This window comes from Pipra filicauda, unplaced genomic scaffold (assembly GCF_003945595.2).
Source record: "Pipra filicauda isolate LSUMZ 115617 unplaced genomic scaffold, ASM394559v2 scaffold72_size3293161_pilon, whole genome shotgun sequence".
In the NCBI taxonomy this organism is placed as follows: Eukaryota; Metazoa; Chordata; class Aves; order Passeriformes; family Pipridae; genus Pipra; species Pipra filicauda.
Genome location: NW_024104898.1, coordinates 2,267,200 through 2,337,755, shown reverse-complemented (window position 1 = coordinate 2,337,755; position 70,556 = coordinate 2,267,200). Strand labels below are relative to the sequence as shown.

The window sequence follows — 70,556 nt, the reverse complement described above, 5'->3', positions numbered from 1 at the left end:
CTGGGAGTGAGCAGGCAACTGTGTGGTCTTTAGTTGACAAATAGGGTCAAACCACAACAAGTGGTAAGTTTATCAAACAAGCCAAGTTCTGTCTTGGGCAGCCCAGTCTGACAGCCCCATGGTCTCTGCTGTATTTGTCAGGACATCCACGACTTACTCCACTGGCAGGGAGCAAAGGACTGAGACAGCTACATGGAGGAGGGCAGAGGGGTGCATTTCTTCCATCCCCTGCTTGCTACAGGTGGCACTGCCAACTCCTTGGGCCTTGCAACTATTTGCACTCCCTTCAACATATTGATACTCCCCCTTGGGCAGTCAGGGTTGGCTGCTTTGACACATGGAGGTAACTAACCCCTCCATCCCAACCTTTGCCAGATAGTTCACTTAATACTAACACCTTTGTCTACTATAATTTTTGGACATGGTCATAGTTTTATAACAGCATCCCCACTGCACTTACCTCTGATTATTCTGAGCACCACCAGCCTCAGCTCAGGGCTTACAGCTCTATCCCCACTTCAGGACAGTGACAATCAGTGACTTGCCAGCTTCCCGAAAATATCATACCTTTCATTTCAGGACATAAATATTGAAAAGAAGCAACACCTACAAACAAACATGCCAAACATTCATGCCAAGCCTATAATATACTGTAGATCAGCCCCAGCAGATCCTGGTCAGGTTTGATGTGAATATCTCAGTTCTCTATTCCAGCTCTGCCTGGGTCAGGGTTGTCTCTTTAAACCCATCGCTATATTTCTTTCTTAAGAAATTCTTTCTTTCTGCTTTCTTAAACCAGAGTAAGTAATTTCCCCCATGAGAAATTTCTCCTGCGTTTGCAAATTAGAGACTTGCATTAATACGACAAGGTGGACTTATTCGAGAGGGGCATAGAAAAAGAGGGAGGCAGAGCTCTGCCACCTCCATTACCCCATGCATTGCTTGCTGCAGGTGGTAGGAGGGCAGAAGAGCTGTGCAGCAGCCTAACTCCCTCCCTAGCTGCAAGCCTGCTACCCTACTCCCTCTTCACTTCTCCCAACCCACTGTGTCCATCCCATGGGGCTAAGGAGCCCCATGATACATGGCATTGAGGGCACTGATGAAAGACTCTTTCCAGTCACTCTGTGTGTGCCTGGCACAGATCACATCTCAGGGTAATAATTTTTGAAGTTTCCTTGCTTCTAAGGTCTTGCATCTGTCACAAAGGAGCATTTCCCATCTGCTGGAATTTACTGCAGGTTCCTAGGACCTAGCTGATTCCTGCTAGCCACCCTCAATCAAGAGCAGTCACATCAATCTCTAACCTGGTTTCAGCTAATATCCCCAGGGCAGCAGGGAGTGCGTGGGCTTGCACACCGTGAGTTTCAACTGGCAGCTCTGCACATCACTTTGCAGAGACCACAGCAGTCTAAGGGCACAAAAGGGATCCCCTCTGCTCCCAGACCTTGTATTTTGGAGCTAGGGGGTTCCTATAACCCAAGAGGGTAGGTACATGAAGTGCAGAGGAAGGCCAGACTCAGACTTGTGAGATGCTCTGGCACACATTGGGGAGTATGACACCTGCAAACCCTTTGATTCCCTAGGATGGAAGGATGACATTAGGAACAGCTGTGTTTCCAGACCAGGCCCTACCCTCCAGTGTGGGGCCAGTGCTGAGGAACCCAGTGGTACAGGCAACGCAACACAGATCAGCAATGATTTGCAGTAAACCTTTAACTCCACAGTGACCTTTAGGCACGCACCCCAATCCATCCTAATTAGCTGGTTCCTCAAGACTTGCTGTCAGACAGCAGAGATCAGCCTCCACACCTGTATCTTCACTTTCTGGAGCCCAGGGAGGAAAGAGTTGCCTCTCTGAAAGTGCAGCTCCCTCCAGATGCTCTACACTTGTGGGCTTCCCTCTGTGGAAAGCTTTGTGGGAAGACCGCAGGCATGCAGCAACATCTACAGATATTCAGGGTGTATTGCAGGCTCTCAGAGAAGCAGAGCCAGCAGCAACAGGGAGCCAAACCGTCACTCTTTTAATATACATCAGCTTTCCACATCACCACCTTCCCATGGCAGCCAGAAATGTGAGAGACACATCTCAAGCACTGAGCAGTAATTAGAAAAGGCGAAGCTTGAGTTTGTTTCCATATTTTGCGTATCAAAGCTCCGAAGCGAGGGAGGCTTTGGTGCAATGAGTCTTGAAATATTCTCTACAGTCTCCTGAATCTTAAGAAGCAGCAGCTTAGCCTGCTTCCGTGAGAAAAGAGTTGCTGATGGGCTCAGTGTGACCAGTTCTTGGCACTGGTTGGTGCTGGACTCTTCCAAGGGAAACAGAAAGAAATCTGAAGGTATCACCTGTCCCTGGGGAAGTTTCTCCCACTCCAGTCAGCCTGTATTACCTGCTGTGAGAAAAGCAATAAGAGATTTGTGAGGGTCATGAGCCCTTTGGGCTCTGTGATTCATGTGTTTTTGCTCATGGTGCTGCTGGTAGTTCAGGCTTAAAACACCTACAATGTCTGTGGGAGGTACCAAACCTGGGACATCCCTCCTACCCAGGCTCGACCCAGTATGGGCTCAATTTATCCAGCATATAATAGCAGCCTGTTGCCTATGCTGGGGCAGTCTCCCAGCCCAGGCTGGACTTTATAAGACAGGTAGTGGGCAAGTCCACTGAGGAGAAATCTACAGATTACTGGGTGGATATACCAGATGACCTGTCACTGTCACTTGCTGGCATTAGGACAGCACTTTGAACAAGTCAGCCAGCAACACAGGCAGGAGTGAGCTCTGCAAACTGGAAACAGCGGGGGGAAACAAGAGGTGAATAAAGTATTCATGCTACTGGACTCATTATGTTCTTTTTACTGAGTGGGGGACTGGCACAACAAATGTGACCATCAGTCCTTGCTCAGGAAAAAGAAGTTAGCCCAGGAACAGAAGACCTCAAAAGCTCCACCTTTTTTCAGGCTCATGAATTGCACCCTCTTCACTCTTGTGGTGCACAGGAAAGGATGGCAGCTCTCAGTCTCCTCTGCTTCAACCTCCAGATTTGACAGGGTTCCCAGAGCAAGGCAAGGCTGGAGAAATCTCTGAGCACTGGTTACAAAGGGGACTCCCTGGTGCTGCATCTCTCACCCAATGTGAGCCTGGCCAGGTGGAACTTTGACCATAGTCAAAAATGTCATTAGTGTCAGGAGCAATGCAAGCCAGATCCTTTCTCATTTTTCAGTTTTTGTGTGTTCCTAGCAAACACAAAGCTAAACCAAAAGCCAGCATCTGAGCCTCTCTAAGCCTGCCTCACCAGCTGTACCACAGCTGGGAAAGCCAGAATGCACACAGCATATTCATAGAAAGGAGAATATCTCTGAGTTATAGTCCTGAGTGCAATGGCATCATTACTCTGAGCTGCAGCATCTGGGCTGCTGCTGTGGTGGTGTTTCTGTTCGGCTGGGGAGATGCACTGTGACATTACTGTTATCTACGATGCAGAGAGCAGAGTGGTGCAGATCCCCAGCATGTCACAGATTATGGTCTTTTAGCACAAACATCCTTCTGTTCTTTTACAGCTGAAGCTGTCAGTAAAAAAAACATCTCTGTACCAAAGGAAAAAAAGAAAAAGGAATTATCCTTCTCCACTGACAGATACATCAGTGTTTGGCTTGCAGTTAAGTCTGTGCCACAGTATCTCCATTAGCCCAAAATACAATGTATCACTGACCAGCACCCGATAAGGCTGGGTACTAGGGCACACTCATCACATCCTTGCCTGGATGAAGGTGCCTGAATTTCATCTTTTTCTTTCTGTGTTTATAAACTTCTAGCAATCTGCAGTGACTGGCCTAGGGTTCATTGCAGAGGTTGGGGTGGATATGTGCAAACCTTCCTGGAATAAGCTTCTCTCTTCAAAACCTTTTCTCCCTAATAGTCTGAGTACTGCAGCAGGCTGGCTGGTGCTCAGGAGGCTCTGCACTGCAAGGCAAACACCAACGTTCATGCCAGGCGTTTTCAGAAGCACAGCAAACAGAGGGAGGGACAACAGAGCCTGTATCTGGGAGTCAGCTCAAAAAGAGACCTGACTCTCCTCTCCCCCAGCTCTTGTCACCTCCAAGTGACACAGGACCTGCACATCTCCACCTCTCTCCCCACCAGCCTCCAGCCCCGGCAGACTAGTGACAACTCCAGGAGAGCAAAGGTGGATGCAGAGCAACCCACAAAGGGTGTGAGACACCATGACTGAGAAGGAAAATTCAAAGTGGAAATACTGCAATGTGCAGAATGAGGGGCTTGAGCTCACTGCTCATGTCCTCAAAGTGTCCCAGAAATGGGAAACTATTGAATGGAGTAATTTTCTCAGAGAGCACCATTAAATATATTTGGAATATTATTGTTAAAGTTAATCCTTCAATAACAGGAAATACTGCACAAATCTCCAGCAGGGAGCAGGGAGCATCAGGGAGGCAGCCCAGGCTAATTATAGTGACACATCTGATTTCCCAAAATCTAGACTTACAACAACCTAGAGAAGCACAGAAGATTGTATTTTAAGTCTGCTTGTACTTCTTCCTAATTTAGGAAGCCAACAAGAAGAGGTGAACTTTCAGCAAGGGCTTAAAAATTGTGATCTATAAAATGAAAGAATATATAAAACTGGCCTGCTGTTACCAAGGGACCCTCTCTGAAGCTTCAGATTTGGAGAAATACTCTAAATGGTGGATTCGTCCTTCTTGACAGTTTAAAAATACAGGCTTGCTACTGCAGTATCTGAGCCCAATCCTCTGTCCCCTCTGGCAAGCAAATGCCCATACTCCTCCTACATGTTGACAAAATCCTTCCTAGATCCCACTGGAGCTTTTCCTTCCCACTGCATCTGCTGAGAAACCATTGCAGAACTGCTTTCTGATGCTCACAAAGCATTTTTCCAGCCTATTTTTATTTGTAAGCAGCCTTTCTGATGGCAGCAGTAATTCCCACGCTTTGCAGGAAATACTTTGTTTCAGAGGACTGACATTTGCCTTTCTTCTGGCTGTATCATTTTCACACAGGCTCACAGAAAGGTTGAGGTTGGAAGGGTGTCCCTGAACTGTGTCCAGACAGCTTCTGAATATCTGCAAGAATGGAGACTCCACCACATCTCTGGCATCCTGTGCCACTTCTTGGTCACCCTCACAGTGAAAAATTGTTTCCAGACATTCAAGAACCTCCTGTGTTTCAGTTTGTGCCCATTTCCTCTTGTCCTGCCACTTAACACCACTGAAATGAGCCTGGCTCTGCTTTCTTTGCACCTACCCTTCAGGTACATGTACACACTGATGAAAAACCAACCATCATTTTTGCCAGCCAATGTGATGCAGCAGCACCCCCAGGATCTCTGTCTTCATGACTCTTTCAAAGACATAGACCCCCAGCTCACAGCTGAGGTTTTCACAAGCAATTTCTCAGACTTTCTGGCACTGCAATTAGTAGTAGCAGACCTTACACTGCTCTAGCCTTGAAAGTAACCCAATTTCTGCTGCATGATATTCTGATCCTCTTCTGTCCTGCTGATGTCTGCTATCTTTCTGTGAGTATAAAATTCTACCAGAGGACCTCTATTCTTCTGTTCATAAAAACATTAAATCAGTCCTAATATTCATCCCTAAGAAACAGTTCTAGACCCTTAAGCCTAGTCAGTACACTCTTAAGATACAGGTTCTGCTGTCATCTTCTCTTGAGTCAGTTTTTTGCTCTAATTGGCAGCTCTACTGATCCCCATGTACTTCAGTTCCACTGGTTTCTCAGTGGCATCCTGTAGAAATTGTATTTAAGCATAAATAAATCTCCCACACATCTTTTGTCTAGAAAAACAGTTGCCTTCTCAAAGAAAGATATCAGACTGCTCTGTCATGATCTGCCAAGGGCAAAACTCATGTTTCATTGTATGACCTTTTCCATTTACCTCTGCTAATTTGTCCATCCCTCACAAGTTGTTCAAAAGCTTTAAACATTGCTGAGGTCAGACATGACCATGTACATGCCCAGAGCACATTTATCACCCTTATTAACTAGAGATACTACCTTTGCTAATCTTCAGTCAGGTGTTATTCACAGTTTAAAGGATGCATCAAAGCTCCATGCCAGATGCATGTCATTTGCATGCAAGTCTTACAGAATTTGGAAATGCAAATTACCCAACTGACCACATCCAGCATTTGAAGTCTGCTTCCACCCTGATGTGATCACTCTGTCTGGTACCTGATGCTCTCTCTCAGCTGGCATCTAAAAAGGGAGAACATGCTGATGCTACAATACAGCTGCCTCTAGCTGAAAACCAGACTGAGAAGGGCTAGAGTGGGAATGAGATGGCAGCAGCCCTCAGTGGCTTGTTCCCAGAGGATGCAAGATGCTCAGAGCCTCTTCCAGGTGGCACCAGAGCTGCTTTCCCTACAGGCATCATCCACAGGTTTGGTCTAGGGCTTTCAGGAGATGTTTTATTTTATTCCCTGCATTAAGAAAAGCTGTGCAGCTGGCAGATGGGTAACTGTTGTGGTGAAAGGTTGTGCTAGAAATAAAGTAGGTTAGGAGTAGTAGATCAAATTAAGAGAAAAACATGCTAGCAGCTTGGCTGAGGAACAAATGAGGACAGCATGTAGCATCAACTGTTAAAATTAAACACACTGTCCTCATTTGTCCCTTAGCTACCCAGGCAGGTTTCTTACATGTTGCTGCCAGATTATTTTCTATGCACACACAGAAAGAAAGTCCATAAAGTATCTGTGCAATAATCCATCTCTCCAGAAGCTGTGTGATCAGTACATGTCCTCAGGATACTGACTGTGTGCAGGCATTAGGTGGATGGGTATAAAAGAGGTATGTGGCACTTTGCTGAGGATATCAGCACATGACTTTATTTTATGGTTTTCATTCCCCCCATCTATACTAGAATCCTGTTGAGTAAAGAAGCAGATTCTGATGCTTGTTCAGTGCCTACAAAAATGGGCATTTCTATTCACATTCATAAGTATTCTCGGTTTTAAGTTTGAGAACTCTCTATTTTTTTGAATCTTTTCCTCTTCATATCCAAACCAATTTGACACAATGCAGCAGGGTGAAGATGTTCAGATACCATTGTCTGAGTTCATACCCTGAGATTCTATGAATGCCTTCTGTCATTATATCAATGCCTATGACCACTTACTATTTGACATTAATAATAATTTTGCCATCTCAAAATCAGCCTGAACCCAGTGTAAGAGTTCAAGGTAACATATTTCTCACATAGTTAAGCCATTCACTACTCTAGTACGATGATTCTGTGGACTCCCAGCCTCCCAGGGCTGCTCCTCATGGGGCTCTGGGTCCAGTGGGAACACCCTGGATGCCCCAAGGTGTCTCAAACAGCACAAGGCATCTGTATTTCAGCAACTGAATTCCACCTTTGTCAATACAGCCTGCAGAGATGCATAGTTCACTGTGTGGCATTTCCCTCCAGACTGTGCTGCCTGCCTTTACTCCATCTCTTCTAATTGAAATGGGAGCAGGGAACCCCTGCTCAGCACAGAAAATTTGGTGTCTTCTCCATCCCACCCCTAATCATTAGACAATTCAAGCTAGATCAGCAGGTTGCCTCCTGGGGAACACAGCAAATGATAATATTAAACCATATTTGCCCCATCTCCAGACAGTTTTGGACACAGAGGTTTGACACTGCTGATGATCATGGTGTGACAGGTGCTATAAGTCACCACAGCTTACACTGTGCCAGCAAGACTGAGTTTATGTTTAGATGTCATACTCAGACACACACTCACACTCAGGTCTCAGACACATACATTAAAGACCCTCGGTATGACAATATCAGGAAAAGCTAGGAGAAAATTCAGCCAGAGTTCATCTGAGTCACTGTTTATAAACCACCATCAGATCTGCGATTTCTGATATAGCAGCCTACAGGAATGGAGAAAGCTGTTGAAAGGCAGATGCATACACACAAAATCAGTATATTAAGAGGCAAAAGACCCATTTGACAGATAGCAAGTATGAGAAAATGAAAGGCAAATGGGATGCTAAAATGTTTTATGCTACATACTCATCATGGAGAAAGGGAGTTGTGTTTTTAATGAGCAAAGATGTATCATTTCACTTACTGAGCCTTCCAGCTGATGATAAAGAGACTTGCTTTAGAGCAGCAGCATTAAACAAGGTGCAGATATGGATTATAAATTGCTATGTACCAAATGTGAACAGATTGCCCTTAAATGTCATTCTTATGTAGATAAATCAATCTTAGTTGAAAAGAACGGTTCAGCATGGGAGAGGTGAAAGAAAAAGCAACGTACCTGCCTCCCTTTATGCCTCATAAAGGATCCAGTTTTACTAAGAAATCTGCTCCAGGCTTTATTCATCTGTAAAGTCATTTGTAATGTCCTCAGCATGTGTGTCATCTCTTTGTGGCACTGAGAGAAGCTGGACAACAACAGACTCTGCGAGATCCTGATGTGGCCCATGCAAAGCTTCTTCAGCCTCCTGCACCTGGGCTTAGAGGTACCATGGACCCCCTGGAGCCTCCGGGAGGAAAGGCTTCTGTCTTACCCCATGAGCATTCACAGCCCAGCCTTTCCTCTGGCTTAGACCCCCAGCAAGCCCTTCAGCCCCTCACAAGTCAGGCACCAAACATTGCAATCTTGAAATCCTGAAGGCCTTTTCTTCTCTGGGGCCCATCATCTCACCTCATGAGAACTCAGCACCACTGAAGGAAGCAGTAAACAAGACTGCAGCAGCCTGAAGACCCAGAAAATGATTTAAAGCAGTTATTCCTCTCTTTGCTTCCACTGTCTGAAATGCGGGTCCTGCCTTGGCACCAGCCTGCAGCAGTTCTGCTGCCCTGGGAGAGCTGACATAGGGAAATACTGGCCCCAAAAGTCTCACAGAGAACCACAAAAGTGATAGCAGAGACTCAGCCTTGAAAAAATGAGATTTGCAACAAGGTCATTCGCCCCCACAGCCTTTGTGCTCTCCTTGAGGATGTGAAGAGGAGCAAGGAGTACACGCTGGCCACCTGAGGCCATACATCTGGTGGGTACTGGTCTGTACCACAACTGGGGCACCACAACTGCCAGTCCATGGATCAAAATGGCTGGGAAATCTCTGTTCAAGGCACTGCCAGGAGCAGGAAGCATTGCCAAGAGTCAACTATGAGGAACTGAAAGGGACTGCTAGGGTGAGCAAAGACACTTCAGGGAAAGCAGGTGATCTCTCCTCAGCATCCCTCTCAGCACATATTTTGGAGACAGGGTAATAAAAGGATGAGGCTAGACCAAGATCACCCTTTTTGAGCAAAATGAGAAAGGGATTGCAAAGGACTGAGAGACTCAGAGAGTAGGTACCAGAACAACCTAATGCATCCAGAGATCAGGAAGGCACAGAGCCTCAATGCAGGTCTTCTAATGCTTATGATATTTCGTTAAAATAAGCTACTGTATTGAAGGAGGATTAGAGGGCAGTAAAAGCAAACCTATCTTTAAAATTGGCATTAGTGGTGATCCTGGGAATTACAGACCAATGAGCCTTACTCTGAACTAGGCAAATTAGCTGAATAGATAATTAAAGCTCAAAGTATAAAACATCTAGATGACAGTGGTGATATAACAGGAACAAACCAACACTGCTTCAGCAAAAGTATTCATGTCTCACATAGTTTCTAGGATGCACTGTGCATGTCAGCAAAACAGCAGATAAAGGAAAAGTGAGGTGGTTTATCTGGACTTTCAAAAAGCCTCCATCTATGTTCCTCATGCTGACTGGCACCATTTGAAAGCAAAGCAGTCAAAAGGAAGATGTAAGCAGCTATTGAAGATCAAAAACAGGTTCAAAGAACTTCTAAAACACAAAAGTGGTCAATCTGGTGAGTGATTTCACATGTAGCAGCACCTGTATGGGCAATAGAATTAACAAGTGATCACAGCTGCAAGGAGTCTTTAGCATTCTCCTCCTCCTTTATGCAGCTCTATTACAAGAGCACTTCTGCCACCTCTTCCGATTACACACAAGACTGTCTGTGTTCACCAGTCCTGGAGGAAACCTTCAAAAGCCAGTTGAGCCTGTGTTATCAGTCTTCAGCTTTCTTCCATAAATCTTCAACGGATAGGAAAAGGAGGAGTCCGAAATCCTCACTTCCTGGCGGCATGCAATTTCCTGAAAATCTCAGTTTTTCTTGTCCCTATAAGTTTTCAAACCACGTGATTGTGGTAAAGGAAGCTGAATGTTGCATTTGCTAAGCATTTTAAAAGCCCAGATAAAGGGAAACTCAATTAGAAAAAAAAAAAAGTCTTTACAGCAACATGACTTTGAAGCCAACTTAATTTTGGAGTTGCCTGTTGCCTTGCCATGTTTTGGGGGACCACAGTTGCCACAGCTGGACTCCAGTGACAGACACAAGTGGGGCACAGCAAACAATGCTGACAGATGCACCTTTTCTTCCAGATGTGGCACCCCAAAAGGTGTCCACAAGGCAAATGCTGTCTGGGCTATGTGTTGCCAGTGTCAACACAGCATTTGTGTGCATAAAGAATGAGATATAAAGAATGAAAATCTGATAATGGCCTGTCCCTGCTTTGTCACTGTGTCCCCCAAGTGCAGCCCTATTTGACTCTGGGGGATTGAAGCCTGGGACACAGAGAACTGAGTCCCATCTTCTGGCTTTGCCTATGGCAGTTCTGCAAAATGACACAGCAGAAATAGAGAGTGTAGCAAAAACAATTAAAAGCCAGTAGAGCCTTCTGAATGGGGAGAGATAGGGAGATTGAAGTAGGGTAATATAGAAGGAAGATGAATACAAGGGATGGGAAAAATAGGTACAAAATAACCTCTGGACAGGCAGAAGTAAATCATTCCCTCATAGAGACTGGCAATAATACCAGAACAGAGGACATGCAATTAGAGTGAAAGGTGATGAATTTTGAACTGATAAAAAGAAAGACTATTTTTAGACAATGAATACTTAACCTGTAAAGTTCACTGCCATGTGATTTTAGTGAGAACAGAGGCTTAGAAGCATTCAGAAGAGAAAAAGCCACTGATATGAATAATGAAAATATCCACCGTCACACTTGACAGAATAAAATCTCTCTGGAAGGGATTTTAACTCCTCCAGGTCCAGTGTAGGACCTCTGCTGCTTTACTAGGACGGAGAGAGGAGATGTCTCCTGGGCACATGCTCTGTTCTAGACTGTGGATGTCCACCATGGTGGCTGCCACCTTCTCTGCAACTCTCAGTGCTGGGAAGAAAAAGATTACGGATATCAGGCTGAGGGACAGCAGAGATGCTCTCGTATAATAATTCCAGTGGTCTGGTAGAAGGGATTTTAATTGCTTTTCATTTCCATCTCTGCATTGTTCAGCCATCTGTCAGTTCCCAAGGCCAAAGAAGAACCTTAATGCCTCTGGAGGAAAGGAGAATTCAGCATGCTTTCTGCCAGATGAGACTGTTATTTATCCCTTGCAAATCTGACCAAAATATCCCTCCTTGGCAGAAAAGTTGGCTGGTTTTCAGCTAGTCATCTTGACATTGCCCATAACTTCAGCATTTTCATAAAAAGGCCTAAGTTATAAAACAACTACATTTATCTGAAGTCAGAGAGTAAATACTTGGGTGCTAATGGTTCTTTAAGGGATTGACAGAGGAGACTGGCCTTGTTTCTGTGCCATTTTGCATTTAATATTTATCCTCACACAGAAAAGCTCAGTCTTGTTTACTGCTCCTCACTGAGATCAGCATTGATGGTTCCACATGAGACATGTTGCATTATCATTTCTTTCCAGAAAGAGCAAGTGTGGCAGAGGAATGTGGTTCACCATCTGTCCCAAAGAGAAAATTTGTAACAGATCTTCTGGGCCTTCCTGCTAAGGCCAGCTTTCCCTGCCCAGGAATGATCATATGTCAGGTCTTGCCTCGGTGTACTATATTCCATTCCAGGAATGCAAAAGATTTCATTAATATTACCTAGGCAGTGCAACATCTCCATTTAGACCTGAAAAAATTAACATGTGAATTAAGCAGCATGTGTGAACACAAAATGCAGATCCTTAAAACATCCCTGCAAGGCCTATAAGCCACAATTAATGCCCCGTGAGCAGCTAAGAGCACTGCAATACATCCAGCAGGCGACCCTCCACCTGCCTCCTTCCCTCTGCTGGGTCTGTTCAGAGTGCTCTCTCTCCATGAACGTATCCAATTTCCTCTTGAACATAAGTAAAGTTTAAGCACACACAACACCCTGTGGCAAGGACTTCTACCGCTTAGCTACATGATGTGTGAAGAATGGGTGGTTCCTCTTTTGAACCTCCTAGCTGTCAGCACAGCTTGATGAGCTCCTGAATCTTGCATTGGACAAGTAAGAAGCAGACAGCTGTTGTGAGGAGAGGCTGTGGTTTAGGCAGTGTTTCTTGCTTTCAAGGGAGGATTGCAGAGGCTGAAGTGGACGCATGAGTCCCAGAGGAAAGTTGGGTTAGCTGTGACCTTCTCTCTCCCTATCAGAAAACCAAGGTGCCTAATCCTGGGCTCTGTGGGTCCAGGTGCTCCTAGGTGAAATATCAGTCAATGTGTCCTTGCAGGTCCAGGTGAGTGGCAGATGCTTTCTCGCTCTCATGCACCAAGCACAACTGCACTCAGTAGCTCTTGCTCCCAGTACTGTCAAGGGATACACCAAGTCACATCACAGGACCACCCACAGGGAATAAATCAAACCCACGTGATACCAGAAGGAAAAAATAGGAAGGAACGGAGAGCAGAATGCATAGCAAATAAAACCCAACTGTTTGTGATGAAGTGCTATTAAAATATTGGAAGCGATGCTGAATTTAGCAGTACAGTATATACCAGCCATGGGGAATACTCCAGCATCCATGGGGGTGTGATAAGACCAGGAAATTATTAACCTGCCTAAAGAAAAAGGAAGAAAGAGATAAAAATGTTCTTCCCACAGAGGATAAAGGTTTAGGGTTTTTTATAACCCATACAGCAAGGTATCAGGACTGTTTTTGTGGATTACTTTAAGTGATTATATACACGGCTAAGTAGGATGAAGTCAGAATATGGTTGATCGTCTTCTGGGAAGACATGAATTAAAGGGATTTTAGAAAGATGAATAAGGAACTCCAGATAAGGCTCTAATGGATCAGAGGATACTGCAGCCATGCTGTTGCTACATTAGGGTAAGAGCTGCCTGAGGGAGGCTTTTCAGCAGCAATTAACCCTTAGTCAGTCAACCTTTCTAAAAATGGGTAGCGAAGGATGGTGTCGCTGCATTGACTACAGATTGAGCCTGCCAAACCTTGAAATGCCTGTTCTTGTCTTTCTCATGTAGCCCCAGACAAAAGTGTCCAGCTGAAACCTTCAGAAGGTCTGTGATTTGTCTCCAGAGAAGCTGAGAAAGAATCCTGTCTGCTTCTCTTCCTCTACCTTGTCTTACAATTGATCTGGCCCCCAAGTTCTTAAGGTCCCAGATCCCAAAGGCTGTTGGATTCTTCAGTGACCACAGCCAGGCAAGAGACAGCTCCTGGTTTCTGACACCTATACCTACAGTCTAGGATGTGAAATGAGCTTGCCAAACTCATTTCACACAAAAGCTGCCATGCATTCACCAGGCCTTAACAACATTAAATGAAAAATACTTTTCTAAATAGAAAATAGACTCTTCCAAGAGAATCTCTTCTCACCTGAATAGAGGACAGCTATCCTTTCACTTGCATGAAAGGTCTCCTTTACTGAGCTTAGATAAGACTGAAAAAAAAAGTAAAATAAATTACTTCTCATCTCTCTCCTTGTGTCCAAAATCCACTATCCTTCACAGCAGAGCTTATGCTAGGTCTTAGAGTGGCTACCCAAGCCGAACACCTGGAGAACAGGTCCTGCAGAAGCACTGCTCAGTAAAAAGGCTGGTGGGAAACACTGAGACTTTCACTGCAGAGGCAAGAAAGCCAAGACTAAAATGCTGGAAATATTTCTGCAAAAGAAACAAATCCTCCCAGCTGGCAGTGAGGAACAGAGCCCAGTGAGAGTGGAGAGGATCAGGGGGGTGGACTTCAATGGCTCATGTGTGTGACTGTTTCCACAGCTGGACACAATACAAGGGACCAGCATGAAGTCCTATTGCCTATTTTATGCAGGTGGGATGAGCTACTGGTTTGCTTGGCCTACAAATCACTGGCTGTGCCTGCACAGCTCAGAAAGACCAAACTGCAGTGTGGCCACAAAAGAGTCATTGTCTGCATGCCATCCATGAGTCACTCTCATAGCCAGGCTGAAGCAAAGACAGAGAGTCAAACTAACCTCAAGCACACCCAGCCTCACCTAAAGACCAGTGCCTGGTCACCTGGAAAGCAAAGCCCTGCTCCCAGAACTCTTCCAATTAAAAGCACTCCATTTGGTGTCTTTGCCGGGTAGGACAAAGGGGATTTGACTGTTGGTTGTCTGCTGTTGAGTGTGCTGGGTTTGTAGCCCAGCAAATAGAGGTATGTTGGTAAGTCATGAGCTTGCAATGAGAAGAGAAAAGCTTGCACAAAGTAATTCTAGAGAGGCACCAGCTACCCAGTGGCAGGGAGGTATCTTCTCTTCCTCATTCCTCTTTCCTACCTTGACCCTCAGCAGAGAAGCTTGCAAAGCATTCTGATAGGTACTCAGTTCAGCCTGTCTTTCAACAGACAAAACAGTTTTACTCATCTCTGCTTCCAGCTTTCTGACAGAGCAGGGCAGCCAGAGCTTCCACAGTTCAAGCTGAGAGAGGCAGACAGCAAGGGTTAGGATTTCCTACAGTCCTGCAAGCTGCTCCTACAAACTCTGGGACAGTTGTCTCAGGCACTGTCTGCACATCGCCCTGTGCTGTCTGTGTTCCCACACTGCCCTGCTCTGAGCAAACAGGGCTGGTTGTTTCACGGCACCCCCCCAGCCCAGTGCCTCCAACCTATTCACCTGATGATTTCTGCTCTCCTGGCATCATGTAGGAAATGCCTTGTCCTTCTTCCCTAGTTTCCCTAGGTATAGATTAAGTTTTTGTTGTGTTTTCCCAAGGAGTTGCAACCCATTACTAATTAGTGTCTGCAAAATGCTTTCAAGCTCCTCAAAGGGAAGGTGCAAAAGAAGGACTAAATATCATTAACAGCTTTATTTTACACACAGCAGAAACTTAATGAGGTGTTGCCTCCTTGTGAACTGCAACTACCATCCTGCTGAGTGAATTTTGCTTTCATAGGAGGTATTGACCACATCTGTGTTCCTGGAGCGCTACCATTTGGAATATTATCCTCTGAACCAAACTGCTACCAGCTCCTAGTGTCTGCTCTCTTGCCAAGGCCTGTGGATCTGCCTTGCACAGCTTTTGCTTTCATTACCCAGGAGGTTCCTCAGGATGCTAGTGACAGGAGATGAAGACTAGAGAGGAAGAGTCAGGAGACAATTCAAAGGGGTGAGGTGATTGCTTCCAGGTTCCTAATAATAAATGACAAGGGGAGGTAGAAATTAGATAATATCAGTCTCTGAATTGGATTGCTCTGAGGGCTTCTCCAAGCAAATCATCCAGAGTGTTTCTGTTGCCAGTCTCCCATCGTCAGGGCTTTCAAATGACAGCCTTGGGTCCCTGCTGCTTTCAGGGCTGGCAGCCACTCAGAGACTGAGAGTGAAGCCATAAAAAAGACCCATTCTTGCTAATTTTAAAGTCAGGTCTCCTGTTGAACATGTTTGAAGTTGGAAGGAGCGTTGCCTCAACGCCGTTCTTGGAGTGGGTCTTACCTCAGCTGTCATACCTGCTGCCTTCATATGCCAAACATATACCAGCTGGGGAAAAAGCATTTCCCTCAGCAGAGACAAGGACACAGTATGCCCAAGCCATGCCCCAGGCTCCTCCAGGGAAAGGCACCTGGGGCTGGCTGTTGAGGACTCCTGCAGCTAGGCTCTGCAGCACCCTCTTTTCCACAGGGACCCTCTGCCCCCGTGGTGGGGAAGGACAGAGCCAAGGACTTCACAGCCACTGCTCTCCCTGTCCCTCTTTTTCACCTTGACATCAGTTCACCCACATGCTCCACTACTCCCCATAGTCCCTCAGGGCTGCCAAAAAAAAAAGCAGGCAGGCTCAACACAGAGTTAGGGCTGCCAAAAGCTGGATTCTCCATCACACCATCTCTTTCTTGCCCACACACTGGGTTACCACTGGATGCAGAGGACTTGGACAAAACTGTCAGCTGCCAGGCTGCCCAAAGTCAGGACAGCCTGCACAGGAAAGTGCTGCCTTCAGTGCACTCCCATGGGAAGTATGGAAAATGCATGTGAGAAATCCCAGGAGAACTGGTATCCCTTCCTGGGCTCCTTGTCTCTAATCCACTAAAAGCTCTGCTGCTGGCAAAGACCTCCAGAGTCTAAAAAGTGAAGCATAGGAACAGCATGGTTTTTCAGGGAAGAAACCATCTGACCTCCATTTTCAAAATTCCCCGCATGGGAAGCAACCCATCTCACAGGATCAAAGTGGCAGGAGTGCTCTGGGACCTCACACTTTCAACATCTCCAGTCCCAGCTTGGGTCTTTCTTTAAAAGAATTTACAGCAGCCTTAATACATTAGAGACTGGTGCTCAGGGCAAAGGCCTCAACATGTTCTAGTAAGATACATGTCAGTTTATCCATAAAGCCTTCAAAAGAGCATCTGCCAGTGCGAGTGAGGGCATGGTGTTTGCTGGCTACATGTCAGCCAAGACAAAGCACTCTCCTCTGAGTTCAACTGCAGAGATGAACACGTGTGGAAAATACCGGAGTACTCTCCACCTGAGAGCAAAATATGGCTAAGCCATGTTTGTCAGTCTTAGCAGCAGCTGGTACACAAAATGGTTCTGTCTCTTTTCCCCTATAGATTTCTTCCCCTGTTTCATGGCACTTCTCCATCCTCTTCCAAACCCTGACAGCACTTCTAAAGCAACATGCTTGATGTCATTTCAAGGACTGGTCATTGGAGATTGGAGCTAGGTAATTTGGCTAATTTCTTTCTCTTTCCAGGTTGTGAAATCTGGAAACAGTGAAGTTCTTTTGTAAAGTTATCAAAAAGCATTCAAATCCCACTTGCATGTGCCACACACAGCTCGAATCCCAAATCAGAAAAGAAAATGCATGCCTTGTGCCTCAGCCTCTTTCCCTCACTTCTTCCTTCCACGCCCTGGTCTCCCTTCTGCCTGCCAACACCGCATTCACAGCCAAGGCAATGGCTGTGAGACACAACCTGGGCAGCACAGACAGCTGTATCATCAGAAGAGCATAGAGGCATAATATTTTTCCTGGGAGAGGAATGAGCCCAACCAGGACAGCTGCTTTATCCCTAATGTGTAAGGCAGGAGAATAATTTTTCCAACTACTCTAACTGGATAAGACAGATGAGCCTTTGGACACTTAAATCTTTCCTCAGGTCTGAGACACAAGCAAAAGCATCGGATGAAGGACTGAATAGAGAAAAGGGTGCTGATGTTTAACTTCTTTACATTCATCAGCCAGACACTCTGAGAGGAGAAGGTAATAAGGTTATTTGCCTGCTTGCACAGCCACAGCCCCTGCTGCACCCAGAAGGAAAATGTCACAGCAAAGGGAAGTCCCCTGTCACACCAGCATCCTGATGGTTGACGTGCTGCCCTTGAAACAAGGCAGGAGCACATCAAACTGCGCCTGAACTGCCCCTCCGCTGAGCTAAAAAGTCTCTTGGACTATATCCACATTGCTCTGCCAGAACAGCCTCCAGAACCAGCAACAAAAAGGATGCTCCTTCACTCCTCCAGCACAGCTTGTAAATAGGACCCTGTCCAATCTTCAGATTTTATTTAACCTGTATGCATAGGTTCACCTGGTCTCCTAGGGGTTCCCATATTTGAACATATTTTGACTGAGCTAAAAAAATATACTGTCAACCTTGAAGAAATGCTGAGAGGCTGGCTAGAATGGGCTCTCGGAAAGGGAGCTGTAAGTATCTCATTCAAGCATGGGTTCAATTCCTATTCCCACAGTCAGCACTGCTCAGGCCCAAGGAAGGCAATATTGCCCAGTGCAGCCCACAGCCTGAGCCCAGCTCCCTACGAGGGACAGGAAGACAATTGAAGCCTTGTGTTTCAGAAAAACAGTCTTTGGGATCCACCCAGAACTGGTTCACCTCAGCAGGAAACAGGGAAAAACTTCTCAGCACTGATTTCAGGAAGATGTCTATCCAGGGAGGCACAGCTGGCAGTCTTGCTTGTTGAAGGGAGAGGATTAGGGACACTCCTCCACGTGCTGCTCTGATGCTCCCACTTCAGGAGCCTGCAAAACCCTAAGGGGGTGCAAAGCATCTCTGAAATGGGGACAGTGTTACAGTGCCAGAGAAAGGAAGGGAGTGGGAGCCTGAGCTTCATGCAACCACAGCCCTCTCTTGCTAGCAATTTCACAAGAAGTGTCTTCACGCTATGTAGAAAGCACCTCAGAAGCAATTGACACGGAGGATTTCAATCAGAAATCCATCTCCTGTAAGAACTGCTTTTGGGGCCAAACAGAGAAAGCAACCTGCAATCTACTTTGTATTGCTGAGCAGTAATGAAGCCATGTCAGATGGAAAGGAGATGGAGAGAAAGTGAATAAGACCCCAGTCACTGGGGAGAGCGGAAACAATCAGAGCTCTGACTGCTGCAATACAGGCCAATGTTGCTTCAAACAGCGTTGCAATAATCAGAGCCCCAACTCTCTCTCCTCTCTCCATTTGCCTCATGACATTCAGCCAGTGAGCAAACATTTCCCTGACCACAGACTAGATTTAAAACCACTTTGTCTGTAGCTTATCTCAACAAATAAAAAACCAGGAGCTGGTCTGAGTGCATGACTCCAGTCAGCTCTGCCTTCAGGAAGCTTGTGCACAGCTGCTTTCACTCTCCCTGCAAGATTAGCACCCAGTGTACACACAACCTGATGGATAAAGTGCTGTCTTACCATTGCTCTGTGTAATGCCTAAACCAGAGCCACAGCAAGGTGGTCAGGCTATTGCTGCCAGCTGATGAGGGGGAAATGAAAGGAACATCTGCAGGGCATTTGGAAAGGAAAGCAACAAGTGAGTCACCATGCACATCCCACCTCTTCTCACCAGATGGAAACAGCAAGCCTACTTCTCCCAAACTCTCCCTCTCTGGGCTGGCCTTGGTTTTGCCACTCACTTCTGCCCTCCTGCCAGGGTTTGTCTGTCTCTGCCTTGTCACCTCCACCAGCTGTTTACATTGCAGAGAAGTCTGGAGCTGTCTCTCAGCACATCAGCCAGGGACAGCATCACCCAGCCAGCTCCACTCAGGCACGTTCCAAAAGCTGCCTTACAGCCAGACTCTTGCTCTGGAAGGAAGCCCAAAGGACACGGCAGTCAACACAGGGCAACAAAACCCAGCTACCACCTGTCTTTCTCAGGCTGCCAAAGTAGAGGACTGTGATCTTTTTGATGATCTCTGCACTAAATGGAAATCTTCTGGAACTGATTTGATTCCCAGATCCCTGCCTCAGTAGGTTCCAGGTTCAAAGAGACAACCTGGAAGGAACACAAACCATGGTTAGGTTGGAGAAAGGATGGTATATATGAACTGAAGTAATAAAGGAATGTCTTTCTGGTGTCCACAAGGATTTCTGGCCAAAACAGAAGGAATACAGACCAATTTAAGGCCTTGGAGTATCCCATGTGGAGGGGAGTGGCATCCTGCTCTCCTCATCATGTGCTTTTCACTCCCCTTTCCCAATAGGCACAATGCTTGCCATGGGGTCCTCCTGAAGCCAAGGCACTGACCAGACTGACCCCAGTACCTCTGTTCTTCCTGAAGAGTTTTAGGAGGCCATGGACACACCTCTCTGCAGGGACTGCAAAATCTCAGAAAGTTTTACATAACTGTGAAACCATTTCCCAGGAAGCTGTATTTGTGCCATCTTTTTATATTTCAAGCCTGTTCTTGTTCTCTTATCTTTTTTTTTTCTCCCAACACTAGCAGCAGCAGTGTACTTAGCCTGGTAAATAATGCATACTGTTCTCACTGCTATGCAGACAGACAAAGGCAGGTAGTGTATCAAAGAATAAAATTGTACAGCGAATTGCAGTGTAATAGCTGTAATTTAGTGCCCTGTGGGCAATCCGGAGATTCAGAAAGTATCAGAGACCCATGCTCTGCGCTGACTGGCAAGGTGACTGGAGATACAGTACAGTGTTTGACCTTTGGATTGTTTCCAACCTAAGCAGAGCCATAAAAAATGCAGGGGACCATGCTGTCTCCCAGCGAAATGGTTTGTGGGGTGGATAAATAGATGGATTTTGTGTGAACACACACACAGTATATTTATGTGGGCACACAGAGATAATCAAAGAAACACTGATCAAGACCCGGACTACTTATATAACAGAAATGGCTGGGGAAGATGGGTGTGTATCTGAGTTGGTTTTTATTGTCTGCTTGCAAGAACAAGGGGAAGTCTTCATTAGGGCACCAGCTGGATCCCAGCTCAGGAAATCTCAATTCATTTCACATGCAGGCTAGCGGCTAATGATGTGCGCATGTGTCTGTCTGTCTGATTTCAGCTCTTTGGTCATCTCAGACTTGGGGGCATTCAGATTCCTTGCCAGGTTCCCATTTTTGGAGCATTTGTCTCCACCAATCACCCAGTAAGTCATTTGAGAAAGCAGAAATGATAGCAGGAGAAATAATGCTATTTTCAGACTCCCTACTAGCCTCTTGATCAGAGGCAGTGAGCCGCACGTTCCCTTGGAGCTCAGCAGAGACCTGGAAGGATCTAATCACTCTCTTTCTACCTAAACAAGACAAGAGCATGCAGGGATGCACAGGGCTGTCAACTCCCATTTGCAGACATCTTTGTGTATGAGCAAACTCCTTTCTTCTCCTTCCTCAGGGAGCCCCAAATACCCTCTGTCTTCATTACCCTGGGGAAAATAAGAAGCAAAGGGTCAACCATATCATCCCAGGAGCACTGGGGCCTGCCCACAAGTACGAACACCTACATAAACAAGAGGGGCTTTGAAGCAGGAGGGTGACTGGGAAGAACAGTGCTTAGCATAAATACTAGGCACTTTCTTTTCAAGGAGCATCTAACCATACAAAAAACCACAGGACACATTAGAGGGCAAGTCCCTCACTGTCCCTGCAGATGGGGATGGACTCAGCCTGACTGCACAGCAAGGTGTATGAGCCAGGGAATACATTTACATGGCTGTCCTCTCTCATAACAAGTGACAGCTCTGTTTGGATAAGCCACGGCACTCAGCAGCCTGTCCGCCACATGACAGGCCTGCAGTAGAGACAATGTGGGAGGAGACACAGATTTGGCTTCTCCTGCCTTTGTCAGCAAGGCTACAGAATCCTTGAGCACTTCAACTAGTCTAACAGCACCTGGAACCTTGTAGGACAAGCTCCCCATGGGATCTGCATAGAGGAGAGTACACGGTCCTTTTGACAAACAGCAGATGTGGTTCAGCTTCCTCATGTCTTTACAGCACAGTCAACTGAAACTGGAGATCTTAATGCCCCTGCAACAAGGAGATGGGGGAAGGCCACACAGAAATTGAGTGGAAAAGCCAAAATGGAAACAGAAGAGAATTGGGCACCAGCCCATTATCTCCTAACAGCCAGGCAAGGAGGTAGAGCAAATGAAAACAGGGTGACCAGGGCAGGAATGGAGACTGTGGTCAACAGACGACTGAACTAGAAACCAGCTGTCCCAGTATAGGACCACAAACGCAGTGTGTGAGCTTTGTGTCAGCAGGCCAACCTCGCCACCCTAAATGTCTGCAGCATATTTGCTAAATAAGTACTTTCTGGCTTCCTGAAGCCTATTTAAGGGGATAAATCTCCAAGAAAGGGCTTAGGTTCTGAACATAGCTGAGGCACCCAAGTCAAAACATTGCTATAAAGCCAGTCATCCAATTTTGAACTGGCAGGGAAGTCCACAGGGGTCTCCTCAAGAGACTCTGCAAGACCCCACATGCAGGTCATAAGTGAACTTGTCTGGTGGAACTGCGATGGCCACGTTTTCCTTCCCCTGATATTTGCCAAATGTTAAAAGCAGGACATGCTGTTCCACTCAGCCATGCCCTGATTCAGAAATACACAGCTCCCTGTGACTTCCCAGGCAACCACTGGGACCCTGTACTGCATCACGCTTCCCATCTCTGTGATGGATGTACCTCTGCTGGTTGCAGAATAAACCCAGTCACGGGGTTGTGGCCCCAATAACACAGCACTTCATAAAGTTGCTTGGGTCTCTCTTTCTGTTCTCAGATATTTATAATGGACCCATCCCCACAATATATCTGACCACTTCACTCTTGAACAGATATTTTTTTCTTGTAACCGTGCTTTTATCCTTGCTCAATAGATAAAAATCATGCCCACAGAGTTTCACAGACCCTCAAGTTGACGCAGGTGGTTTTGGGAGGACAGCAATGCTTTCATAAAGCAAAGAACATAAATGACTGGGACGGGCCCAAAAAAATGCCTCCAAACTGGCACCTGGCATAAGAAAACTTGGGCTGACACGTGCTGGGGAAAGAGGCAGAGACTAAAGCAGAGGGGAATCTCCAATTTTCAGTAGTTCATTTGGGCAAATCTGTACCTCTGTTCCCAGGTTTGCAGACACACCCACTAGACCCATGGATTCCTCTTAGATTACATCTCTAAAAGCCATTGCTCCAGTTCTCCTGCTTCCTCCACACTAACACAGCATGATTTGGAGTTCAGCTTCATTCAGCATCAAAGCTAGATCAGTGATTACACGCTGTGCCTGGCTCTGTGAAAAGCAGGGCTCCATCTGTTCCCACTGCAATTACCGCACTGCGTGGACAGACGTGATCTTGCATGAGGCACACAACTCCTCAGAGCCCCTCGTCTTTGACTGAGGCGTGTATGACATGGGATTTCATCCAAACAGAATCTATTGATGAGAGCAGGCATTAGCCCTGAGTACAGAATCCCTTCTTGGCCCAACTCTGCATTTCACCGATGCCAGTTTTATCTCCGGGTAGGTTGTTTTGATTAATTTCATTTAATTAATTCTATCATCTCAAGCTGTTCCCAGAATCTGTGTGAAGCCCATCAAGGTAGGAACAGAGAACATGATGCACGCAAACTGAAGACACAGTCCACTGGCTTCTCAATCTTCCCAGAAATAAAAAAACACCCCATCCTACAGGAGCACCTTTCAGACAAATGAAATCTGACAGTGCTTTCTGCTGCTTTTCTGCTCCCTGGTGGCATTTAATTCTGCAGTTGTCCCCCCTAGGGGCAGACATGTCTGCACTGGAATTGTGTCCCCTGGTCATCATCTCAAGATGCTATTTCATCCCTGCTTATAGTGCTTGGGGAGAAAAGAGGGAATTTATATCCCTCCTGGTCCTCCAGGAGGAAAGTGGTGGGATAATAACGCTCCATACCACAGTTCTCGCTCAGGGCACCTCTCAGCTTGTTGCCTGCCTCCCCTGCACTCAGGGTTTTTTTTCCTCCAGGAGGTCAACACACAGCCTCTACAGTGGTAGCATTTTCTGCTTATTCCTTTGTGCTGGGAGTCGTCCTGTCCCAGGAAACGCTCATCTTTGGCTACCCTCAGCAGTAAGATGCTTCCCTCCATCTCTTCACAGGTGCAACTACACAGTCTCTCACCTCCACTTTCCCCTGCAGACATTGACATGATGCAGTGACTTCCTTCCTTCTGTGATCCCTATGACCAGCTGCATGTGGTACAGCAGAGCTGGGAGAAGAGAGGAGACATGGCATTGGGATACAGCTGGACATCCTCTATGCTGGGGAAAGCTGTTCTCAGAAGGTCCCTGGAAGGTCCCTCCTGGCTTATGGTCCATGACACATTGTCTGACAAGCTGGGGAAGGACATGCTTGGGAGATGAAGGGCTGCTTCCCATGGTATAGCCAAGGATAAGAGGTCAGGCCCCTGATTCAGTGCTAGCCCGGACAGGGTCAGATACTGCCTAACATCTATAAAGTGAGATGTCTGGCCTCAGCTTCCTCTCAGACTTGTCAGTGGACTGATTCATTTGTGCTTACAAAGCACAGTGAATCTTACAGATGGAGAAGGCAAAAAGAGGTAGGAAGGCAGTAAATCAGGAGTGCCCAGGAACATTCTCCTAGACACATCTTGTAAACTAGCACCAAACGGCTCATGCCACTATTACTAAACTTTCTTCACCTCTGAAACAGTGACCTTATGAAAAAGCCTATTGGGAATGGTCCTGTGCCTACAACTCCCAAATCATGCCTGGAAATTTTCTGGGACAGTTCTAGTGGGACCAAGTCAAACCATGCCAGGGGTGTACTGACACTTACTTCTGACGATTGAGTTTGTATTCTAGGAACGTTTCCTGATGTTTTTTAATTTACTAGTAAAGACTTAATTACTAGTGAAGACTTAATGTCTGTTCTATTAAATTACCCTCAAAGTCAGTACTGCCCTGATAAAAATCAGCAAGTGTCCCTAAACCTTCCTGAAAACTTTGATTCTTCAGTCCTCAGTGATTATCTTTCCATCTCCTCAGTGACTGTGGAACAAATTATTAAATAATCAATTTGTTATCACTTAAAGATAATCAGGCGATAAGAAAAAGCCAGCAGAAAGAAAGCGAAGAACAAATCATGTAAAACTGTTTAACTTTCTTTGCCACAGTAACTGGAATAGTGGAGAGAGTAAGCCCAGCAGTGAAGGCTATCCTGATGTGTAGTAAGGCTTTCTGAAACAATCCTGTATGATATTTGTCATGGATATGCGCTCTGCAACTACTTATCAGTAGTTTGCTATCAGACCAAGAGGACTTACAGAGATCAGTCCAAGGGCTGCCTGGCCAGATCTATCAACTAGCTTCCCCAATGACTTAGATGATGAAATAAAGTGCGTTTATAAAATGCATAGTTGGCCCCAAGTCTGGAAGAGCAGGCAAGACTGAAGGCACGACAGGAAAAAAAAATTGGAGAAATAGCTCACAATCAGCAATCTAAAATTTCATAGAACTAGTGAAAATACTGAACTGAGAAGGGGAAGAAATTAAATGCACCAGTAAAGAAAAAAAGTGCCTAGACCTCAGCACTGAGGAAATGCATTGAGGAGTTACAGGACCATGAACTGATTATGAATTGCCATTGAGAAGGTATTGCATTAAAAGGCAAATTTCCTTCTAGGCTGTATTACTAGGGCACACTGCCTATAAGACAAAGGGGGTGTCATGATCCAGATATTAAAATTATTAGAAATGCCTTTGCCCAAATTAAGGTGCAAACAAGACTATATGCCGAAGTCAATAGTATGGATTTTATTCAACAGTAAATGTGAGGCAGAGAGAGAGACAGAAAGAAATAGGAAAAAAGGGGTGGGGGGAGGGAAGAAAGAGAGTGATGGAGATTAAATAGAAAATGCATCACCACTCTGTGGAACCCAGTGGCATCTTGCCGGTCTGGTTCTTCTGGTCTTCTTGGTGGTGAGGGTCCCGCAAAACACAGAGTCCAGTGGATTAATATACGTTCAGGAGATGCCCAGGCACCTCCCCTGGGCAAGCTTTACAGTCTCTTGAGACAGACTCTGGATTAATTGCATCACTTGGATCACAGTGCAGTCCTTCGGTGGTAGAAGGCCTCAGGAATGAGTCTGGACGGCACTTTGAGGGTCTTTGATGGTTTATGACCCCTTCTCAGTTCCTCTCACGTGAATGTCCTGTGTGTATGTGGCCTTCCTGGAGGGGGGAGTTAGTCGTGTTTTGTGTGGAGAGATTTCGTTATCACACGCCCAAAACCCTTCTCCTCCTCCACTCACTCAGCCTTGTTTACTTCTTCTTAGACCTGAAATAATTAGACAATAATCTTATCTCAAGTTCCCATCACAGTCTAAATTACAGTCAGGAAGCATATGGGGGGGGGTGGTTTTGGGAGGGGAGGGCGTTTCGGTGGTCGCAGACAGGCAGTTTTTTCCTTGCAGTTTGACAAAAAGTCTTTCTATGATTTTGACAATGTTTAAGACAACAACATATCGGTCTTGCACAGGGGGTAATTTTTTCTTTCTCCATACCCCCAAGTTAAAGAGGATTAGTCTAGGTTTGGACTGCAGAAAGGTAACAAATGGTATATAATAGGTGCAAAACATATAGGGTTGAGAGGATTTAGTCTAGCAGGAAGAAAAGAGGGAATATGATGATGAACCTCAAATACATAAGGTTGTTAGAAGATGTGGATCAATTCCTCCCCATGTGTGCTGAGAATGGGTCAAGATGCAACAAGCTCAGTTTGGTTACAAAGAGGAGAGAAACCTTCCCAACCATCAGTCAATGAGCAGTGTAGCAGGTAGGAGGTGGCAGCATCCCTGGCACTCCTTAAGCACAGATAAGGCAAACATCTGCTTGGGTGGCATCAGGGCACCCCATCCTGCCTCTGGGCATGTAGGTGGAGTGTCTTCTGAATTTTCCTTTCAGACTGACACTTGTGTATTTTTAGTTTCTAACATCACTTCATCACTCATTTTGGCTGCAGGGATGTGACCCCCAGTGCAGGGACAGCCTAATCAGAGACCCTGAGCAATCTTACCAGGACTTTAATCCAATCTCAGTACTGGATATGTTATTTGGTGTTCACCTGTATGTCATCACATCCTACACCTTCCTCTTACAGGCTTTCTGTTAGACTATCCCATTCAAGAGATTACTAAAAACTATTCCACTCTTTTCCTCTTACCCCTCTGGCAGGAGATGTGTTCCATAATATGATTGCTCTCACAGCTAGAAACTTCTGATTTCCAGCTTAGATATGTGCATGGCCAGTCAGCAGCCATCAAGTCAGCTTGATATGGAGTACTTCAAATTCATACTCATGTCTGTGGTTATTCTAAAATACAGAAGCTGATGACATTGCATGCGAAAAACTTCCATCTCTTTTCCTCAGGTTTCAAGAAGGAAAATATTACAAGTTTGCTGAGGAAAAAGAACAGTTGTTCTTTCTTGCATTAGCATGCAGATGACCTGAATGACATTACAAAGGAAATTAAGATACAACACAGGGAAGAATGAAGACAAGGTGTCAGCTGAGGGCAGAACCAGGAGACCCAAGACCACATAACAGGCATAATGAAGTTACCAGCTTGATGGATTTAGGAGTGCCAGGAGGAGTAACATGAGAATTGAAAATTGCTGCTTGCAACAGTGGGAATGGTGGCTTCTTGGTGAGAGAGGAACCAGTTCCCCTTTTCAGTCTTCCCAAAAGATGTAACAACAAAGGTCACAGTCGTTTGCCTGGAAAATGGTGTATGTTTGTCTCTGAGGAGAAGTGTACATGTGAGAATTGACAGTCCTGCCCTGAATCAATATTCACATTTGTAAAGGAGAAAATGCTTTCTGCTGAACTGATGGCTATTTCAGCCCATTGCAAACCATAACAGATGGCTTTCTTCAAACCTGTATGCATTTTTAGATTGTATTTACACTCCCTAAGCAAGTCTTCTGTCTAAGAGGGGAAAAAATAACATTCTCACTCTTTTTCATTTTCTCCCTCCCCCTGACGCTGTGCTTTTCCGGAGCTGCTGGGTGGGTCCTCCTCAGCTTCTTTACAGCCTTCTGACTGAGCTGCTTCTGCTTGGAAAGCAGTTATCTGTGTCTCACCTTGGAGGTGGGAGTTCTGGCTCCTTTAGGTTCAGCAGTATAGGCTCTGTATCATGGAGTCAAGTACCAGACCGGGAAGCAGAAAACAGTACAGCTGTCCCTCATTTTCTCCAGACATAAAATGAGATTGATGCTGTTACCAACACATACTACCTCACGTAGTAAAAATGTAGGGGGCTGTTGTTTGAAAGAAAAATGAAACACACTAATTAGGTATCAGTAATATCACTCTTTCTATGACAGGCATCTGCACTCCTGCCATCCTAGCAAAATTTCAGTCAGCAGAGGCTATTTAGTCAAAATGAAAATTCAGTCTGTGTGTCTAATAAATGCTGCTGCTGCCCAGCCTTCTATTTTTTGGTCAGCAAATAGATCTGCTGTTCTTTGTCATGTAGCAATCATTTCCTACCCTGAAGACAAATGCATTTCAGTAGTTCTTGGCTGGCTGTTTTTTTCGGGTTGGTTGGTTGTTTCTTTTTTAAATACCAGATAGCAGTGTTTCATAAAAAGCTTTCTTGGGACAGAACAAGAGCTTCCATGCATATGTAACATTGTGATAAGCATCTTGCAATGAACTGGCTAGCATGCACAAAGTGCTGTCTGCTGGTAGATCACAAAGCCCACTTTTCCTCAGCTGCTTTAACATAAAGCTGATGTTTGAGTAGGAAGTCCCAAGGACAGCCTTAATCACAGAATCACAGAATTATTTCGGTTGGAAAAGACCTCTGAGATTATCGAGTCCAACCCGTGACTGATCACCACCATGTCAACTAGAACTTGGCACTAAATGCCACATTCAGTCTTTCCTTAAATACCTCCAGAGAGGGTGACTCCATCATTTCCCTGGGCAGCCCGTTCCAATGTTTAGCAACCCGTTCCATGAAAAAATTCCTCCTGATGTCCAGAAAAAAATTCTCAGTGATCCTAACATGCAGCAAAGCAGCTGTGCTGGGTCTGCCTGGTGTTTCCAAAATTGCCTTCTTTCTAGGTGAGCCCCGACCCCCAGCAATACAAGAGCTGGGCTGGAGTGTCCTGCCCAGTGCAGGCCAGGAGCTGGACTGCACTGACTCCCTTTGGGGGAAAACCAGATGATCAGTTCGGATCTGCCCTCTGGGACAGACAGGACAGATAGTACCCTACAGACCCCCCGCCCGAGGGAGCAGGGGTTTCTGAGGGGTGGAGAGGCAGGACGAGGCAGGACCAACAGGTCCCACCTCAGCTTTCCGGCCTGCTCAACCTCCTCCAACCATCCCTCATCCATCACCACTGGAACGGGCACAGCAGCCTCCGGGCAGCACCGACACAACGCAGGAGGCACCGCTCCGGTTGCCACTCGCTCCCAGTTGTGTCCAGACCACGCCAAGAGGGATCCCAGGGCCAGGCCCAGCGGCTCCGACGGAGGGCCTGGGCAGCAGCGCCCCCACCAAGATGGCGCTCGCTCCCCTCCCCGCCCAGCGCGGCCCATCACCGAGGCGTGCGCATGCGCGGCCGGGCCAGGCCGGACCATGGGCAGGCGGCGCGCGGGGCCGAGCGTGGCCCGGGAGGTGAGGGGGGGCGGGGGCCCGGCCGGGTCGGGAGCGGGAGCACCGAGCACGGAGCACCGTCCTCGTCCTCACCGCCGGGCCGTGAGCGATGGCGCTTGGTATCCCTGCTCCCGCCGAGCCCTGGAGCCAGTGCCGTGAGGGGCGGTGGGGCTGTGCCCGCCTCTGCGGCCCCAGCGCGGTGTGGGCCTTGCGGCGGTGGGAGTCAGCCGTGTGCGGGACACGGGCAGCTCCTTCTGCTTCTTGTGAGGAGCCCGGTGGTGAACCAGCACGTGAGGGGCCTGTAAATCACAGCGAGGAGGAGGGGGAAAGGCTGTTTTTTAATAACACGGCTCCCTTGTAAAAATGCCTTTTTATTGTTGCACTTGGGTGTTTTGTCTCCCTCACCGGAGATACTCAGGAACTGTCTGGATGCAGTCCTGTGCCATGTGCTCTAGGATGGCCTTACGTTGGACCAGATGATGCACGGTGGTCCCTTCCACTCTGACCCATTCTGTGATTCCATGATTCTGTAATCTGCTGAGCGGCAGGAGGGCTGCTGGTAAGCTTTGTTGAAGGTTTACATTTGTGTTAACAGTCTGAGTCGTGTTATTAAGGTCTCTCTGAAGCATACGTGGTTCTGGCTCCTGCGCTGAACAGTGACTCCGAGGAGGCAGTGGAGAGCCTGTAGTTCAAATCTGAGGGTTGTGGATACTTTGGGGACAGCAAAGGCATGAAAGCTCATCCCAAATGGCTGAGATGGGGCAGAATCGATGAACCAGTGAACTTCACTGGTCACCTTTCTGTCCTGAAGCCTTTCGGGTGAGATTATGCATAGCAGACCAAAATAACCGGAGTAGAAAGGCCAGGTAAAGGATTTGGGGCTTGTAGTGTTTGTGTCATCAGCCATTAACCTAAAGGCGAATGTCACAGAATCGGTAGGGTTGGAAGGGACCTCTGGAGATCATCCAGTCCAATCCCCCTGCCAAGGCAGGGTTACTTACAGCAGGTTATACAGGAACGTGTCCAGGTGGGTTTTGAATGTCTCCAGAGAGGGAGAACCAAACTTCCCTGGGCAGCCTGGTCCAGTGTTCTGCCACCCTCAATGTAAAGAAGTTCTTCATGATGTTGAGGGGGAACTTCTTGAGCTTCAGTTTATGGCCATTGCTCGTCCTCCTGTCGCTAGGCACCACTGAAAGGAGGCTGGCACCATCCTCTTGGCACCCACCTTTGAGAATGCTGTTGAGATTCCCTCTCATCCTACTATGTCATATGATTGGGAATTCAGTTTATAGTAGTTTTCTTGTCTGTTTCATTGGTTAGGCTTTCATTAGAGACACAGATGTTTCTAGACACTCTAGCCCAAATATAACCACCAAAGGGAGTCCAGAGGAGAGTGTGCTGACTGTCCAAGCTTCCCTTTGGTGAGCCTAGCAGGGAGTTGAAATGCTTTTTTGGTGGTTGTTGTTTGAGATATGGTAGACAAGGGGAGTTGAAGTAGTAGGGTCTACCTTACAAAAAGAGAGATGGTAAAAAGGTTGAGCCTGTCAGGGATCTCTTGGTCACAGAATGAAAAGAGACTGATTTTAGCTGCCAGAGAAAATTCTTGCAAAGTGTCTGGGGACTTGTAGTTGGTTTAGGTTTTGGGGGGTTTTTTTAGAAGTTGTCATGATGGAACACACTAGTTTTGAAAGGACTGTAGAACTACTCTTTTTTGGTGTGTTACAGGTGAAAACCTCTCAGTGCAAAGATACTGCTAAAAGATAAAATTCTTTCCACTTGCAGTGATGACAAAGGTACTGAATAGCAGTTAGGGAGGAAGAAAACAAAATCCCTTTAAGCCAGAGGAAGAGAGCTGTGTTTCAGGTATCAGAATGCATGACAACCAAGATATTGATTTCATAATTTAAACTTTTATTCTATTCCGTATTACCTTCTGAGCTGTTATGATTGTACAGAAAACTTTCCAAATGAGTCTTAATATGACATTATACATGATAGTTTTGAAAGGCCTCATCTAAGCAGAGTCATGCTTGTTTAACTGAAGTCATGATGCTAAATGAATGCAATTTTCCTATCACATTGGCTTGCACTTACAAATTGCAGGTGTAATTAATATGATCTGGTTTAAACCGATATAAATGCGTCTCCATAATGTTGTGGTGGTTTAAACTCACCTCACTTCTTTCCTATAGCTCTCTAGTCTTTCAACAGGCAGCCCTACTGACAATGCTGAGCTGCACAGAACTCTCTTGAGGAAACTCGTCAGGCAAATGAAACTGAGGAGACTGGTCCATTTTGTAGCAAAATAATGAAAATGGAAAGAACTTAAGAGAGTGACAAGGATGATCAAAGGTGTGGAAAACTTTTATGCAAGATTCTGCCAAGCATTCCAGGTCCTTTTAAGCTTGAAAACACAACTGCAAGGGGACCCAATATAGGTCTATATCCTCTGCATGCGATTTGTAACTTTAAACAAAGAATGAACCTTCACTGTCAATAAAAAATTAGGGCTGTCAAATGAAACAAGCAGCTGACTAGCTCAGAACAAACAGAAGGGGTTCTTCCCATAACCTGTGGCTGTGCTGTGAAACTACCTTTCAGAGGATGTTGTAACCCTTAAAAATATACTTGTGGGTCAGACAACAACTGAAAAAAAAAATAACGGAAGCAGTACAGTGCATTAAATGCAAAGACAGTGCACTCAGACAGTGCCAAAGCTGTAAAATGTCAGGTGTGTGTTTAGAGAAAGTATTGTTACTTTGTGTATTGCTCCTTCTGACAAGGCAGTTTCTAATGACTATCTATGGAAGAGCATAAAGAATAGGGAAAAGGCCAACATAGTTTTTACTCAGTAAAGCTGTTCTTACAGAATTTTTCAAAAAGCACTGGTCTGAGCTGAGGCAGGATATGCTTGTGGGATAGTCTCTCCAAGGCTGAAGGAAGAGATGCAGGTAGGATCCAGCCTTTTCTCCTTTAGCAATGCAGAGGGTTGTTCTGCAAAATTTATCTTAGAGTTTGCTGGAGGATCATCCTCTGCTGTGTAGTAGCTTGTCTGATAAATATTTCCAAGCACACTGTGGGTAGAACATGTGTGAAATTATTTGCCAGCATGCAAAATGATTCCAGGAGCGTGGAGAAAATGGAAGTGTGTACATGAACTGCAAGTTAGCACTTGAATTTAAACAAAACTTGTTTCTGCTGGACTGATAATAATCCAGCCAAATTTGTGGATGAAGGAACCGTTAAGTCTTCTGTGAAAAGAATGGCTCAAGTATGCTGGCAGGTGATAAGGCATGTAAAGACTGCTCAGACAAGGGTTTTTGCATTTGCCCCTACCTCTTCAGTTGGCTTTGATCTGTTTTATGAGGGTCACAAGATGAAAACCTCATTACCTAATGCTGTTGGATGTCAACGTATGTGTGATATGGCTCTTTGCCAGTATCTTAATTAGGGAATTCATAAAAGCAGAGGGTGGATGCCAGTTCTTGAAAAGCGCTTTTAGCCTTTCTGCTGGAAAGAAAGATTTTATTAATTCATTACAAAATGTATTAAATGGGATCCAGCTCAACTCTGTAAGCAAAGCTGCTTCTTTTTCTCTTCTCTCTTTGCCTTTATGTGAGCCATTTTGGGCTCCCTGCCCAAGATGGTCCCCGCAAATGATATTTGTAATCAGCATATAAGTCACTTTGGATTGAAATCCATTCCAGGTCCCTCTGGCTTAAAAAGGTTTCCAGATTGTGAGCGAGTATTGCCAGAATTCAACAAAAATAGCCCAATGCCTTGTCATACCTGTGGAGCAAAGGAGGCATCTGGTCTTAGATCTCTGTGTGCATCCAAAGCTGCTGGGACCTGACTTTGTGGAGTGTCTAATGATGAGCTTCAGAAGGGCAGCTCTGCACGCTCTGAGCTGCTGCCTGGATGTGAAGCACCCATTTCACTCACCTCTTTTAACTGGCACTACTTACAGATGTTGCTGTGAGTGAAGTCCTGTGTCCCTGCTACCGGCTGTGAACCGCGATGAGTTGTCATGTGAGCTTTCTGAGTGCTGCATTTCAGCTCTGTCCCAGAGGATTCCCTTCATGGAAAGGAGAGCTATAGGGAGGAAGGCTTCGTCGTTGCAACTTATGAGACACTGTGCTGAGCTTGCCACTAAAATGATAAGGCGGTGTGAAGTGCAGGGATGGGTCAGCTAAGCGAGCTTGGCTCTTTCTTTTCCTGTGGGCTTCCAGTATGCCTAGGTACGTACCCCAACTAACCTTCTCCTGTATTAGTTAGTAGGAGGGAAAGCTTTCCATCCACAGCTAGCTCAGGTGAGCCCCTGCTTTTAGGATTGCTCTCCTGGAGAGCTGCATAGGGAATTATGCCAAAGCTCAACAGATTTTCTTGTGCTACCGTTTTACAGACTATGCTCCCCTGGGAGTTTCCTGAGCAGCCCAGAGAGTAATCAGTAAATCCCAGGCATTAGTCTGATTTTTCCCTGTGCTTATTTTCTATTTCTGCCTTTCCTTTGTCCTGCAGTGAAGAATTATTTGGATGACTGAGCTGCCGAGAGACTTCTGGCTTGCAGGAACTGATCCCAAATCCCAAGTGAGGTAGCGGCATTGTCTGAGGCTTCTAGTGCAAATGAGCTACCTTCAGGAGGCAGATGGTATTGTCCCAGTTTATGAGTGGGGAAACTGAGGCATGGTGAATGGATAACATCTGTGAATCCTCACTCTGTCCTTTCTTACAACCCCTAATTCCCTAGACTAGCTGGAAGAGCAGAAATAGAGAGATTCTGAAGGAAAAGTATTTTGTTCATTCAGCAGTCTGTTTCTCCTTCCTTCTTTTTTTTTTCTGATTATTTTCTGTCCCTTGTGCCCTCAGCTCAGCAAAGCTGATGGTGCAGTTCTAGGGCATGTGGTTTATTAGCAAATTATTGCTCTCCAGCAGGGGACCCAAACTTTGGTTTTGATTTAAGAGCAGTAACACCAGTTGAAACTTTTAAAGTATTATGTGGAATCTGGAGATTTTTAGTCAGCAGAAAGTAAAAGCGTTGACAGAGTTGGGTGGAGTATCCTCTTGTTGAGTCTCATGAAATGAGGGAAGTATGAGCAGAGAATGTCCTAGTGAGAGCAACTGCAGACTGCCCAGGAGGAGCAGTTCTGGAGGAGAGGAGTGCAGTGGCATGGATTAATTTAGTGGTGGGATTGGCAGCTGACTAAAGCTCTCATTAAATTGTTATTATTTAACATTATTTTTAAATGTATTTCCCAGGAAGGCATGGTGCATTGTAATAAGTTTACTGGCTAAGGAGTAGCCAAATAACACATACTGGAGCATCCCTTGCTGTGTGTGCATGTGAGGGTTTCCGATATCTAAGGGAGCAGAGACAGTCATTTTTAAATGGTAGGAGCTGGTGAAGGTGATGGTAGTTCTTAAACTGGACTGGATGGACACCCCACCTCTACTCTGCTGCACTCTGCCATTAAATTAACTTGCTGATAACTGTGGTCAGAGTTGACCTGGGCAAAGCCCTTACTTGGCCCTGAAGCATCATGCTGACTGACCTGTAGTGGATGACATACTGATGAGCAGCTGGAATTAACATTCCTAACTGGCACAGCTGGAGATGGAGGAGAACAGTTATCTTTGCCCTGACCAAATGCATTTTCAGCTAACATGATTCAAAAATATCCATTTCCCCATCCAGGCAAACCCAAGCATTGCCAAACACAGAAGTGCCGTTCCATGTGCTCTGGATCAGGTGATGTGCTTTGGTGCTCCCCTTGGGCTCAGGGGAAGCTGTGCAGGTGCCTCTGGGGAGCTTGGCATCTCAGCAGCCCTAGCAGAGTTGCCTAATAACACAGGACTTTGAAATTGCTATCTGGTAAATAAAAGACTTACTTGAGCCTTGTTATATGTGTCCTGCTGCCCAGCTCTGCTGTGCTCCTTGCAGTGAGACTATTCAGCTGACTGGCTAAACTTCTTTTTATGGTCTGTTTTGTTCCCCGTTTTGCGTCAAGCCTCTTCTCACGTCCTGCTTATTTATGATGCTTGCCTGCCTTTCCTGAGCAGAAGGTGTGAATTGCTAATGAGCTCTGGACAGAGCTGATCCCCAAAGCAACAATAATTAGGGATCACTACCTTTGATTTTGTTTCCCTTATCACTGTTTATGGGAGTGTTTGTGCTCTGAGCCACCTTAGAGCCGCTTATGTCCAGGCAGCTTATTCCACCTCAGTACTTTTCCTGGGACTGTGCTGCCTCTCAGTCTCTAGTGTGTTAAGGCTCCCACCACAGAGAGGCTGTGCTGCCTTCCATCTAGCCAGCCCTGGCCTTCCCTGGAGAACCAGGCACAGCAGGAGTGTTGCGCTAAGTAGCTAAAAAGAGAGGTCATTGCCATCTCAGGGCACCAAGGCTGTTTGCTTTCAGGCTAGGCTGTTGTGTTCATATTATCTGATTAGTCCCACTGTTTCCCTGCTGGCAGCAAGCTTGAAAAAAAGTTTTCCTAAAGATGTCTATGCTCTGGTTGCCAGGCAGAAGAGAGGAATGATTCCCAGAACTGTTGCCCACGGTAGGATTCCCTCCTGGGCAATCCCTTTGCACACAAGTAGATCAACCCCTCCTATGCTTAGCCACAGTTACTCCCCTCCACAGGAAGACACAGGAGGAGGGTAGCTGTTAGGATGCTTGATGAGGAGACACAAGGAGATGACCAGTGTTCTTCTGCATGGGAACATGTTGCTGCCAAAATTTGGTGCAAGTGGAAGGTATGGAGGCAGGGTTGAATGCTCTCTTGAGCATACTCTGCAGACCACTGTTGCTGTTGTAGATTTAGTTGGGTAAAAGATGGTAGGCATCAGTGTTTCTTTCCCCTTTTTCCCCCTTTTCACCCTCAGACAGCTGAGGGTGCTTCGTAGGCACATCCCATGAACTTCTGCATCCATTCACAATGCTAAATCAAGACCTTGTCCCTCAGGCTTTGGCCTAGGCCAGTCTGGTTTTTTTCTTCTTAATTGCCTCAAGATGCCTTAGATCACATCTTTGCTTATGGACCCACATGCAAAGAAACTAGAACAGGCTGGAACAGGACCAGATCCTAGCGGAAAGGTGCTGGCCAGCCACAACTGGCAGCATCAGGGCTGGCTTGGCTGTGTCTGGCATTACGATGTCATAGTTGCCTGGGGTATAATACAGGCTGATCTGGGAGGTGAAGGGTTTTCTGTGCTGTGAGCTCTACACAGAGCTGGGGCTCCTCCCTTGATTAGGGCAGGAAGAAGGTGGAGTGGCTGAGCTGCCACCCTTCTCATCTGCGTGGGAATGGATCGGTGTTAGCTGAGGCAGGAAATGATGGTGACTGGTGTGATGTTTTTCAGATCGATGGACTGGAGGAGAAGCTGGCACGCTGCAGACAGAGCATGGAAGAGGTGGATCTTAAGCTGCGCAGGGAGAAGCTCAGCCCTGAAGGAAGGTAGTGATGACCACCTCCTTCTACAGGTGTGGCTGTGCACTTCAGCTACCTGTCACCCTGCTGTAGTACTGAGCAAGGGCTCTTGAAAGGATGGGAGTCTGTGGTTCCCCATGACAAGACTCTCTTCCCCCAGCTTGGAGCTTACTTGGGGAACTTGCTGTGTGAGAAGTTCAGTGATATATGGAGAGAGCTTTATCTTCTTAACAGCCTGACTCCAACCTGCACCACAACCAGACAAGCAGTGCCCAAAACTTGCCACTTAATTTGCAGATCTGACTCCTGGCCTGCTAGGAGACAGCTCTGTGAGTCTGGCAAAGGTTTGCTGCACGCTGTTGCTCAAGCCTTGCCAAAGCTGCATGAGTTCAGTCAGGGGAGATGTGCAGCAGCTACTACTGAGGGCCAAACCAGCTGGGATGCAACTGCAGAAGGGGCTGAGGGAGATTTCCTGTGCCTATGTTGCACGTGTGTCTGGATGTAGGGATGCATTGACACACTGGCTTTTCTTGGGAAAGCTAAGAGGGACAATCCCCCTGAAATCTGTCACTGCCATAGAGGTAGCAACTGTTGGCTTCTAGAGCTGGGATTCAAGCAAGGACTTTGGCCTGGATTTTGTAGCAGACAGAGGCACAACCTGCTTTCTCTTGAGTGTGAAGCAAGAGATTCTAAGTCTTCCAGCTGATTCTCAAATCTCTCAGTTTGAGGATATTCTTTCAGTCACCTGAGATTAGCTCAGTTGGTCAGAGCTTGGAGCTGTTAACACCAGGGGCATGGGTTTGATCCCCATAGGGGCCATTCCCTTAAGAGTTGGACTTGATGATCCTTGTCGGTTCCTTCTAATTCAGAATATTTTGTGACTCTGTGACCAGCATCCTACTGCTCTGCTCGTAGGAAAAAAGGCCAGGAAGCTCAGTTATAGACCCAGGGAGTGGTTCTGTTGATCCTGGTGTTTGCTCTACAATGCTGTCCAACAGAACCCATTAGAAATGATCCTAGCAATGGTGATGTCTCCATACCCTGATATTTATCAGCCTCAGTTTAACTTCTTTGTTAAACTCTCATTTGCACTCTCCCCTCCCTGCTGCTTTACTGGGGTTTTGGATCCCCATCCATATTTAGACAGGGTCCTGTCCCTCATCTCTTTAGCTCTTCATCTCATCAGTCCTTTTCTAGGCGTAAATTCTTCTTGTTTACTGTGTGTATTCTTTATCTGGTACTTAGATGGCCAACAACCAAACCTACAGTTGTGATAACTTGACAGGATGGAAAAGATGATGGTTTCTTTCTGAAATATAGGGCCTAGAGCAAAGAATTAGAAACAGAGATTCCTGGGGCCTTTTCTGAATTTTACAGCTTGTATGGAGATAGAAACAGAACTTCAGTTGCCCTATTCCAGACCATTTGAAAAACCCTGAAGGAAGGTACATACTGTGACGAAAATTATTGATTCGGTGCACAGTACACAAAGGAGAGCTCTGCTTTCCCACTTTGAAGTTCAGTTGTCATGGTTTCTTCATGTCTCATTCTCAAAGCTTCTTCCCTTGACTCTCTTCACAAGGCAAGTTTCTAAGTAGCAGCTCAGTCATGTTGGTAAATGTCTTCTCCCTTCCTCCTGGCTACTCTCCCCCTTGCCTTTCCCCAGCTGTATTTAAGAACCCTTTCCTCTCCTGCTGCTCTGCTGTAGTTTGCTTTCTTGCCATCCCTTACTTAACTAGCTGTACAAATAGATTTGGATTTCTTTTCTCCTCCAAGTTCTTGCTCTGCCCCAAGGGGAACAACAAACTCTGTTACACTTACTGCCTTCTCTGAACCAGGAGATAATTTGTTAGTGCATGTGTATTGATGTTCATAGTCTGAAAGGAGTGACTGTGTCTGCACTGCCAGAATGGAAATGCTGCTGCTTTCAGGAATTTTGTTTTGCATTTATATTTTAAACTGTGTATTAATTAATCATCTTGTGCAGTTTAAGACAAGGGCTGGGTTGGCCTGTTATTATCATGAGTTTTCAGCATAATAACAGGTTGCTTAACTGGTTGCTACTGAGCTTGGATTCAGCTTGTTTCCTTGAGTTTACCAATTTGTGTAAATTGGATACCTCCCAACACAGGGATCCCGGCTTCTATCAGTGAGAATTACTGTTGCAGCACCATGCCAGTGTGCTGGAGGTGCAGGATTCTGCAGAGAGCACTTGGGGACCCTGCCCTATGTCAGAACTTCCTACCCCACCTGGGGGAACTAGAGTAGGGGCTCTCTGACACACAGACCCCTTTGTAGCTGCTTCAGGAACACTGACACTGTCCTGAAAGAAGAGACAGGAAGCAGTTTCAGGGAAGGCAAAAATAATCTAAAATGCTGCATCGCTTCTCTTGCGCAACTGGGTGTTTCTAAACTGTCATCACTCCACAGTGAAGGGTGAGGGGCTCATTCTGTGAGCAGATATCCCCAGCAGTGGGACAGTCTCTCTTCCATCATGTAAGCAAAGAAATAGGCTGTGTTGTGCCTCGCAGGTAATGAACTCCTCTTCTCATTACAGAAAGTCACTGGAGAGAGAGAGAAACTTACTAATGACCAAAGCTGACAACTATGGTAAGAGCTTCATTAAAAATGGTCCCTCTGGGCTGGATGGGATCAGTGCTGCAGCTTAGCTTTGTCTTCAAGCTCCTGCCACCTCTGACTTCTGCCTTTGAATTTAAGTTCAGCCAAAGGGAGCTAGACTCAGGGAAATGTAGTCAGCATATTATGAGTCTGTATCCTCCTGCTTGAGCTGTGCTACCATAGGGGAAAAAAAATAAGCATCAGCTAATGAAGGGGGGGAAAATGTCCCTTTCGCATACCCCAAATTACTAGTCTTTAGATAATCATAGCTAACAGATCAGCTTGAGTAGCTTTTAACATTTCTTCCTCCCCTTTTTAATTTTTTTTCCTTTTTTTTTTTTTAATAGAAGCTTGCTAAGCAAGCTGGCAAGTGCTTTCAGGAGTGTTGCAAAGTATACCTTCCTTGGGGAAGGTTCTTATTGCATCAGTTTCTGGGGCCACTCAGCACAGGACCATAGGGATTCACACTGATGTGCTCCCTGCAGTTCTAGAGAGCCAGGGTCTTTCCTTGCTGCAAGTCCTGCTGTAGACAATTAAAATGAGAGTCACTCCGATCTACCACAACTTGACAGCATGTCCATTCCACCAGGAATGCTGCTTTGCACATCTTCAGACTCCTAGTGTTGATCAGTGTGTTACCTGCTTGACAGTACTTTAAGGCCTGGAGAGTGGAAAGCCAGCAACTTTTTAATTATAACTCCTGTTAAAGGACTGTTTCCAGAAGAGTAGCCATTACTTTAAATAGATTGAAAGCTGTTCCCTGAGGAGCTACCACTAGAGACAGCAGAAGACTCTACACATCACTGCCACTCTTTCACCAGCCAGCAGTCAGCTAGCACTGGCAGCAAAGTAGTCTGACAGCAGCTCAGACAGCAGCAACAGCCTCACCTAATGGTGATGGCTGCTCCTTCTGGAACAGAACACACAGTGCATGTGCACAGAGTCTTTTTAGATCACTGCTATGGCCTCTGATTAAATCTTTACTTATTCCAACTGACACACTTGAGGTCATGAACTGCAGCTGCTGACGATGGCATTGCTCCATCACTTCAGGCTGGCACTGCTGTGTGTGAGGTTATGTGACCTCCTGCCTGTGTCACCTCCTCTGGGGCCTTGCAGATTTAAGCAGGTTGCTCTGCAGTTGCATGAGAACGCTTGCATTACATGAAGACTGGGGGCAGAAAGAACAGCTAAGAGTCTCTTTTGATAACAATACCAGTTTAGGAACTGCTGGAGGCTGCTTGTGCAAACTGTAGAGGCAGTAACTTGTGCAGTTACTGCAGATGAACTCAGCAGCAAAAGCAGTCCGACTCTGGAGACAGGCCCCACCCAACCTTGCCCTGCCAAACAGTTACTGCTGTTCGACCATGCAGTGTTTAGTGCTGTAGGCCTCACTGCTTGCCTGTGCCACCCAGCAAAGTTTTGTGGAACCAAACTAGCCAGACTGGAGTTCTCATCTTTTGTAAAGGAAACAGAAATGAAATGGAGATCGCAAGGCTCCATACTTGCAGTAGCCACTTCCTTTCATCTCTGTGTGTCTGCGGTGGTTCTGTAAACCAGGGCAAGGAATAGCAACCTGTCTCTAAAAAGCTTCAGACCCCAACAGAATGAGTGTCTACGCTCAGACCTGTTCCACACTCATCCTTCTGAAGCACAAGGAAACCCACATTCTGCAACATTCAAAGGCAGCCACAATTGTATTTAAGTAAATTTTAACGCTAGAAAAAGCTACCAGGCTGTTACCTCTAGAAGATATTAGAAATAGCTCTTAGCCCTCTGTCTCCTTCATTCTTTTAGGGAACAAACAATTATTCTAATGACAAACTCTGTCCTTAGTAGAGGCCTACAGCAATGTCATTTGCAAACAGAAACTGGTCTGGCACTGAAGTATTCCCAAGCACAAGTGTCAGGATGGGAGTTAGCAAATGAAAGGGTTCCCGCTAGTTTACTTCCTGTTTGGCACATCCTATAATTGGCAGCTTTGCATACTGCTCCCAAAATGTTGCCCATGGCCAAGGTAGCTTTGTGCTTTTAAGAGAGTTTTGAAAGTGGATGTGGCTGCAACATGATGAACCTTCACAGGCAAGGCTTTTGTTTGTTTCCCAGAGAAAGAACTGAGTGCGCTTCGCAAGGAAAATCGCAAGAATGCTGCCCTTGCGGTGGCCATGGCGTTGCTGATTGCTCTTATTTACGCCTGCTGGACGATGTGATTGCAGTCAAGAATTCTCCCTGCTGACCAAATGACTCCCCTGCAAGGAGTGCTTCCTCCTCTCACCACTGTGCCTCCAAGAGTGAGGATCAGCATTTCAAAATGTTGTTCTTGTTTACTGTCTCCAAGCCTCATTGTAGGGAAGATTTTTCTCTGCAAATTGAGGGGGACAGGAGACAAACCAGAAATCACAGCACACTTGCACTTGAAAATCAGGTCAAACAGAGCTCAAGGTGGTGCCATCTTACCCAAAACACAGTCAAGATCACCCAGCCTGATGCAGGAAGACAGTTTGTTCTCCTTTTGAAGAGGACCCCTGTGGTTGCAGACATGCCACTTTCTTGGCTCCTGTGACTCAGCCATAAGATGAAGGGACACCAACCTCAACTGAAGAGTAATCTTGAGGAATTGCGACCTTAAGACTTCATGTGTTTGCAGAGCTGCACTAAAGATGTTTCCTCCTCCACCCTGACTTACAGGACCAAAGGAATCCTACCTCCACAAAACCATAGGTACGTAGGTATCTCTTTTTCTGCAAGCAAGTAGCATACAACTTCAGATCTGGGTGCTTGGGCTTTGAGAAGATCTGCCTGCCTCTCCAATGCATCAGAGCTTGGTAGCCATTTTGTGCCTTTGAGAATCAGCACTTGCAGAAGAGAATTTACTAGTAACTGCGAGAAATGGAAGTGCTTCTGTAGGGTTTTAAATAAAATAATCCAACCTTGTAATTTCCTGTTCTGTGATTTTTTTTTTAATTTCTCGTTTTGTCCTGTTTCTCAGGCAGTGCTTTATTCCCATCCTACCATCTCCCTGCTGGCACACATTACACATAGTAAGCCTAGACTGGGTTAGGCACTTAGCATCCCTGGTTAGTGAGGTTTCAACAGAGGTTACTGGCCTGTTGCAGCCTGGAATCTACTTCCTTTGAGAGGAAAAGCAGCCTAGCATGCTGCAGAGGAGCACTGGAGACTGTCCCCTGTAGTCCCCTCATTCTTATGCAGGGACATACAGTAAGTAGCCCTCAGCATGCTCTAACTTGGCAGAAAGCCTTTAGAAGGGACTGCCTTGAAAATTTAACTCTGCAAGGCATATCTCTGTCGCCACACTGACACACACTGCTGGCCAGAATTTTGTGGGGAAGCAAAGTAAACAAGCACTCCTGTGAACTAAAGGGGCTGTATTGGTAATAGAGACAATGAAAGCAGAGAAATCAACACAAAATGATACAAAGCCTAATAATACATTGTGCAATTAACATACATAACATTCCCTTCAGCAAGACCTTACTCACCCACCCCTTCCCAACATAATCCCTCAGCAGGGAAGCAAGTAGCATGGTGGCTCAAGCTTGCCTTCTTGAAGGGAGATTTGGAATCAAGGTTCAGTGCATCAAAAATAAAATTAAAAGCAAATTTAAATGAGGAGCTGGAGACAACTGAGTAAACAAAGTATCTGTTCATAAAAGCTAGCCTGCAGGCTGACCAGGCATTCTTGTACCCTCAGAGGCCTATACCCACCCTAGTGTCCCTCTTGGTCACCCCTCTGTCTGCCAGCCCACAGAAGTCAAAGCCCTGAGTGGAGGGTACAAGTCAGGGAAGGAGCCTGGCAGAGGGAGCAGCATGCTCTGCTGGCACTGGAACAGCCTCAAGGCAGTCTGCACAAGTGCCAGAACTCAATTACTGGTTGGTTTAAAAAGCCAACTGTACACAGGCCCGGACACCACACAGTTGGAAGTGCTTCACTGCCCAGTGGGAGAGATTCCTCCTTGTTCCTTGTGGAAGTGCTTGTGCCAAGACAAAAGGTACCAGTGAAACACTTTTGTTCTTCTGGAGGAAGGGCCACCACTTGCTTGATATGTGTTTTAGTGATGTTTGAGAGCAGAGGGGGGGTCTCCAGGTCAGCAAGAGGAAGCATTAACAGCCTGCAGTCCTTCAACTGCTTTGATAGACCTGTAGCTAAGTGAAAATTTCTGTTTTGCTACACAAGCTTGTTCAAATCATATGTATGCTTGTGGAGAAAAAAAACTATCTAATAACTGCTATAGATTCTAGAACTATAGCTTTCCTTAAGGCACACTTCAGACCTAAATCAGTTTTCTCCCTACTGCCAATCTGTATTTAAAAACAAGAACAAACAAAACAAAATAAAAAGAAACAAAACAAAACACCAAACAAAAAGGGCAATTTTGCTGCTTGGTCAAAAGCATTCAATTATGTGTTATCTTCTGATTTACGTGGAAGACCTGGCAAAGTGCCATGGAAGCCAGAAGTGAAGGTAAAACATGCAACAGAAGCCAACTTTGAGCCTGGCGCAGAAGTGCATGGAGAAGTCTGGACACAAATACCATGCTGAGAGTTTCACAGCTCTATGCCTTCACCCCAGATGCAGTTCCACAGCCAAATGAGATACAAAGGGTTTCGAAGCCACTTTGACATTTAAAAAGGAAAGTCTGGTTACCTTGCCAGGGGGTACAGTCAGGGGACAGGATTTCTTCCAATTAACCAACATGGTCAAAGTCAAGATCCCTTTTCACTGAAGCCCTGGGTCTTTTTAATTAAGTCAGGCATCCCCATAATTTCTTCCAAAGACTCCAGCATCCCAGCCTTCCAGTGTCTTCCCTCCCACATCAGCTTTTCTCCCTGAAGATTTGGGTAATGGTGTTGAGTACCCAGAACCAAAGCACCTTGGTCTCAGAAGTACCATGAGGCACGTACGCCAACCATGGTACATGTTCACAAATTAACCCTAGGCTGCTGATTTGGGATCAGTCACTAACCTAGAGAGGGGAAATCCTTGTCACAGCAGGTTCTAGAGGTCGGAGAAAGCCCTGGCACTGAGCACTTCAGATCTGTGCCAGGAGCTCTACTCATCATCTGCACTGGCATTTGTCCAACAGGATACCATCATGTAAGAATTGCCAGGTCAACTGAGTGCCTTGATAAACAGAAGTGTTGGAGACAACAAGGATACATAACTTGAGTCCCACAGCTAGCATTCCCCAAGGAGTTAACACCCTCCAGTGGGTAGCGTAGGCCTTTGACAAGGCCAAGGAGACATAGCTGCCAGGAACAATGCAGGGCTGCTTCAACGTGCAGTTGCCAAGCTCTGCCATCAAAACATCTCTGCTCCTTCCCATACTGCCAGAGAAGCACAAGCTTGGAAAGTTCTGGCACACACAGAGCTCCACAAACCTTGCTGAATGTTTGAGCAGGAGCAAAGAAAGCTGCCAGCCTCTTGGCCTCATGCATGCAGTAGGGCAGGACAAAAGGGCATTAGGCCTTGGCTCCAGGAGTCACCGTGGGTACTCCAGCAGCAGGTGCTACCTGGGCTGTACTCTATATACACTGCCAAGGTAGGGCCTCATCCTGTGCCTTCTGCATACCACACCCTTGTTCGATCACCTCCAGGAAATCAGCTCTGGAGAAGACCAGGATAGAAGTTGTGGAGCCTCCCCAGTCTCATCAGTCCCTGAAGAATCCAAGCTGGGCTCAGACTCCCCCTGCACCCTCAAGGGAGCAGGGTTAGGGGTAGTGCGCTTGGATGAAAGACAGGACAGTCTCTTTTGACAGCTTCTCTGGATCTTGTCTTTTCTGAGAGTCATGCACTTTGACACCTTCCCCCCACTCCCAGAAGAGGCGGCTGTAATGGCAGATGCTGTGGGCAGAGAGGAGAGAAAGATTAGTTTGGCAGGGGAGGGAAAGGAAAACACTTTCGTCCTATCCAGAAACAGCTGCCCTTACAATGGGACCCACAGATAAATACTCTTAACAAGTGCCTTAGAAAAGACTGGTGCATTCATTCACCTTACAAGCTCTACAGCTCCCAAAGTACAGCAACTGCCAAGCCTGAAAGATTTCCACAAAAACAAACTTCTTAATTTTAGCTTCACTTGAATTCAGTTCAGTATTTGCTGGAAGGAGTCAGGACATTAGGGAAAAAACCTATCTCCCCCAATGTTTTTCAGAGAATGAAACTGTCATTGCAGGCAATGGAAAGGCCTTAATGAAGAATTTAGAAAGCCTGCCAGGAGCAGCAAGCTAATCACTCACCACAAACCTACTATAATCAGTAATAGCTGTCCTATGGAGCTTTGCAAACAAACAGCACTTCCCACTTTAGCGAAAGCAGCTAGGATCATCCCCTCTTCCCCCTCGTGTGAAATAACAGAGTTCAGCTTGGCTGCTGACAGTTCTAGTCCTACAGCCATCTCCCACTCCACCCATCAAGCACAGCACTCCCTCACTGCATCAACATAGTCCCAGCCATAATGAAATCAGAGCTGCTAATTACTGCCAACACAGCAGCCTTTAGATTTGTACAATTACTGACGCTTAATATTCATAGCTTATTTAGTGCTTCTGTTCTAACAAAGCAGTACTAGCACAGCGACAAGAGCACATGTCAATGGCTAATTATAGACATTAGTACTCACTAACCACAACACAAACACAACACATCCCTTCTAGAGTCCCACACAAGCACTCCCTCCACCTCTTCAGCCATTCCTGTAGGTTCCTGCTGGTCTATTTCCAGTACAAAGGCAGAACTAAACCCATCCTGACACATAGAGGGAAAAGGCATCATGTGCCTCTGCTTTTTAAGCCTGTTTTCCATTCACCCCACTAAGGAAAGCTTCAGGATTCTTGAGACCACTGCTGTAAGGTAGGTAAGGAGATTCATAGGGAGTAAATCAGGAGTCCTATTTCACACCAAACTCTTGCTCAGAGGCACAGTCTTGGGTAACTGTGGTAGAGAGCATCTCTTGAGACTACCTGAGGGCAGGGTGTACAGAACATCTCCACTCATGTGGAGTGTCTGAGGTGTCACAGACAGATTTGCTGTATTTAAGTAATGGCCTTAGCCTAGTAGTCAGATGGGGTTCAAGAGCCAGTGTTAATGTCCCATGGCAAGCTACTCCATCCTTTCCCAAGGAGTTACTGCTTTTCTCTCCCTCTCTCTCTCTCGCCCCACCTTAAGAAAGCTCCCAGTTTCCCACAGCTTATTCCAGAGCCTGGGCTAAATGAACTGGGATTTGCTTTTAAATTATCAACTTCCAACCAAGCACGTTAAAATACAGAGATACAGCAAACTACAGTTGCTGGGCTCAATTTCTACTTCCCTGTGTGCAGGAGGCTCAGTAACCTGTACTCTGCTGCAGACAGGAAAACAAAGTTGTGAGACGTTTGTTATTTGTAGCCATTAATCACAAAATCCAGGATTCCAGATCGGCAGTTTCCTGAAAGTCTGAGAAGATGTCAGCTCCTGCAGCACACCCTGCTGGTGACCAAGCTGCACTTGCACTGCAAGAACACAGCACTCCTGAATTCCCTTCCAAATACCCAGGCACACACACACACACACACAGACACTCAGCTTTCCTTCCACAGCCTCAGCTCTGGCTCATACTCACTGAAAGGGTGCAATGGCTTCAGAAGGGAGGCTGTATGTCGCTACATTGGTCATTTTGTTGAAAAAGAATTTCCTCTTGAAGTTTTTGCTATATGCCATTGTCCAGGGATCTAGTAAAAGTCACAGGGATCAGACAGAAAATGAAAGGGAGGAACAAAGCACAGTATAAATACACATACAGTACCAGCAAGAAGGAAGAATCTATAAGAATAATTGTGATCTTTCTGCTACTCCTTTTTCCTTTCCTCCCCCCAGGGTGTCCTGCTTCCCAAGCTGTTCTCTATTCACTGAGAAAAATCTCTTCTCCCTGCATTTAAAAGTTGACGTTCCAAATTGGATATTTCCATGTACCATGACTCTAGAAAACATCTTGATGAAAACTTCTCTCACTAAAAAAAATAATCAGTCATGTAAATAAATGGAATTACCCACACAATAGCTAATCAACCCACAACAGAAAAACCTATCATATAAATATACTCTAACCCTTATCCAAATCCAATCTACCCTCATTACATGCAAACAGTAATCTCTAGCCATTGGAATAGTCCCATTAATTTTCTACCAAGTTACAACAAGAACAAGCCTGGTGAATACTTTTTAGTTGGAGAAGGAAAGAAAAGCTGAGTAAGAGTGAGGACTGTCTCTTCCTACCATTCATAGTCCGTACGATGTAGAGTCCTGTGGGCACAAAGTGCCGGTCATCTCGGCCAGTGTAGGACAGCCGGGGCATTCCCCCTGAACTCTTGATGACTTTCATCTCTAACCTAAATGTTGAGAGAAGGCAGTGACAGAGGTTGCCTGTTTCTTCCTTTACCACTCTCTTGCACAAAATGCACCACTTGCACACCCTCTCTAGAGAGTCACAGTGTGAACTGACAGCACTGCACAGGACAGGTAAAAAACATCACACCCTGGAGAATTCAGTCTCTTGCCTTCCCACACAGGGCTAGAGAAATCAGCCAGACCTGCCTAGGTCAGGTTGCAAATTGAGTGTTGGGATGAAGAATTTGTGATGAACTACCATAATTAATCCAAATACGGTTCCCAATTCAGGTATGAACTCTTGATCTTTCAAGTCAGTGAGAATCCACTGATACTGCTGCACACAAACTCCAGCACTGTTGCTACTCCAGCTGTTTTAAAGTGCCCTGGTCACATCTACAGCATTAGAATGCAGCAGAATGATGCTCTGAGGCAGCAGCATCTCAGGAACAGCAGCTACCAGCTGAATGAGCTCTAACAGCTCTTGGTCCAGGACTCCTCTAGCGCAGATGAGCACGTCCCTTCAATTCCTGTGCACCACTGGCTGATAACCTTAGTTTCATTTGCACCAGTTGCTTACCTCACAAAAATCTTCTCCATTTCCTCCAATCTGTACACTTCCTTCACCCTGAGAGGAAAAGACAAAAGCATGATTTAAAAAAAAAAAAAATAACATTTTTTTTCCCTGTTCCAGCTACAGGGAGCAGACAAATAGTTGATTTTGTATAGCATGAGGTAGTCAGGCACGACTGAGGTTCACCCTTCTCCTCAATCTTACGCTTCAGTGGCTAATTTTTCCTGGCTTGAGAAAACCTGACACCTGCATGCTCATGGTTGGGTTGCTATAAGCAGCAAATGAGCATCCTTGCTGCTAAGGAAGCTGTGTGTTTGTACTTCAGGTTGAGTATAAGGAAGAGTTAGAACAGTGAAAGTCAGGTGCTTTTATTTTCCCATCAGATAAATTCACCAAGATCAGTCTCAGGCAGCTTCTGGCCTCACAGTATTAAACAACCTGATCTTCACTGTTATTATCCTCAAGGATGCCACGGACTCCTTAATTACCATGAGGTAAAAACAGTTTTGGTTTGTCTTTTTTTTTTTTTTAAATCAGTAAAGATGATTTTGAGTCATCATTCCATCATTACAAACTGGTTTTGTCATTCTGAGATACAGAAAAACAATCATTAAGTTTCAAAAGCACTGCCTCTAATCTGACACCCCAACCACCCGTTTCCCATATACTGCTACAAGCATCAGGCTTTGAAGAGCACAGCTGGAACACCTTTAACACCTTTCACAAGAACAGCAAAGGACCCCTCTACAATCCATTTCCACAGCTCTCCTTCTCACTTCACTTTCAGCCCTCCCCAACACTTTAAGCTCCTCCAAATACTACAAATGTCTGTCTTGAGTCTGAGACCCCACTCATTATCTTTCATTAAGCTACCAAAAAGAACATTCTCTTTCCCTGCCTCCAGATTCTTTCCTAATATTGCTGCACTTCTAGCTTCTGAAAGAGAAGCTGTTTTGTCTATAATACCTATCTGATGCCCAGCACAGCAATGCTCTTATGCTCTACCACAGCAGAATCAATGAAATGGAAGGTCAGGAGACAATCAAAGCTGAAGCCCATTGTCAGGAACTTTCTTGGGGTTGTAACTAAAGCCTTGTCCTGCTAAATGCTGGTCAGTACTTCATCTACTAGCAGAGTCAGCATAGAATTCTTTGCAACAACTAAGCTAACTGGGTGCTAGACCTACTATTGCACATATCTGAAATCAGCACCAGCCAATCCACCTACAAGGAAAATATGACTGTTCGACATTTGAAATGAGGGCACAACTTCTCCTCTAACAATATTTACCTTAGATATTTAAAGAGCTTTTAGCCTCTTTCCAAAGAATATAAACAGAACTATGAATGTCAGTTTGAAATTTAACTCCCCTTCAGCTCCTTATCTTCATCCTCCAACACACTGACACCAAAGCATGCCAGGCTGAGGTAAGGAGTCGTCACTCACCGGATGGGGTTCATATCTGGTCGACTTGGTTTAGAAACAGCTTTAACAAACTTCTCTGCCAGCCGAATCCTGAATGAAAATGGAAGGAGAACCCAGCAATTTAATGAGATCTTTGGCACAGTGGATAGGTAACAGTTTCAGCAGAATAACTGAGTAGACACATGCAGATTGCCTCCACTGCCAGCCAAATGGGTCTGAGCAAGACTTTTTTCACCCCACACTCCCAGTTCAGTGCCCAGTGATACTGGCTATTATCCATTAGGAATGAGTCACCATAGTTTACTCCACAGGCCCACACACTGTTGAATGCATTGATACATCAACAGGATAGTAGGACTAGCAGAGACATCATGTCCCCAAGGAAACAGAGAGGCTTGTTCCTTCTCCCTCAGCCAGTTATCAGCTATGCTCATTCATATTCCCAGAATGCTCAGTTTACCCCAGCTGTGGCTGGCTCAACCCAGACTAAGGAAGGAGCTAGACCTGCCCTCATACACAGAGAAGATACAGCTGGAAAAGGCTATAAGCACTTCAGAGCAGCTTCATTCACAGTTCATCTTTATAGCACTGTTTCAGCTGAATGCACTTGTTTCCCTGTGCTCAGCATTTTGCTTTTTGAGTGAACACTGTTTCCCAGTCACTCCTACTCAAGTACAAAAAAAAAGCTTCTCCAGATCCCACATACCTCTGGTTGAAATGCTGTGTTCGAACATCATTGCCATTCAGCACCAAGACATCAAGGATGTGGATGGCACTGATTTTTCGCTGGGCTTTCCCCTAAGGAGGGCAATACAGAGATTTACTACTCAGACTGGTGATATTTCAGCTTTGATATATAGCTCAGTTTTTGATAGGAAATCACTCTTTTCTATCAACAAAGCACCCTTCCCAGATATTAGAAGCACACAAATTCCCTGCTGCCCATTATACAGTAACATGCCATCCTCCAAGAACTGGTATATCTCAAATACCCAGTTCAGTCTAAGGGGAGGGAGAGAGGGCGGTACCACAGCTGCCATCACCGGCTCTCTGTGCTTATCAGGTACCCACAAAGCGCAGTGCACTATAGCATCCTCATCTGAGGTACCAGAGGACAGGCAAAGTCCCAGGCAGCTGAGAGTTTTCGCCTTACACTGTGAACATACCACAAGAATCTTTTCCTCACAGCCTGCAATCACTACTGAGCAGTTCTGTACCCAGAGCCACAGACACACGAAGTCATGTTGTCAATGCCATATGCTGCTCTACATGGAACAGCAATGTCAGGTCCAAAGTGTTTGCAAAACAATGTTAAAAGTTCGTATCTCTAGCACTGGACAGAAAGAAGAAGCTTCATCCAATATAGTTACTCTAAAGATCATATACCAAAAAAAACTTTGGACCCGGCACAGATGGAACAATTACTCCGCAGCATCTTACAGAGAATAGGCAAAACTCCTCTTTGTATTTGCAGCCACTTGGTAAGCAAGAGAATAGGTTCCTACCTCTCCTTTCAGCTCATGAACAATCTCCACAGACAGAAGAGTATCTCGTGGCAGCTCAGTTTTCAAATCCAGCTTTGTCCAGCGATCTGACTGGCGACCACCCCAGGTGTAGATCTGTGATTTCTGTGTGTAGAAGGCAGAGTCAAACTCAGCCAAAGCTTCGTGAGGGCAGGGGTGGAGGAGAGACCTCTGGCTAACTGCAGAGCAGCCCTCAGAGAATCTTTTTGTCCTAAGCTGTCACAGGCAGTTTCTTTCTCAGAAGTTTTAAGGAAGAACTTTAATCTCTACAGCAAAGGAACAAAAACACTGATTCTAATCTGCCAGTGACTTTTCATACCTGCATAAAGAACCAGAAATAGAACACCTTTAAAAGAACAGCGAAGATAATTAGAGACACTAGCAGGAGTGCAGGTCTCTGTGTAGGCTGAGATTACAAAAACAGAGTTAATAAGTGTGAAAAGTAGTGACGTCAGGAGAAAGAAATATAACTGGCAGTCTCAGATGCTGCTGATGGGGATTCTTTTAAGCATCTGAGCACAGGAAAGGTTGGGCTGAAACTGCAAGGCAGAATAATACCATTTAAATGAACCAGCAAAACTTCCAGACTGTCCTTAGCACTTACCCCTAAGCCCAAGAGGAACTTCTGCTCGCTTCCAGATACCATACACCGGTAATCTAACACTTGGCGAATTTTCTCCAGTGTGCTGGAATTCAGAGGAGTGGGTTTGTAACTGAAGGTATCAATGTCTGTGCCCTAAAGAACGAAGTATGGAAAAGGTAAATTAGATATATTACATCAACAGGTAGGTAAACACAACTTCTACATGAAATGATAATCCAGAACCACCTTCTTCATCTCTTAATTCCAATGGGAAAGAAGTTAGATTAGTATGAAAGGACTCGAAACTAGCTTACGGGCAAGGTCTCACCTGGATCAGCTCAAAGAACTTGGATTTGGGATCTGAAGATGAAGGAGCAACACGAGCCTTATCAGGAATCTGAAAGCAAATCCAAACAACTGATGGTAAGCATTATTCTTTGGCACATTCATAGGAACATTTCTTGTTTCAATACATGACAGAACATCCAGCCCCCAAAACTCCTGCTCTTGAGATTCCAGTTGAAGAGACATCATATGGCATCTAAAAGGTCTCATGTTTGCAAATTTAATGTAGGCATACCACATCTCCCAGAAACCAACAGGCAACTTCAGAAAGATATAGCCTAAACCTTTGATTTCATGCATGTTTTGATGAAATACACTTTCACTGAAGACATACAATTAGCCTGTGAAACTGGCTCCAGCACAGTCAACAGCTCGGGAAACAGAAACTGCAGACTCATAAAACAAGACCTTTTGGAGAGCACTGCTGCTTGAGATCCAGGTGCTGGATTCGCTCCACGTACAATGAAATATTCTGAACTGCAGCAAAGGAGCCTGCCTGGTTAAGCCATACACAATAAATCAGGGACATCCTGTTTCATACAACAGCTTGGAATGGCCTCCGACTTTCCTACAAGACAATATATTAAACCTCTGGCTAAAAGTCCTGTCTGTACTGCAGCTCCACTCCTGTTTCACCACAGCAAGGACACTTGCACAAGTGCCCTGCTTGACAGCTCACTTACCCCCCATAGCTGGAGACACTCCTTCCGTATTTCAGCCTGCCGTGGCTCAATCAGTGTCCTAAAGAAAGACAGCAGACTGTTGAGACGGTGAAACCTCCTTGATCTTGCAGCCTTACATATCCCAGCCCTATAGCACTTGGATCTTTCAGCCTCTGGCTTGGGAATGACAAACATGCGCCGCTCCACAACAGATTATCCAAAAGAGGAATGACGCCTTCCTTCCCCACCCTCCACCCACTTCCAGTCCCTGTGCTTAGCTTTATTTCATGGCCTGCACTGCTGATTAGCAGCTACCACTCAGTTCCATGAAAGTACCACTGGGTATAAATATTTTCAAGAAGTTATGTATTAGTATGAACTTATGTGAATTTCTAAGAGCTGGGTATACAGCCTACTTAAGAATAGCAGTGAAAACCTGCTAAAGGCCACACAAAAAACAGCGTCAATGTTAGGATTAACTCTTGGATAACTCCTAATTACCAAACTCACTCAACTTTCTACCATATATTATCTCTCAATAACACCGGAACAGAAAAGTCATGGCAGGAAAACACTGCAATGGCTTTAGTTTTATGCAAGAAATTAACTTCATAAACTTTAAGTAATTCTAGGTATGTAAGTTAAATGCTTTCAATTGCCCCTGGAAAATGAACAGCTATGAACCACACCCAACTTAGATGGCTACTGCTGAATTGAACATATCAGCTGGGAGTTACTTTTCTGCTTTTACACTCCTGCTAAGAAGCAAGCTCACTTATGGTAACTGGAAATCATGCAATGCATAGAAGAAGCCTTCTCAACAAGGGTGATAACAGACCATCAATTTTCAGGACTCCTCCAGCCACCCACACGTTTCTGCAAATAACTCAGGCAGAGACACAAACTGAGCTACCTAAAAGCACTATTCACTTTCCTGGCTCCAAAGACCAAGACAAGTACCAGCTCAAATCAAGAGCATATTAAAGAAGGGCCAAGCAATTAATTTATAGTGGGTTAATTCCATCCTCGCAAAAAGCCAGAGGAATATACTCACGTGTCTTGAACAAAAGCACGAATTTTGGCTAGTGCCTTTATCTGAACTTTGCAGTGGCTAAAAGAGAAGAAAAGTTTCAGTCAGAGAGCAAGTTATCACCACCAAGATTGTTCTACTGTTCAAAACAAGAAAGAGTGCTGAGATCCCTCAGAGCAGTGAGGGATCTTTACCAACGTGATTCAAACTGACAGGAAGATCACTGGAACGAATTAGGCACTACCCTCCTTTCTTTTCTACAGAGTACTCAGAGGCCAAACAGTCACTAACATTAATAAAGCATTTCTGCCTGCACAGAGTCCCTCTGCTCTGCTCAGCCCCTCAGGGAGCAAAAGCAGAGCAGTGAGGCAGCATCAACAAGTATCTCCATGAGCACAAGAAGTTACAGCTGAAAGCCATGCCGGTTAAACTGCCTAGAGCCAGCAGCTCTCATCACCCACAGGCACTCACTTTTCATTGGACTGGACGATGTAATTGTAGAAATCCTGGTTGTCTTTGATCACATTCAGTGGGACAATAAGATTCACATCCACGTCAGAGTTGCGCAGCTGGTTGAGCCTGATGTTCACTGTGAAGAGGTAGTCCCGCACGTCATCAATCCCTGACTTCAATCCTTTGCAAATCACATACCTGCAGAGCAAGGCAGCGACATCATGTGGGTTCAGTTCTTCCACAGAGTCAACTTTTCTGCCACACTCCCGTTATAAGGACAGTTTCCCAAATTCCAGGAATTCCTTCCTCCTGGATATCCCCAGGAAGGTGCAATCTCACCTATCACAAAATCATGATGTTTTCTATGCACTGGAAAGACTGGGAAATGCAACCTTATGCACAACACCCACAGATCTCCCTAAAGTAGTAAATCAATTCTGCTAAACTTGACAGGTACAAAGAAAAATACATGTATCATAGAATGGTTTGCGTTGGAAGGGACCTTAAAGATCACCTAGTTCCAATCCCACTGCCATGGGCAGGGACACCTTTCACTAGATCAGGCTGCTTAAAGGCCCATCCAACCTGGCCTTGAACGCCTCCAGGGATGGGGAATCAACAACTCTGGGCAACCTGTTCAATGCCTCACCACCGTCATAGCAAAGAGCTTCCTTCTAGCATCTAACTTAAACCTACTCTCTTTTACTTCGAATCCATTACGCTTTGTCATATCACTACATGTCCTTGTAAAACATCCCTCTCCACCTTTCTTCTAGGCTCCCTTGAGGTACTGAGAGGCCCCAGTTAGGTCCCTAAGTTGTCTCTTTTCCAGGCTGAACAATCCCAATTCTCTCAGCCTTTCCTTGTAGGAGAGGTGGTACTCCATCCCTCTAATCATCTTGGTGGCCCTCCTCTGGACTCGCTCCAGCATCCAAGGTTAATGTCCCTCCTGTGCTGAGGACCCCAGAGTTGGATGTACTGCTCCAGGTGGGGTCTCACAAGAGCAGAGTAGAGGGGCAGAATCACCTCCCTGGACCTGTTGGCCATACTGCTTTTGATGCAGCCCAGGATACCACTGGCTTTCTGGGCTGTGAGCACATGCTGTCAGCTCACATCCAGCCTCTCATAAACACTCTGGCTTCACTGAAACCGTAGTTGTTTCACACAAAACAGAATTTATTATATATCCACTACCACAGTTTTCTTTCCATAAGGGCAATTTCACAAATATCATTTTTACCTTGTCATAATTTGCTGAACATCTAAAATGCTTCCTTCTCCAAGGCAGTTGCCAATTGAGGCACATCACAAAGCTTCCACTAGGCTTACCCGAATCCATTTATCACCGTATTTAGAGGATAGTTTCTTTAGTGGTCCCTCATGCTCAAGAATCTTACCTCTCCGAGTTAGCAGGGCGGCTTGTCACAGGTTTAAAGATGCACACTTTCTCAAAGCAACAATACAGCAGATAAACAAGTCCCACACTGAATGGAGTAAACAGGTCAAAGGTTTTGCAGACAAAATGTCCTCCTGGAAAACAAAGAGGAAGTACATCAAAACTAGCAGATTATAAGAAAACAAGAAGATACCAGGCACCTCAAAAACTTTCTCTTCTGCAGAACTACTAATAGTGTTTCTGTAGAACTAAACAGCATCTAGAACACATTTATGAAGTGCACCAGCAAGGCTTAATGAAACATCTTCCCCATGTCTCTGAAGCAAAGAGAGAAAAGCATTCCCTTGACCAGAATCAAATCGATATGTAGGCTGCCTCACAAGCAAACCTTCTATCTACCCCCATACTTCCCTTCCAGGCACAAGTTGTGCCCTGTGGCATGGCAGCATGCTATGCCAGGGCCCTTAATGAAAGAGGGGCTCTGGTATGTGCAACAAGGAACCTCAGGCTGGAGGAAAAGACTAAGATGTTACCTAAACAGAATAACTTGCCATCTAGAGACAAAAAGAGTCTATGTTGCCCCTCACCTTCAAACAAGATTCCCAATTTCCCCAAGCAAAACGCAGGCAGTTTTACAAAACTATTATCTACCCAGGTAGGAAAGACTGAAAGGCTGCCCCTTTTACCATATCACATTTGAGACTACTGCTAAGCAGATCGTTGCCTCAGGTACTTCTACACACAGGGCACAAAATAAAAATGATCATTATGTTACCATTTGTCTCCTGCATCAGTGCCAAAGGCTAACTAAACTCACTGGAAGAGAGGAGCCATCCAAATCAGATACAGCTGTAATGTCTATCATTTAGCAACAATGAGGTACAGCTAAGACAAGGTGAGACATTATCTTGTTCTGATCACACAGATGGCAAATTTAAAGGAGAAGAGCCACAAGTTAGAGAAAAGGATGAACTGGATAAAGACTCTGTTCTAATCAGCTGGAATATTCAGGAAGCACCTAGTCCAGCTAGTGCCATAAAACTCAGATATACTGTCCAGTTATCACACTAGTGACCTGAGCCCAAGACAGCTACATAACCTAACAAATTAAGAGGTTTAAATTAATGCATTTTACCTCATGCTTTTAATTAAAAGCAAAATAAACACAGAAAATCTTATTTTTTCTGACCAGTTCTCTTAGCTTTGTGACAACCATCTCAGGATGTACGTATACACATTCAATTCTGTGCAACTTAGCCTCACTGTAGAGCAGACTTCAAGGCACATTAATAAAAATTGTACAGCAACCTTCCCCAGTGCCACCCACACCTTAGAGAAGGAGGAAAAGATTAATGGATAAAACATACCTGTGCGGACAATGGACAGTGCTGTAAGGAACTGGCAAAGCATGAGCTGTTTGCTTAGGATTTCTTGCAGATTCTCCTGACCCTCCACCGAGAAACCCTGCAAAGCACATAGCATGCAATTAGTGTCTCCACAAATCTGCTGGTCAAGCAAAGGATTCTGCAGAGATAAATCATGGGATCATGAGGTAAAAGAACTGCTACCAGGAATTTTAATGGCAAACCTTGAAGTATTTCACATCGTAGATACAGATACATGTCAAATACCCTACTATATGCAGACTGAGGTATCAGTTTTGGTCCTTAGTGCAGGAAGAAAAAGAAATTGACCAACCCCATCAGCCATTAAGAAATGCACTCCCTTGTGATCAGTGTTGTCCAAAACAAAATTCTGGAAAGCAGTAATGTTCTCTGATCGAGTGATGTCTCCATCTCCATCAATCCCTCCCTCTCCTAAGGGGAAAAAGGAGATGATCACTAACATGTTTGCAAGCACAAACTGAAGATCAGTATGCGCAGATGATCTACTGTACTCAGGCAACATTTAGTCAGAAATCACAAAACCCTGATAGGCCAATAAGCATTAACACATTCCCTTGTTTTCAACCAAAGATGCTTTTTAAGTTACGAAAATTATTCAGATTGTGTGGTCAGGCCAAAATGAAGCCATATAATAACCATGTTCAAATGATGAGTAGTACATTAGCCTCAAGGCAACATAATATTCTCATCCAAGTAGGAAAGACACATAGCTGAACCTACTAAATATGTAAGATTCAACGTCACTACACTGCTCACCTATTAAAAACATGTTATTACAGATATAAAATTATTTACCTTGTGCATTTGCAACCTTCTAATAAAAAGTCCAATCGTTCCAAACAAACACAATACTCATTTCCAAACCCAATATAATCTGGACTTTAAAAAAGCAACCACAAAAAAACCCCTGTGAACAAGTTTATAAAGCAAGTAGGGAAAGGGAAATAAGTGCAAAAATATGACTTGCTATGCAAGTTCACCAATTTCAACCCCTTTCCCTGATGGTCGCCCCCTTCTACTTTGCAAACTTGTTCCCTAGACTTCTCCTAGATCCCCATGCTGGTATCAATACCAGCCCTGCTACTAATGCAGAGTATAAGGAAAAACATCAGATTTTTGCAGTATAAGCAAAAATATCAGATAACACTCATGCACACGCTACATACCATAATAAGGTTCAAAGAGCTCACTGGAAGCAGAATAAAAATCCTCCAGTTTAAAATCATTAGGTCCTTTCAAGGTCATGCCAAATCCTTTTGCATGCCACTTCCGCCTCCATAAGACATATTCAGAGAAGCCTCCAGGACCAGCACACACATCAGCAAAGTAGAGCAGCTCTGCATCATACTCCTTTATCAAAGGCACCTGCAAGAGGAAATTGAGGAAATTCTACCAACTCATAACAGATACACCATAAACTGCACTACTCAGAGAAGTCTTTCAAGCACCTGTTTTGCCAGCTAGTATCCTACAGATTCTCCTTTGTTCCCACCTTCTAAATTCTCTGAGAAAGCACTGCTGTTTGAAAGCCAGAGGCACTCACCCCATTGTAGTCCTTAGGGTTTGTAAACATGTAGTCAAAGACATGGTCCATATTTGCCATCTTCATTGCAGCCCTGCGAACATATAAATAGGGCCCTTGTAAGTTTCATCCTTGGCTCCCACAGCTGAAAGTGGACATAAATGGCAAAGGGACTACACTACCAACTGTTCTACAAACCTGTTCAGAAAGAAAGCTCCACGGATCATCTCATAGGGGTTAGACCTTGTTCGAGCTCGACGCATTTCTTCTCCATCCAGCTCATCAAATACGCTCTGCACGAACAGAAACAAAGTTCAGCTTGATGCCTTAAGCCTCTAATGTTTTTTTTTATTTTTCTAATATTGGTAAGCCTTATAAGTTTTATAAGTAGATTTTAAAAGCAGCAACCCTTCATCCCTTGTCCCTTTCCCTCTAGCACCCTTAGTTTACACATTCCTTAACCCTCTTACCCCATTCTATGCTCCCTATATCACTCCTACCCCCGAATACAGCAGAAATGTTTAGTCTTTTGTCAAGGCAAGGCCTAGATTGTTTGGAGAATGCTTGTATCTTGGCCTAAACCACAGAACATGGTCAAAAACTGGGTGACTATGTACCCTTTGTGCTCTGATGAAGATGAAGATGGGATGAATAGGGGGTCCCAAAGTACACCCCAGACCCATTTTCAGGGGGTGGACCCGGGGCGGTCCAGAGTAAAGGCCACAGGGTGGACACATCTGGGATTGGATGGATGGTATTATAAAATGTAACATCTCAGGCACGGCTGGCATGCGTCTTGTAAGATCTTTGCCTTGGCATAATAAACCCTTTCTTATCTCACCCCTAATTAACTGCTCCGGGAGATTTTTTCAGCACCTAACTCCCACGGCAACAGCTGGACTTGGTACAGGCTGGAGGGATAGGTAGGCATGAGTATTTCCTATCCTCATATCCTCTCCTTAGACAGCAAACTCCATGCAGGCTTTGGTTCACCAATACAAAACATTTTTCCATCACATAATAATATTTGCTCTTCTTCTAAGCCACCTCAGCTCTTATGCAAATTTAGCAACACTGAAGAATTCTGTATTGACAGCTCCAGAGCCTGATAATGTGGTTAGCCACCTCAAAAGCAGTCCCAACCTAAAGTATTCTTTCACACATATACACACACTCACACTCTACCACAATTCACAAGGGCATGATAAAATCTAGGATGGAAGATGGAACACACAAGAAAGGGAGCTTATTTCCTCAGCTTATTCAAGCCTTCGGCCTTTCAGTTGGACTACTTTCAATCATTCCTGTGCTGGTTTTGGATGGGATAATTTCCTTCACAGTAGCTAGTATGGAGATATATTTTAGATTTGTGATGGAAACAATGTTGATAATAGAGGTGGTTTTGCTATTGTTGAGCAGTACTCAAACAGCATCAAGGCCTTTTCTGCTTCTCCTACTGCCCTATCAACGAGTGGGCTGGGGGTGCACTTTTGTGGGGTTTGGAGGGGACACAGCCAGGACAGGTGACCCCAACTGTCCAAATAGATATTCTATACCATATGGCATCATGCTCAGTATATAAGGCAGGGGGAAGAAGGAGAAAGGAGGGACATTCAGAGTTATGACTTCTGTCTTCCCAAGTAACCATTATATCTAATGGGGCCCTGCTCTCCTGGAGATGACTGAACACCTGCCTGCCCATGGGAAGTAGTAAATTAATTCCTTGTTTTGCTTTCCTTGCATTGAGTAGCTTTTGCTTTACTTGTTAAACTGTCTTTATCTCAACCCAAAAGTTCTTCTCACTTTTACCCTTCTGATTTTCTCCCTGATCCTGCTGGTGAGGGAGCGAGTGAGCAGCTGCATGAGGTTTAGCTGCCAACTGGAGTTAAACCAAGACAGTCTCTTAGAATGCTGAGGTTCAAAATAGATTGCTAAACACACAGTAAAAACCAGGATGCTAAGTCAAACCAGTGACACGAAGGTGAAAGAGGATGTTCTGAGCACTAGCCAATCACCTAAGTTAACTACTCAGTCCTCTTCAATTATTGTTTACCGCACTTACTTCCCCAAAACTTCAGTTCCTCTCTAAAAAGGGGACTTACCTTGCACTGCAGGACACTACGTAAAAGCTCTTCATTACAGAACTCTGTTTCATCTTCAATCACCATCTTCCTCTGGAACAGGACAAGAACACAGGCAGCAATTAGCAAACATGGTATCAGTCAGCTCAGAATGCAGCATGCATCAGCAATGCATGAAGGCTGCCAACCACATACTAGGCTGTATTAGCAAAAGTCTGGCAATCAGGCTGAGGAATTATTCTCCTCTCTCTCACATCTTAAGGCCACATGTGGAATACTGCATTCAGTTCAGCATTCCCTAGTACAACACAGACATACTGAGGCAAAACCAGGAAAAGGACCACCAAAGATGAAAAGGGTGCAGAAGCACCTGCTGTACAAGAAGGGATTGAGAGAACAGTTTGTTCAGAACAGAGAAAGGGAGATCCTACTGCTGTACTTAATGGCAGGAAACAGAAAAGACTAACATAGACTCCTAGAGAGGTACAGCAATAGGACAAGAAACAATGGGCAGGAGCCACATAAAAAATATCAGTTAGCCATACAGAAATTTTCTTTTGTTGACTGAGTTATCACACACTGAAACAGATGCTCAAACAGGTTGTGAAGTTTTCATCCTTGGAGATACTCAGAACTCAACTAAACAAGGCTTTCAGCAACCTGACTTAGTTGGCTCTGCTTTAAGCAGGAAGCTGCACTAGCAGTCTCATGCGATTGCTCCCAACCTAGGCTATTCTGGAACTATTTGACATGGCAATTGTTTCAGGCTGGGTAGCCTTGCTTTGTCTTAGGCTGGTAACTACGAAGATATAAAAAAATTACCTTCCCCACAGTCATCCACTCCTTCAGCTCCTGGGCATCTGGGATCTCCGTGGTACACTCGGGACACCAGTCCACCTTCTCGTAAGCACTAGGCTGCAACCACAAGTCATGGGAAGAGACAAAGATGTTTTCACAAGCAAAATATAAAAACAAATTGCCCCCCAAAAGTTTGCCTCCTAATCTTAGCATAAAGGATTATGCCATGATTTTAGGGCCGACCATAGTTTTCTCCTCCTAGACTAAAATGTGTCTTACTTGTTTATTTTTAAAATTAAAAAAAAAAACCAAAAACAAACACCTCCACCACAAAAAAACCCCCGAGTCTGAAAATCAAGACAAAGCAAGAGTCTAATACTCTTAAAGTACAGTTGAGAGACACTGGAAAAGAGTTGCCAAAAGTTGCCAAAAAAACCCCACACTTGCTTTACACATCCTTTATCCCAGTTCTTGCTGAACGCAGCAACATAAATGGGAAACAGAACAAAACAAAAAGTACATACCTCTGGCTCATCCTGCCAATCAATATTGAGCTCCCCATCAAATCCTTTGAGGGTCAGCCCAAAGCCTCTCCTTCCCTTCTGATTGGAGGCCTCAACAATATCCTTCCTGCCTTGGCCATATTTTCCCAGACCTTCTCCTTCCCGGAAGCCCATCTTGGCCTATAAAGAAACCAAAGGGAACAACACAGTGAAGCAAGTGGATTCGAGTTTATGTACTACGACTGAGGTCAGACAGGAAACGGCACATTACCCTGAAGTGACTTGAAGGCATTGAGCATTTTTAATCTCAGTTGTGGCTTTCAGGAATTAATAGTGAGTTCACTTCACTGAGGCAGGACACAAAAAAACTAGATCTGAAGAATGATGACAACAAATTACAAAAGGTTCAGTAATGCGGCAACAGCCTGCTCAGAGGGAGAAAGTAGTGAGGAGTCCAGAGCCATTCATCACAGTGTTCAGTAAGCATGGAAGGCTCGTAAAAAAAAAGATGCTGGTGCAGGAAAAAATTCATGTTGTGATGATATTCTTTTTTGTGAACATACACTCACACACATTTCAAGCATCAGCTAAAACTTCACTTAATGGTCAGAGGAGGAATGCAAGACACACTGCTCCCGAAACACATCCCCATCTCTCAGGTTAAAAGAACTATGTTCATTAACTGCTAGTGTTTCTGGTTTTTCTCTTAGTAAATTATAGCAAAAAGAGAATAAGAACAAAAAGCAGGGATGCATTCAATTTCACATCTTCCAGTCTGCATCTACAAGACAGTAAGTAAATAGAAGACTTCATGACTGTTACACTTTGAATGCTATCCATATACTCCTTCCTGTGAGAAGCAACAAAAACATTGTTTATTACCAATCTGTATGAGAAACAACACAAGAATATCTGCCATGGTGTTTTCCCATTGCCTTTGCTACCTGTCTCTGAATCAGGCCTTGAATTATGTACACCAAATGTCACAGTCACCAAATCTGTTATACCAGTTTTCTGAGGACAGAATTTTGAAAATCTAGCAGCTAAGGACCATTTTACTTTTACTTACCTAATGCTGCCAAATCATTCAACCACACTTGGTATCACTTGATATCAATCTTTATATTCAAATTTATGAGGCCTTACAAACAAAAGCCTCCCAGATTTAGTAGTAAAAGCTCCTGTATTGTGGCAACTGAAAGCACACTTCTCAATTGGCTCAGGAGAGAACTCTCCAAAGACAGTCTTGCTCTAGAATCAGCAAACTGCTGCCCAGTGCCAAAAATGCACATGGACAGAGTCCGAATGACCAGCAACACAATTTAACTACAGAGAGGCACAACCAGCAACTCTCAGCCTCTGAATCCCACTGAGTTTTGAATTCAGCAAGAAAGTTCTTTTTTCATGTAGAGCTATGATCCTGCTCATCAGCAGCATTCCACCTCCTTGAGAAGCAGTATCTCCCTGTTCCCACCCCTAGTAGCAGCTAGCTCTTCCCAGCTTCTAGCAGAACACTGAACTTGTAACTTGGCAAAGGCAGGTAAAAGCTGATCTACCACCACAGAAAGACTGAGTACAGCACCAGCACAGAACAAAGGGAGACCCACATTTAGGCCCCCAGTGAGTCCCAAACTTTCTGTCATGTTTGAAGTAACATACAACTATACATCTCATCTTCTCCGCTGCCCTTGGAAATCAACATTTTTCTTTCTCTGTTTGTTCATGATTATGAGATACTCGCGACACGATCGTGACTAAGTTTGCATCAGGAAATAAGCATGCATCAGGAGACTCCACTCCTTTACAGCCCACTATTGCCTCAAACTCAAGAACAAGTTGCCAGATTTAGGACTACCATGAGACAGAGATAGGCTACCATTTCTTAGAACTTTCTAAAAGCATTTTCTTCTTCCATGCTAACACTGTGTAATCAAGGGGTGGCTGATCACTGTCAAAGTTTAGTTGTCACAGTTATTACCTTTCACAGTTCCCTGCCTTTCTGAGAAATTTCCAGCCCTACATAAAGCAGAGTGGTATGACTTGAAAGAAAAAGAAATAACTTAATTATTAAGGTAATAATATAAGAGTATACCAGCCAGCCTTCAAGACCAAACAAATTAATGTCAACCACAGAATTTGCTAGGACCTTTCTTACAAGGCATTTTTTAGCTGAAGCATTGCAAAATAACACATGGTAGGACTTCTTTTTGAAGTTCAGCAAACTGCCTGACCCAACGATCCTTCCCTTCTCATTCACCTCCCTGCTCTAAGGACTTGAACATGAATCAACTTTCTTTTTTAACAGATCCTCTTAAACCAAGCTCTCTCAGCCTCCCCCACCTGCTGCTAGTAGATGGCTCAAAGATGCAGAGAACTGTGCTATGAAGAGGATCAGAATCAAAATATCTTATAACAAAGTGATCCTTTCACTTTGCACTCATCAGTTCCTTATAGTTCAGTCCAAAACTATGTTGACCTACCATGAGCTTTTGGGAGACACTGTTATACATCGAGTAGCGAGATGAAGTACCCTCCACAAGAGAGTCTTGTTTGAACTCATTGCTGAAGACTGGTCTTTTTTCATCGCTCTCGCTGTCAGATCCACTGCTGCTACTGGAAGACTCTGAAAAAAAATGAAAAAGTGAGAAAAGTGAGAATGAAAATAAAAATAAAATGGCAGACAGACACCTCAGTAACTACATTAAAATACAGTGTGACTCATTAAATCCTCTCAACACACACTTGGAGGACATTTCAGTATCTCAAATGTGCTATGGGAAGCACACAGGTGTAATATAAAATACCCTGTGGAACCAACACCTGGTTATCTGCCCCTTTGTCTCAAGGACCCACATAGCCTCTCTGAGTCAAAGGATTCCAGGCCCCACAAAGGGCTGGGCAAACCCCATCACAGCAGTAGAGCAGCCACAGCATAACCATGATAGTACTGTGATGTGCCTGACCTTTGCAATGATCCTGAGAAATTGAGAAGGTCCTCAGGGATTCTCTCCCAAGAATAATAACAGTTACACCTTGATGAAACATGCTGAATTTTCTTCTGTATCCTATCTAACTACAAGTGTAAATGCATCCCTAACTTAACTAAAAATCTGCATCCAGTACCCAGGCATCTACAAAATGGCCAACACCACAGAAAGAAGAGAAATTTAAACTTTGAGCCCCACTACCCACTTCAGTAGCAAGGATCCACAAGTTCACTACAGCAACTGAGACAGCTTTTTACCTCTAGAGTTTACCAATACATACAAACTCAAGGAAAAGAAAAGGTCAGAAGACATCAATCTTTTTTAAAATATTCTGACAAAGGTTTGAGGATGAACTTAATAAAATCACATTAAGGGGTTGGAAGGGACCTTAAAGAACATCTAGTCCCACCCCCATTGCCATGGGTGGGAACACAACCAAGTCAGTGGTTCAAACAAGGTAATAAGTACCACCATACACTCAAAATAAACTTTTGTCACCTGAAAGTCACCTGAAACTGATGTGTCAGAGCCTTCATGGGCACTAGACAATGAAGCTCTGTCTATGCCCATTTTCACCTTTGGATCTAGTCAGGAGGAACCTCGGTCTGCATGAACTGTACAGTCCTCGCTGAGCTCTATAGTTGTGAGATGCCCAAACCTATTTGCTTTGGGCTGGACGTAACTGGGATCTGGGCAGAAATCATGGTAGTGTCATCATTTCTCTCAGTCTGCTCTGCACCAGGTGGGTGACAAGGGAGGCCCTAAAACCCAGTGAGTCCTTCCATTTCTCTTGTGGTGATATCACTATGAGGATGAAGCAATGGCACAAGTTTCCTTCTGAAATTTGCCTAGCACCTCATCAGTCATACTACAGCTAATGCTGTGGGACTGACCATACAGACCACAGGAGCAGCAATCCACAGCAAGTACAGCCACACTCTGCACTGGATCCGTGCCTCTTGAGCCTCCCTTGTTAGCCAAGCACTAGAAATCATTCTGTGTTACTTTGTACAACTAGAAGTTGATCTACAAAAGTTGCCCAGAGATAAAGCAGAAAATTGTTAGAAGAGTTGATCTTTTTCTGTGTATCACTTAAAAGGGAATTATTTAGCTTCACAGATGTGTTAAAAAAAGAGACATTATAATCACCTAAAAAGGACTGAACTTCTCTTACGTTTGTCTAATTTAAGAGAAATCAGACTATTTCTCTCTCAACTCACAGATCTCTCTATTTTCCTGTTCTGGAAAACTGAGCATCAGTGAAGTAACAGGAAATAGCTGAAAAATTAGCAAAAAAAGGCCATTACAAAAAAAATGAAGTGAAAATGAATGACACCACTGTGAAATATATATAGTTAAAATATATATAGTTAATATATATATAGTTAAAATATATATAGTTAAAAAATCCTTTCAATGTGTCCTCAGAACTTGTTGCTGAACTATCAGTTTTTAAGAGTCAGGACTTGTGTCCCCACATAACTACTACACTAGAGTTTTACAGTATCAACCTTAGAGGCTTCCAGTTCAGAGAAGGAAGGCTACAATTCAACTTGCGCTTGCAACATTCTATACCCATCTTCATTTTCAAACATCTGTCACACATGCTACATTTCTCTTTCCTTCACAAAGTTCATAGCTAAGAACAGGCTCACAAAGGACTTTTGCTCTGGGGTCAGTTACAGCATTCTGCTTCTTCAACACACAGCTTCAATTAACTTTGCTACCTGCTTCTGAGCTGTGTCTTATTTTCCAGAGATCCATAATGTGCCTTAAACACAATAGCCACTACATAAGTCTTAAGGAAGTCTGTTCACAACTCTTCTTGTTTTTAATATTTGCTAGGCCGTGCTCAGCTGAGATCAGATCTCAAATCAGTTCTTTCCCCTGAACTCCCTTCTTTACCCGGAAACCACAATGGGTGTAATGGGCTGTTAAACAATTTATGCTACCTAAAACCTTGTTCTAGAACTGTATCAACTTGTTTCTTAAACACTAAGGGTCACAGCCTGTTTTGACCCATTTATGAACTCATTAATCAAAAGGGGGGAAAAAATGAAAACAACCTTTGGTTTGAGTTGTTTAGCTCAGCCCTGAGTGCACCAAGCATTCCCTACCCCAGCTCTCACAACCTGCACCTCTGACCTCCTCACTCACCTGGGGCCTTGCCAATCAGGTACACACACAATACCCTGCAACTGCAGCTACTCACAGACCGACCCACTTATCTCCCATACACATCCCTTTCCATTTTCACCAGAGGAAGGCTTCTTCATGTGTTCAGGCCCTTCCTCACTAACACTTCAATACCACAAGAAATCCCAAGACTCAGAAGCAGCAGGCATGACTGGGAGGCAACCTGAAGTACCATCTTGAGAGAGTTTAAAGCATCCTGCAACAGCGATACCAATTGTGTGGAGCACTCGCTTCATCTTTGGTATACCCCAAGCTCCAGGTGAGAAAGCACACTCCAACAAAAAGCACGCAATTAGTTAACTCTGAAACAGATTTTCTTTCTGAAATGAAACACCTGTGAGCCCTCACAATTTCCCTCTTTCCCCCGAAAAAATCACACTGAGCCAGCAAAAGAAATGGTGCTACAATGTAGGAGCCTAAATCAACCTGCCCCTTTGTGTTCATCTCAATTTCTCCCATCTGCAAAAATATGGTAAGATTAACAATTTCTTTCTATTTTTTAAACAAAATTAAGATTGCAATGGTTCTTTATGGTACAGTATTCATAACTCCTCACTACCGAGAGTCTCCAAACCAGAAATAGCTGCTGGGACTTAAAAGATCAATGCTGCTCATATATTACAAGAATCTTTATAGCTTTGGATGATGCACACGTCATCTACCTCAAACTCGATTTTCTACGTCTGAATTCATACAATTCCCAGATCAAAATGTTTACATGAGATTTTAAAAAAGCTTAAAAAAAAATCACACCAATTCAAGGCTGTGAAAAGAAATAATGTAGTTTTTTTCTAAAGAGAGAGCATCCTCTTGAAGTTCTGGCTATCAATTAGGATTTAAGAGAAGTAGGTTTAACTCCTAGTTATTACTTAGATTCCCTGCAGCAACATATACCAAATCTCCAGTCTTACCTTGAGTAGTATGATTACTAAATTGATTTTCATCATCTGAAGTAGAACTGAGGGTTAATCCCAAATCTTCCAGCCTCTTCTTCTGCTTATTTTGTGGGCTGCTAAACTCGGGTTCTGTCCTTCTCTTCATTTTTTTGCTGAAATGCTGAAAGAAGATAATCACACTTGGCAAACATTAAGCAAATTAACTTTCTGTAAGGTACAGCAGCATAGTGACATAGATCATTTTATGGACTGCTCGCTGTTATGCTTCTCAAATTTATTTAGATAACTTAAATACATGGCAGTTGATTATTACTACTACTGAATCAAAGACGCATTTTTTGGTGTGGCTGAGTAAAATGAAAGATCAATCTAATGGAGAATGTGCAAGGTGGAACCAGTTTCTCACAAGAGACTCTGAACAACTCTGACCTCACCTCTGGAAATGTTAATTAATAAAGGAGCTTTCCTACATGACTTTTGTAACAGAACATTATTAAACAGGTGTGCTCCAGTTGGGGGTGGGGGTGTGTTTTTCACCGGAAATCACTGGCGAGATAAGAAGCTTCTAAGTGTGGCTGATAAATTTCACATAAACCCAGAGAAAAGACGAACGCTTAAGACGGAGTTAATAGAAGCCAGCTGGGAAGGCCTGCAGAGTACAAGAACCAAGAAACAGGAAAGCAGGTGAAAATTAAAAGGCAAAAACACTTAGCACACTAGCTAAAACCTCCCTGTTATTGAACAAAAAAAAAAAAAACAACAAACAATTAAACCCCTATTGGTGTTTATTATTCTACATAGGAACACTGGGCTAGAAATGGTGCCCCAGGTCACCAATTCAAACCCTCTGTTATCTAACTTATTTCCGCAAGCACATACAGGGCAGTTTAAGGCCAAAAGCTTTATTCATCCCCACAGTCCTGAGTGCAAAACGATCCCATAACCTCACTGCACTATGGCTAGAAAATCTTTTCCACTCTACAAGAAATTCTGTTACAGACAACTCACCTTTATCTGCTCTTGCCTCAATTTAGGGTTTTGCTTTTTCCCCTGCCTCTAACAAACTGGCCATTTTCTATTTTTTCTGAGATAGTCTCTTATTAGGCTAACACGCTCTTAGTTTACCCCCGACAGCTCCCTCTAGAGAACCCCACTAAGGGTCGCTCACCGCATCTGCCTTCCTGACAGATTTCAAACCAAGAAAAATTAAGGGCAAAGTCAGGGATACCCCGTCCGTCCGTCGGGAGGCCCTCCGCTGCACCACCGATGTGCCCGCGGGGCGCTCCCAGCCGGCCTCGCACAGAACCACAGAATCAATTAGGTTGGAAAAGACCTCTGAGATCATCGAGTCCAACCTATGGCCGAACAGCACCGTGTGAACTAGACCACAGCAACAGGTGCCACATCCAGTCTTTCCTTAAACACCTCCAGGGAATGCGACTCCAGCACCTCCCTGGGCAGCCCATTCCAATGTCACATCATCCCCTCTGGTCAGGGACTCCTCCTGATGTCCAACCTAAACCTCCCCTGGCGCACCTTGAGGCCATGTCCTCTCCTCCTGTCGCCTGCTGGCTGGGAGAAGAGGCCGACCCCACCTGGCTACAACCTTCTCTCGGGTAGTCGTAGACAGCAATAAAGTCCCCCCGAGCCTCCTTTTCTCCAGACTGAACACCCCCAGCTCCCCCAGCCACTCCTCACATCGCTTACCCTCCAGACCCTTCACCAGTTCTGCTGCTCTTCTCCGGACCCTCACCGCACCGCCCGCACCGCAGCCCCCGGTGCCGGGGCCGAGCCGCGGAGCCGCCCGGGGGGAGGGAGCCCGCGGGAACCGCTGGCGGCCGCGCCCCACGCTGACTCGCACACGGCCGGGGCCCGCGGGCAGCGCTGCGCTGGAGCGGGCGGCAGTGGCGGCAGTGGCGGCAGCACCGGCGGGGGTGGGCTCCGGAGGGCTCCGGCTTGCAGAACGCGGCGGGGGGAGGACGGGAGGCCGCCGCTCCTGCGCCGCCGCCGCTTTCGTTTCCCCGCTCGGACGCGGCGCCGGCCCCGCCTCCGCCCCGCCCCTCGCGCGGGGCCTGCCCGGCCCGCCGGCGCGCGGCAGTGACGCACCGCCCGATCCCGCAGGCGGGCCGGGGGCAGTCCCGGGACGCGGTGTGAATGGAGCGGGATGCGATGTAAAGTGCCAGATATTCTTTTTTTTTTTTTTTAATATGTTGGATGGGTAAACGTGTGTCTATCGTGTGTCGTATCCAGAGCTGGGGTTGTTCATCCTGGAGGAGGTCCAGGGGTGACCTCGTCACTCTCTACAACTACCTGAAAGGAGGTTGTAGCCAGGTGGGGTCGGCCTCTTCTCCCCGGCACCTAGAGACAGGACAAGAGGACATGGCCTCGACCTGCGCCAGAGGAGGTTTAGGTTGGGCATCAGGAGGAATTTCTTCATAGAAAGGGTGATTGGACATTGAAACGGACTGCCCAGGGAGGTGGTGGAGTCACCGCCCCTGGAGGTGTTTAAGGAAAGGCTGTTCATGGCACTCAGTGCTATGGTCTGCTTGGCAGGGTGGTGTTAGGTCAAAGGTTGGACTCGATGATCTCAGAGGTCTTTT

The 70,556-nt window shown here is 45.2% G+C and overlaps 2 protein-coding genes and 1 long non-coding RNA gene across 11 annotated transcripts; 1 reads left to right on the top strand and 2 right to left on the bottom strand.

Moving 5' to 3' along the window:
• Positions 1–25,276: 25,276 nt before the first annotated feature.
• Positions 25,277–29,400, bottom strand: LOC113995193. Of its 2 annotated transcripts, none has more exons than XR_005566516.1 (2): positions 29,244–29,400; positions 25,277–27,804 (listed from the first exon to the last, which is right to left on the bottom strand). It is a non-coding gene; the product is annotated as an uncharacterized LOC113995193 (long non-coding RNA). The 2 variants fall into 2 exon arrangements; XR_005566515.1 differs by lacking the exon at positions 29,244–29,400 and adding an exon at positions 28,842–29,095.
• On the top strand, positions 29,076–42,130 carry CCDC167 (coiled-coil domain containing 167). 7 transcript variants are annotated; one of them, XM_039389447.1, is made up of 6 exons: positions 29,154–29,171; positions 31,343–31,502; positions 33,118–33,737; positions 36,507–36,601; positions 39,132–39,184; positions 41,300–42,130. In XM_039389447.1, the coding sequence occupies exons 3-6, from the start codon at positions 33,684–33,686 to the stop codon at positions 41,401–41,403; spliced, it is 306 nt and encodes a 101-aa protein (XP_039245381.1). In that variant the 5' UTR covers positions 29,154–29,171; positions 31,343–31,502; positions 33,118–33,683; the 3' UTR covers positions 41,404–42,130. The 7 variants fall into 7 exon arrangements, 6 of the variants coding, with proteins under 6 accessions (XP_027590816.1, XP_039245381.1, XP_039245378.1 ...); XM_039389444.1 differs by lacking the exon at positions 29,154–29,171 and adding an exon at positions 29,222–29,709 and having other exon boundaries at positions 30,933–31,502; XM_039389446.1 differs by lacking the exon at positions 29,154–29,171 and adding an exon at positions 29,716–31,013.
• A 432-nt stretch (positions 42,131–42,562) lies between these two features.
• On the bottom strand, positions 42,563–69,967 carry CMTR1 (cap methyltransferase 1). Of its 2 annotated transcripts, XM_027735012.2 has the most exons (24): positions 69,664–69,967; positions 67,972–68,116; positions 64,358–64,500; positions 61,899–62,057; positions 61,399–61,491; positions 60,598–60,669; positions 58,694–58,788; positions 58,517–58,589; positions 58,140–58,338; positions 57,266–57,384; positions 56,935–57,031; positions 55,569–55,701; positions 54,190–54,369; positions 53,743–53,799; positions 52,710–52,767; positions 52,010–52,078; positions 51,703–51,834; positions 51,081–51,203; positions 50,282–50,373; positions 49,597–49,665; positions 48,157–48,204; positions 47,466–47,578; positions 46,813–46,921; positions 42,563–45,056 (listed from the first exon to the last, which is right to left on the bottom strand). In XM_027735012.2, the coding sequence occupies exons 2-24, from the start codon at positions 68,099–68,101 to the stop codon at positions 44,924–44,926; spliced, it is 2,496 nt and encodes an 831-aa protein (XP_027590813.1). In that variant the 5' UTR covers positions 68,102–68,116; positions 69,664–69,967; the 3' UTR covers positions 42,563–44,923. The 2 variants fall into 2 exon arrangements, with proteins under 2 accessions (XP_027590813.1, XP_039245377.1); XM_039389443.1 differs by lacking the exon at positions 69,664–69,967 and having other exon boundaries at positions 67,972–69,650.
• Positions 69,968–70,556: the final 589 nt, after the last annotated feature.

Coding starts and splice junctions, on each gene's coding strand:
- CCDC167 (XM_039389447.1), top strand. CDS start 33,684: ATGACTGAGCTGCCGAGAGACTTCTGGCTTGCAGGAACTGATCCCAAA. Junction 33,738..36,506: donor GAACTGATCCCAAATCCCAA/GTGAGGTAGCGG, acceptor GATGTTTTTCAG/ATCGATGGACTGGAGGAGAA. Junction 39,185..41,299: donor GACCAAAGCTGACAACTATG/GTAAGAGCTTCA, acceptor TTTGTTTCCCAG/AGAAAGAACTGAGTGCGCTT.
- CMTR1 (XM_027735012.2), bottom strand. CDS start 68,101: ATGAAGAGAAGGACAGAACCCGAGTTTAGCAGCCCACAAAATAAGCAG. Junction 61,492..61,898: donor ATTGGCAGGATGAGCCAGAG/GTATGTACTTTT, acceptor TTGTGGTTGCAG/CCTAGTGCTTACGAGAAGGT. Junction 52,768..53,742: donor CGTGCTTTTGTTCAAGACAC/GTGAGTATATTC, acceptor GTCTTTCTTTAG/GACACTGATTGAGCCACGGC.